The sequence below is a fragment of the Lotus japonicus genome, chromosome 3 (genome assembly GCF_012489685.1).
Source record: "Lotus japonicus ecotype B-129 chromosome 3, LjGifu_v1.2".
Classification (NCBI taxonomy): domain Eukaryota; kingdom Viridiplantae; phylum Streptophyta; class Magnoliopsida; order Fabales; family Fabaceae; genus Lotus; species Lotus japonicus.
Genome location: NC_080043.1, coordinates 89,667,720 through 89,739,109, shown reverse-complemented (window position 1 = coordinate 89,739,109; position 71,390 = coordinate 89,667,720). Strand labels below are relative to the sequence as shown.

Below are 71,390 nucleotides of genomic sequence, written 5' to 3'. Positions count from 1 at the left end.
GAACTTGAAAATCCGAAAACTGGGGGTGTGAAATCTAATAGTTGGGTGGTAAATCCAGCTCTCAAACATAACTGTTAGCCTTGAAAATTCAATCTATTCTTGATTTTGTATTTTCTTGGTTCCTAATAATTTACTGTCTTCTCTCATATTTTCTAAGTACAGACATGTGGTCTCAAGGATGTCGGATCATCATTTTGGTCGTGGTGACGCTTCTGAGCATTAGTCTGCTACCTTTGGAATTGATATTCAAGCAACATAAATTCGCGATTATTAAGCCTTGCATGCTATTGATTGTGTACTATCTTGTATACTGCATTGTTTTGATAGTTGCATTGATTAACCTCCAGTTATCCCCCAAACTACACCTCTACTTGACTATAGTCAAAACACGTTTTTCTGTAGAGTCTTATGGGTATACGATTGTTATTACCATTATTCTTGATGTTGTTGACAAGAAAATGGACTCTAATCTGCTCGTCATTTTGTGTGTGTTTTCACTATTGTTTGGTATGATCATAGCTGTTTGTACCATTCGTAAATTTTTCTTTGATTGGTTGGACATTGGATTTGCTTCATTTGTGGGAGAAATCACTACACCACAAAAAGGAATAAGTAGCAGGACAAAGGTAGCATTTTTTATGTAATCGCTACTTTATCGCATTTTTTTTAATTAACGAAAGTTGCATTGATTAACCTCGAGTTATCCCCCAAACTACACCTCTACTTGGCTATAGTCAGAGCGAGTTTTTCTGTAGAGTCTTATGGGTATACGATAGTTATTACCATTATTCTTGATGTTATTGACAAGAAAATGGACTCTAATCTGCTCGCCATTTTGTGTGTGTTTTCACTATTGTTTTGTATGATCATAGCTGTTTGTACCATTCGTAAGTTTTTCTTTGATTGGTTGGACATTGGGTTTGCTTCATTTGTTTTTATTATGGCTTAAGTTCATATGCTTGTCCTATTTATTATTCTTTTTCTGTTTTTTGTATTGTCAATTTTTTTTTAATATTCTTTTTTTTTCTCTAGCCCCTTTAATTTTACTTGTTTTTGGTTGATTTCTTAATGTTATCTACTTCTGGTCAGTTGCTTTTTTCTTTCAAATTTTCACAAAAATAAAAATGTAACTTGCAGAGTTAAGAAACATAACGATCATTGGATTTGGCACTCCAGTCATTAGAAATGTCACCCCACTTACGATAAACTTAGTTTCTGAAATATTTCAGAAATAAGGTTTCCGAAGTATTTTTCACTCAAAAGTGGGGTGTTACATGTATTTTGCCCTACAAATTATGAATTAATTTCGGAACATAAGATTCCGAAATATTTCAGAACTTGAAAATCCGAAAATCGGGGGTGTGAAATCTAATAGTTGGGTGGTAAATCCAGCTCTCAAACATAACTGTTAGCCTTGAAAATTCAATCTATTCTTGATTTTGTATTTTCTTGGTTCCTAGTTGGACTGGGCGGGACACCTACACAAATGAAAGAACGGCGACACAATTATCAGAAGAACGAAGTAAATGATAAAGGTAGGCGACGAAGCAACGTATAAAGACATTTCGACTCAACTTACTTAAGCCTCATGTCTTGGGGGCATGTGGACTCGGCGGGATATAAGTATCCCTTATTCCCGCCCAAATCGAGCATTTAGATGAACGAAAGCAGCCATGGCGGGGTTATGGAACAACGTCGAAGCCCGCCCGTCTTCTGGATGGGTCCACGCGCCAGCTGGAAGATTCCTTTAGTTTTGTCTTATATGTATAGAGGCTTGGGCCCCGGTTGTCAGGCCCAAGTACAGTGACAGTCCATGTTATGATCATTCCCTCTATAAAAGGAGAGGTCAACCCCTTGTAAAAAGTACCTTTCAAACATTTAATGAGAATATTCCTTTTGTGATATTTTTAGCACTCTGCTAGGGTTTACTTTCTGTCAGTTTCCGACGTCAGAACTCCCTAGTACGGAACATTGGCGCCGTCTGTGGGTCTTACTTCGATCTACTACTTGACATAGAAGGTGCGCTTTAAGATCCATGGAAACTCGTTCGTGTGGTGTGGGCCGCCGCGATCATCGCCGAAGGGGTGGTCGTCACGGCGGCCGTGGCGGTGGACGGTACAACAACCGCGAAGTACCTCAAGAGCCGGAGCAGGAGGCTTCTTCGGCGGGGGTTCACTCGGTGGCGCAGTCACCGGTCTCGTTGGTGAATGCAGCTCCAGGAAGACCTTCAGATCTGATAGCTAGATCAGATCCAGGAGTCAGGCGACGATCAGCGCCGCCTGAGTATGTAAATCTGGATGACCTCAAAACCAGCGTTCCGAGAGAAGCGCCAGAGGTGGTGACGGGAATCACTCCGGCGGCCTTGCAACAAATGTTGGACACTTTGCAAAAAGTACAAAGCCAGAACGAGCAGTTGCAAGCCCAGGTGCAGTACTTAACTCAGCGACAAGACTATAAGCAAGAACAACGGCTCGAGGCCGAAGACGTTGTTGAATTCCAGCCTTTTGTTCCCGCCATCACACGGGTGGGCATACCAAAGCATCTGCAAACGATGGCGTTGGACGCCTTTTCAGGCGACTCAGACCCCATGGAACACTTGCGTTATTTTAACACGAAAATGGTTATTGGAGGAGCAACAGATGAGGTGAAGTGTAGGTTGTTACCATCAACATTCAAGGGGATGGCGATGCAATGGTTCATCCGTCAACCGCCCTTCTCCATTGACAATTTTACTGATTTGTCCACAAAGTTCTTAACTCAATTCTCCGCCAATAAAACTACCAAGGCAACCATGTTTGATCTTATCAGCATACATCAACAGCCAGGGGAGAAGCTCAAGAACTACATGGCGCGATTTAGTAAAATGGCGGTTCAACTGGAGGAGGGCAATCCGGATGTTTGCCTTGCGTCTTTCAAAAATGGCCTTCGGGCGGGTGACTTGAATCGGGACTTGACGAGGCGACCAGCAAAAGACATGATGGACCTTCGTGCTCGTGTTCAGGAATTCATATTAATTGAGCAGGATGATCAGAAAAAACAAGAAAGAGAGGAAGGACGCAAGCAAGCCCATTCCGGCGGGGTTTCGCAGGATAAACCTAAGGCAGGTAAGGAAACCAGGGTAGCACAAACCCCCCGTGTACCAAGACCGGGACCATATCAAAACTCCAAACCAGGATTTCAAAATACATGGCACCGTAATTCTCAAGGTCCCGCTGCAGCCACAACTGGTCAGCATGGTACTACGCCAGCTCCAGTTCCACTTACAAAGTTAAATGCGCCCTTAAGCACCATTTTAAGGGCCGTTGGGCAAACGAATGTTGTGCAGTACCCGCCACCCCCGCGGCGACCGCCAGCTAATGTAGATACCAATAGGTGGTGCGAGTACCACAAAGCATTGGGGCATACGACGAATAATTGTTGGAATTTGAGGCGGGAAATTGATCGATTGATTAAGGTTGGTCATCTGGCAAACTTCGTTAAAGACACAGCAACGCCAGAAGTCGCTAGGATCACCCAAGGAGACAAAGGCAAAGGCAAGGAGATAGTGGAAGAGTTGGGCGATCCTGTTGGGGAATGTTCATCTATTGCAGGAGGATTTGGCGGGGGTGCAATTTCAAGTAAGGCTAGAAAGCGCTATGTGGCGGCAGTACACTCAGTACATGAGGCAAGCGAAAGCGAGTGTTGGGTGAATCACTCCCCTATCATATTCACTCCTCAGGATTTTGCGCACGTGATTCCCCATGACAACGACCCAATTGTGGTAACAATCAGGGTTAACAATTATGTCACGAAGAAAGTATTTTTAGACCAGGGGTCTTCGGCGGATATCATTTATGGAGATGCCTTTGATCGCCTGGGGCTAAAAGAGTCAGACTTGAGGCCGTATAAAGGAACCTTGGTAGGGTTTACAGGGGACCGTGTCACTGTTCGAGGATATGTGGAAATACCAACTGCTTTTGGCGAAGGAGAGTTTGTAAAGAAATTTCAAGTGAAGTACTTAGTCCTGGCGTGCAGAGCCAACTACAATGTACTCTTGGGACGAGACACCCTCAACAAGCTATGTGCGGTCGTTTCAACAGCTCATTTGACTGTTAAATATCCAGCCTGCAATGGAAAGGTTGGGGTATTACATGTGGACCAAAATGCAGCAAGAGAATGTTATCTAAGAAGTGTGGCGCTTTATGGGCGTAAGGCCGCCAAAGAAAGTCACAGAATCACAGAAATCTTTCCGCAAGAGGGATTCAGTTTGGATCCAAGAGACGATGCTGATGATTTCCGCCCACAACCTCTGGAAGAAACCAAGCAAGTGCAAATTAAGGATAAAATTTTAAAGATTGGCAGCAGTTTGACAAAGGAACAAGAGGAAAGGTTGATCACGCTGCTGGGTGATAATTTGGATCTCTTTGCATGGACCATCAATGATGTACCAGGGATTGACCCCAATGTGATCACTCACAAATTGGCTATTCGACCAGGGGCGACCCCAGTCATCCAGCCAAGGCGGAGAATGAGTGATGAAAAGAATAAGGCAGTACAATTAGAGACTGAGAAACTAATCAAGGCTCGCTTCATCCGTGAGGTGCAGTACCCGACATGGCTCGCCAATGTTGTGATGGTCAAAAAATCCAATGGGAAGTGGCGAATGTGCACGGACTACACAAGCTTGAACAAAGTGTGTCCTAAAGATTCATATCCACTTCCCAATGTCGATAAGCTTGTGGATGGAGCGTCGGGGAATGAACTTTTAAGTCTCATGGATGCTTACTCGGGCTACAATCAAATCATGATGCATCCATCGGATGAAGAAAGTACAGCATTTATGACCAATCAGGCGAATTACTGTTACAAGACAATGCCTTTCGGATTGAAGAATGCAGGAGCTACGTACCAACGGCTCATGGATAAAATCTTTTCAAAACAAGTGGGCAGGAATATGGAGGTATATGTGGACGACATGATCGTAAAGTCCGCCAGGGCTAGTGATCATGGCGGCGATCTTAAGGAAGCGTTTACTCAATTAAGAACATATCAAATGAAGTTGAACCCTGAGAAGTGTTCTTTTGGGATCCAGGGAGGAAAGTTCTTGGGATTCATGTTGACATCGAGAGGAATAGAAGTGAATCCTGATAAGGGAAGGGAGATCTTTGAGATGAAAAGCCCAACAAGTGTCAAAGAAGTTCAGCGTTTGACAGGACGAATGGCCGCCTTGTCACGTTTCTTGCCAATGGCGGGTGACAAAGCGGCCCCATTCTTCACATGCTTAAAAAAGAATTCAAAGTTTCAGTGGACAGAGGAATGCGAACAAGCTTTTACCAAATTAAAGGAATCATTGGCCACATTGCCAGTACTTTCCAAGCCAACACCAGGCTTTCCATTAGTGCTCTATCTAGCAGTTACTGACAAGGCGGTGAGTACAGTGTTGCTCCAGGAAGAGGGAAAAAAGCAGAAAGTTATATATTTCGTGAGCCATACTTTACAGGGGGCAGAGTTGCGGTACCAAAAAATTGAAAAGGCTGCATTGGCGATTTTGAAAACTGCGAGGCGCCTTAGGCCTTATTTCCAAAGTTTCCAAGTTAAAGTTAAAACTGATGTCCCCTTAAGACAAGTACTTCAGAAGCCCGATTTGTCAGGGCGATTGGTTAGCTGGTCAGTGGAATTGTCAGAATATGATATACAATATGAGCCAAGGGGCCAAGTCACAGTTCAAAGTTTGATCGACTTCGTGGCGGAATTAACACCCACGGAAGGCGAGAAGACTCGAGGAGAATGGGTCCTATCTGTGGATGGATCCTCTAATAAGACTGGAAGTGGGCTGGGATAACAATTGAAAGTCCAGACAAAATGATCATTGAACAATCTCTAAAGTTCGAGTTCAAGGCGAGCAACAATCAATCTGAGTATGAGGCTTTGATCGCCGGCTTAAGGCTAGCCATTGAGCTGGGGGTCCAAAAGTTATTTATCAAGGGAGATTCGCAGTTAGTGGTTAAACAGGTGAAAGGCGAGTACCAAGTAAAGGATCCGCAACTTTCCAAATACTTGGAAGTGGTACACAGATTGATGATGGAGGTCAAAGAAATTAAGATAGAACATGTCCCGAGGGGCCAAAATGAGAGGGCAGATGTGTTAGCAAAATTGGCGAGCACAGGGAGATTGGGAAATTACCAAACAGTCATTCAGGAAACCCTGCCTCGCCCGAGCATTGATTTGGTAGAAATAAAGTTGAAAGCAGTCAAGTCAGTAATTGAAGGCGAGCCTTCTTGGATGGAGTCAATCAAGATCTTCCTAGAAAACCCTCCAAAGGATGACGATGTGAACACAAGAGCGAAACGAAGGGAAGCCAGTTTTTACACAGTGGTGGATGGTGAGTTGTATCGGCGGGGAATTATGTCCCCTATGCTCAAATGCGTTGACACCAAGAACGCCCATGGAATAATGGCGGAAGTCCATGAAGCTGTTTGTTCAAGCCATATAGGCGGGAAATCCTTGGCGGTGAAAATCGTGAGAGCTGAATTTTATTGGCCGACAATGAAGAAGGACTGTCTTGAGTATGTTAAGAAATGTGAAAAATGCCAAGTCTTCTCTGACTTGCACAAGGCTCCGCCAGAAGAGTTAACAACCATGATGGCGCCTTGGCCATTTGCTATGTGGGGGGTTGACATTTTGGGACCATTCCCAGTAGCGAAGGCACAAATGAAGTATATCATCGTGGCGGTTGATTACTTCACTAAATGGATAGAAGCCGAGGCGGTGGCAACTATCACGGCTGCCAAGGTCAGGAGCTTCTTGTGGCGAAGGATTGTTTGTAGATTTGGGGTCCCCAGGGCGTTAGTAATGGATAATGGAACACAATTCACAAGTAATGTTACCCGGGAATTTTGTACAGAAATGGGAATCGAGATGCGATTTGCCTCTGTAGAACATCCACAAACCAATGGGCAGGCTGAATCGGCTAACAAGGTTATCCTGAAAGGTTTAAAGAAGAAACTGGATGAAGCAAAAGGGCTTTGGGCGGAGGAACTACCAGGCGTTCTTTGGGCATACAACACCACTGAACAGTCAAGCACAAAGGAAACCCCGTATCGTTTAACTTATGGGACTGACGCCATGCTCCCAGTTGAAATTGAAAACCAAAATTGGCGAGTGGTTCGGTTTAATGAGAATGACAACGGGGAAAATTTAATAGCAAATCTAATCATGCTGCCCGAGGAACAACGTGAGGCTCACATAAGGAATGAGGCGGGAAAAGTGAAGGTTGCAAGAAAATTCTCAACGAAAGTAGTGCCTAGAAAAATGAGGGTAGGAGACTTAGTGCTCCGAAAAAATACAATACCCGATAAACACAACAAACTTTCACCCAACTGGGGCGGGCCTTACAGGATTATAGGCGATGTTGGAGGAGGAGCTTATAAGTTGGAACAACTAAATGGTCAAAAGGTTCCACGAACATGGAACGCCTCTCATCTAAAGCAGTATTTTAGTTAATAGAAACAACCAAAGGTGAATGAAGTCGCACTCTTTTTTCCTTTCTTTGGAGAGGTTTTTAATGAGGCGGCATGTAAAAAGAATGGGACAATTGTTCTCATGTGAAAGAAAATTAATGAAAAGGTTATTTCAACAAAATCGCCTGTATTTTTTAATTCAATATAATTTATATTACGAGTTCATGCAATGCAAATCGTATCAAAGTATGCAATACTGCGAGTAAACCTTTCGGAATAAGAAAGTGTCGCCATCAAATGTTAAAAGCCTTGGCAATTATAGTGGCCACTAGAAACCAAGCCTCGTCGAAAAATCGGCTAAGGTATGCAAACCAAAGTAACAACAAAAGTTAGTAACAACTCAAGGTAACAACGAATGAACTTAAAATGGTATCCATTAAAAGTAAGGCAAAGGGGGCGACGCCCGTACATGATTTGGAATGATGATAAAAGACAGGGCAATGCCCAAAGCAAAATTTTAACTTCATGAAATAAAAGAAGAAATTCAAGCCAGGTTCTCATTGTTGGCGTTGTTGCCCTGGCTTGTCCCAGCTTGAGGGTCTTCCTTCTCGTGATCCTCATTCTTGTGCTGCTCATTCCCATCCTCGCCATCTTCTTCAGGCTCTCTTTCATCATCGAATTGGGGAAAGAGGTCGAGGCTAATGTCATCATCACCAACTACTTGACCATCCTTGATCTCCTTCAGCCACCCAATACGGGAAAGATCAAAGCCCGGCTCAACCACACTAATCTGCTCTTTGGCCGCCAGAAAGCCTTGAGCAAACTGGAGAGAAGCACGCCCCAAGATGGAAGCATTTAGGCGTTCGTACTTCTTTTCCAGTTTTTGGCACTTGGCCTGAACAGCAGTGTGTTTGTCGTTGATAGTTTCTTTCAGAGATTTGGTCTTTTGAAGAAGCAAGTCAGAAGCCGCCAAGTCATCAGTTAACTTAGCACACCTCTCCTCAGCAGCCTTCAGGTTTTTGTTGGCGGTCTCAGCATCGGCTTTTGCTTGCTCATAGGCAGTCTTATAGTCAGCCGCCTTCTTTTCATAACGGTTCTTGGTTGCTATCAACTCCTTCACGCACTGAGCCATTCCCGCCACAGTACTGGCGGCAGAGAGCGCATGATGGATCGCCACAGAAGCAATGTTGGGAGGGCCTTGACCGGAAACATCCTTGTGAATCCGGTTGTCAAAGGTACGATTCATAAAATCCAATCCGTTGAAGCGAGGATCAGATAGGTTCAGCAAAGGGGGAAGAGCCTCGCCACCAATAGCTGAGCTAGGGCCAGCTTGGATGAATGGAGTTGAAGGGCGGTTGATTAGTGCGCCTGAATTCGGTTGATGTGGAGGGACATTGTCATGCCCTTTCTTTTTCTCAGTCGGACGACCTTTTGGATCAAGAGTTGATTGGTGAAGAGGTTTAACACCAGTAGCGCTCGAAGTTTTTTGGCGCTTTGGGTCCCTGACGTTATCAGAGCCCGAAGTACCTTCATTCTTTTTCTTTTGCTCAGTCTCGGCGGCCCTTTTCTTCGCCGCCGCAGCAGACTGGGCGAGGTATTCCTTCATCTTGATGGGGTTGGCATCAACCTTGCTTTTTCCCATCGTGGCTGCATGGAAAACATCAATTAGGCGAGGTACATAAACAAAAAGAAAAACAAGTTGTGCAAAAATTATAAACTTACTAAAAAATTGATTTAAAGTGCCGGATTTCGACGCTTCAATCAAGTCATGACCAGAGATTACTGGTAATGTGCGGAGGTAATCGGCGATGGCTTGCTCGGATTCATCCAAGGCGTCGTATGAAACGGATATTTTTCGGCGAGGGTTTTTTGTCCAGTAAAAGGGGAAGATAGGGTGGTTATTGGAATCTCGAAACAAGTTATTCATTTCAGGCGACTCCATGACTTTGAAATATTTTTTCTGCCACACTTTGTAATGGCTCTTAAGGGCGGTGAATCGGCTCATGTTCTTGCGAGCCAAAAGGGGAACCCACTTGACAGATGTAGGTTTTGTGGTGACTGTCTTATAAAAAAGGAAAAACAAGGGATAGGTGGGAGTGCAACTCAAATGTTCACAGAGAATTTCAAAGCAGCGTATGAAACCCCAGGCGTTGGGCTGGAGTTGACAAGGCGCCACGTTCAAAAAGGTAAGAACGTGACATATGAAGGGCGAGAAAGGGAGTTTGATATTCAAATCCAAGAAAAAATAACCATAAACAAAAAAGAAATCGGGTGATTCATCAGTGGGTTCCTTGCGAAAAAGAACGCAATCGTCCTCGCCACATGGAAGAACATTTAACAGGTGATCTTCGTTATTTGAGGTGGCGGGATTTATCTTTGTAAACCCTTGAGAAGATATTCGAAGCGAACTGATGCTCCCAAGGCTACCCCAGAAGGAGCGCCAAAGACACTTATCTTCAACTAAATGCGCATTGGAACGCCATTCGGGCGAAGACAAATCTCCATTAGAGGAGAGAATAGAATCAACGGAGCCGGCGGGACCGGAATCCTCGTGAGTGGAGGGCGAGGATTGTATTTCGATAACGGTGGGGGCAGAAACTTCCCCCTCCGTAGAAGGGGAAGTGAGCTCTAAGGAGGAAATGCTAAAATTTTGTGTCGACATGCTGGGTAATTTCATAAAAATAAAAAAGAAGATGAACAGGTCCAAACACAAAGAAAGAAGAAGACACAGTGTCAAGAAAAGAGAAGGGGGAAGGACTCACCGGAGGAAGAAGCGGAGGATTGAGTAAAGAGAACGTCGGCGATGGGGGAGCACCGCGCAATGACGACGACCGGAGTGAGCAAGGTTCACCGGAGAACAAAGAAGAGAGGGAAAGCTGCGATGAAAAAGTTTTCAGAGCAAAGGTTTTCAGAAAAGTGAAAAGTGAAAGGTAAAAAGGGTATTTATAGAAGAAAATGGAAGAGAGAGAATGAGTGGGAAAGACTGCGAAGGATCGTGGGATCGTGGGATTTGAAATTTGAAAAGGTATGAAACGAAAAGACATAACTCCTCGAGACGCACAACTGCATTTATGGCAAATGATAGCAAAATCCCGGAAAAGAAGGATACGTGCGTCAGTTGAAAAGACGTGTTTGACAGGTGTGATAACGGCGAGATATCGACAAAGATTCAAAATGGCGACATATAAAGGAGCATGAAAATGGCGAGAATTCATAAGCAAGAATGTGACGATAGGCCCATGACTACAAAGAATGGCGATATACTGTAAAGACGTCTCGACTCAAGGAACCTAAGTCTCATGTCTTGGGGGCATGTGGACTGGGCGGGACACCTACACAAATGAAAGAACGGCGACACAATTATCAGAAGAACGAAGTAAATGATAAAGGTAGGCGACGAAGCAACGTATAAAGACATTTCGACTCAACTTACTTAAGCCTCATGTCTTGGGGGCATGTGGACTGGGCGGGATATAAGTATCCCTTATTCCCGCCCAAATCGAGCATTTAGATGAACGAAAGCAGCCATGGCGGGGTTATGGAACAACGTCGAAGCCCGCCCGTCTTCTGGATGGGTCCACGCGCCAGCTGGAAGATTCCTTTAGTTTTGTCTTATATGTATAGAGGCTTGGGCCCCGGTTGTCAGGCCCAAGTACAGTGACAGTCCATGTTATGATCATTCCCTCTATAAAAGGAGAGGTCAACCCCTTGTAAAAAGTATCTTTCAAACATTTAATGAGAATATTCCTTTTGTGATATTTTTAGCACTCTGCTAGGGTTTACTTTCTGTCAGTTTCCGACGTCAGAACTCCCTAGTACGGAACACTAGTAATTTACTGTCTTCTCTCATATTTTCTCAGTACAGACATGTGGTCTCAAGGATGTCGGATCATCATTTTGGTCGTGGTGACGCTTCTGAGCATTAGTCTGCTACCTTTGGAATTGATATTCAAGCAATATAAATTCGCGATTATTAAGCCTTGCATGTTATTGATTGTGTACTATCTTGTATACTGCATAGTTTTGATAGTTGCATTGATTAACCTCCAGTTATCCCCCAAACTACACCTCTACTTGACTATAGTCAAAGCACGCTTTTCTGTAGAGTCTTATGGGTATACGATAGTTATTACCATTATTCTTGATGTTGTTGACAAGAAAATGGACTCTAATCTGCTCGCCATTTTGTGTGTGTTTTCACTATTGTTTGGTATGATCATAGCTGTTTGTACCATTCGTAAGTTTTTCTTTGATTGGTTGGACATTGGATTTGCTTCATTTGTGGGAGAAGTCACTACACCACAAAAAGGAATAAGTAGCAGGACAAAGGTAGCATTTTTTATGTAATCGCTACTTTATCGCATTTTTTTTAATTAGCGAAAGTTGCATTGATTAACCTCGAGTTATCCCCCAAACTATACCTCTACTTGGCTATAGTCAAAGCGCGTTTTTCTGTAGAGTCTTATGGGTATACGATAGTTATTACCATTATTCTTGATGTCATTGACAAGAAAATGGACTCTAATATGTTCGCCAATTTGTGTGTGTTTTCACTATTGTTTGGTATGATCATAGCTGTTTGTACCATTCGTAAGTTTTTCTTTGATTGGTTGGACATTGGGTTTGCTTCATTTGTGGGAGAAATCACTACACCACAAAAAAGAATAAGTAGCAGGCCAAAGGTAGTATTTTTTATGTAACCGCTACTTTATCGAGTTTTTTTTAATTAGCGATAGTTGCATTGATTAACCTCGAGTTATCCCCCAAACTACACCTCTACTTGACTATAGTCAAAGCGCGTTTTTCTGTAGAGTCTTATGGGTATACGATAGTTATTACCATTATTCTTGATGTTGTTGACAAGAAAATGGACTCTAATCTGCTTGTTGTGTGTGTTTTCACTATTGTTTGGTATGATCATAGCTGTTTGTACCATTCGTAAGTTTTTCTTTGATTGGTTGGACATTGGGTTTGCTTCATTTGTGGGAGAAATTACTACACCACAAAAAAGAATAAGTAGCAGGCCAAAGGTAGTATTTTTTATGTAACCGCTACTTTATCGAGTTTTTTTTAATTAGCGATAGTTGCATTGATTAACCTCAAGTTATCCCCCAAACTACACCCCTACTTGGCTATAGTCAAAGCGCTTTTTTCTGTAGAGTCTTATGGGTATACGATTGTTATTACCATTATTTTTGATGTTGTTGACAAGAAAATGGACTCTAATCTGCTCGCCAATTTGTGTGTGTTTTCACTATTGTTTGGTATGATCATAGCTGTTTGTACCATTCGTAAGTTTTTCTTTGATTGGTTGGACATTGGGTTTGCTTCATTTGTGGGAGAAATCACTACACCACAAAAAAGAATAATTAGCAGGCCAAAGGTAGTATTTTGTATGTAACCGCTACTTTATCGAGTTTTTTTTTAATTAGCGATAGTTGCATTGATTAACCTCGAGTTATCCCCCAAACTACACCTCTACTTGGCTATAGTCAAAGCGGTTTTTTATGTAGAGTCTTATGGGTATACGATAGTTATTACCATTATTCTTGATGTTGTTGACAAGAAAATGGACTCTAATATGCTCGCCAATTTGTGTGTGTTTTCACTGTTTTTTGGTATGATCATAGCTGTTTGTACCATTCGTAAGCTTTTCTTTGATCGGTTGGACATTGGGTATGCTTCATTTGTGGGAGAAATCACTACACCACAAAAAGGAATAAGTAGCAGGCCAAAGGTAGCATTTTTTATGTAACCGCTACTTTATCGAGTTTTTTTTTTTTAATTAACAAGATAGAGGCTAAGGTAGTGGTTAAAAGACAACCACAATCTTTAAGCAGGAAATTGGTAGCGGGCCAAGTAATAAAGCACAGAAAGTGGTATCAGGTAAAAACATACCCGCTACCATAAAAATTACAACTTCAGCAAAAATTTTGTTCGTTGTATTCTGTTTTCCACAAAATACCAAAATTATAGTGACTAGTAGTGTAATCAGGTGGGAGTTAGATTAGTCTTTTTATTTGTTGATTAGTGCAGTTAATTCTTGTTGATGGGTGGGATTGATTCTGATTTGTGTTAGTGTGTAGATTTATAGCTAATTTTCCCATCCTGGTAGGTATAGTAAGGTTGTTCAATTTTATCTTTGGTTTAGTGTTATCTTGGGTTTTAATTGTTTGAAGCATTTTGGCATTGGATCTAGTACTGTAATCAGGTGTTTCTCCACTTAGTGCTAGATCTATTAGCAATACTTTGTTGAGGTTGGTCTCTTAGCAGTCAAATTGTAGTCATGTATAAGTTTATCATCAAAACCTGAATACATGTGTTAAATCTAGGGTCTTCTTAACTTTTATCTTTTTGAAGATAACATGCTTAGTGTCTCAGTGTCTGTGTCAAGTTCAAGTACATTGTCAACGTCACTTACAATGTGACTTTGGAAGAAAATGAGTTAATTCCTATTTCACCAATGTCATGCCACTTTTAGATCAATATAACTGTGAATTGTCTTTCTTTTTCCCTTAGTACATGTTTGAAGATCTTTCTACAATTGATTCTTACATCGGAATCAATTCTAGATATACACCAACCGAAAATACATTTTTCTGCAGACACTTGCATCATCCAATAACAATCACAAAGCAACAAGCCGTGCAAAAGGAATTACAGTTGTACAAGCAAAGAAGCCGGTTGGACAAGTAAAAAAGCTTGCTGAACGAGCAAACAAGCCAGATGCACAAGGAGAGAAGCTTCATGAACAAGCAAAGAAGCAAGTTGATAAAGGAAAGAAGCACGTTGGACAAGGAAAGAAGGCTCCTGGACAACCAAAGAAGCAAGCTGATAAAGGAACCGAGATTCAACCTTTGGTGCAAGTAGTAAAGACAAATTGCAAAACTGCAAGTTTGTTTGGGCATATGCACGAAGTGTAATGAAATCTGAAGATCTTCTAAAAATTCCTATGCCGAAAAACATACTCAACACTAGCACTGAGGAGGAATTTGTGGAGCGAATTGGTGAAGAGCAAGTCAATGAAACTTATTACCACACAAAATTAAGTGCATCTGTCATTTGTGTGTATATGACGTACGTTATAAAACTTTTAACACATTGATGCTTAGTTTTTCATGTTAATATTGAAAGTATTAGTAATTCATTTTCATTATTTTAAGGTTCTTGTAGTCTGAAGTTTTGGTACAAAACCAATTGTCTGAGAGATTCTTCTTTTTATCTCCTCATAACTTAAGGACCTATGAATCTGGAGTATCTCAATATATAGCTGATGCACTTAAAGAAAATGAACAGTCAAATAGAGTAACTTTTGCACCATACAACATGGGGTGAGTCTATTTTTTCAAACTTGATTTTTAATTCAAGGTCTCCAAAGGCATTGCCCGCCATTTCATATTGCTTAACTTACATGTATTGCACTGACCACTGGGTGTTACTCGTCATCTACACCTCAGAATTTGCTATAGAATATTTTGACTCTTTCGATGGTGAACTAACTGATGACGTACATATGAAGAATATATTTGATGCGTAAGGATATGCATTTATCTATCATATACAACTATGTACTAACTCATAATTCAACATATGTATTTATATCAATTTTCTTAATTTTTTTAGAGGACTAATGATCTACCATGCTAATTCAAATGATGTACCCAAAAAGAAAGTTAAATATATCAAATGGAGGAAGATGAAGGTAATTACAAATTCTAGACCAATATAGGTAAAACAACCATGAAGTTAACACTTTATTTGCTTTTGCAGTGTCCTAATCAAAAGAATTTGATAGATTGCAGCTACTATGTATTGAAATACATGAGGGATATAATCATTGCTGGAAACTCACAAACCCTACAAGAGATTGTAATTCTTGTCCTAAAATATATTTTATTCATTAAATTTATCTCCTTATGTAGTTCAAGGGTAATATTATTCTTCACTTTTAACTTCAGGGTGATTATAAGACTGGATGCAGTGCTTCCTTCAGTGAATATCAAGTAGATGAAATAAGGGAGGAGTTGTCTTCATATTTGTTTCAAAATTTTATTATGAATAGAGGGGGTGATAGCTGAACATATTGTTGGTATGTGTTTAATTTCTTGTTGTTTTTCCTTTTGGTATTTTTATAATTTTCATGTTTCTGATTGGTTTGTGTTGTTTGTTTTTTTAATTGGATATGAATAAGATAGAAATGACCAAAAACCAATACTGTAAAAAACACCGGATATCAATAACTCTTTTAGGTTATGCAGTACCACAAGTAGTCCTTTATATGCAGTTTAGATGTTTGGGAAATTTTGAATCTTTCTTTACAACCACATTTTCAAATTTAAATGCCATGTCATGCAATTTTAAATTTTAGGCCATTGCAAAAGCTGCCCATGAGGCTTGTTTGCATTATAAAGTGTGGAGACACATAACCCTGAGATGCAAGGAAGGCAATAATTAAGAAAATTTAGTTCAATCCAAGTTGTAAAACGACGATGGGGGTTTTCATCCTTGAACATGGTGAAAGTTGGCTGGATACTTCTCAGTATCAAATTCCTTAAGCTAATAGAAACCATCTCAGTACCACAAGAGCATCAGTAAATGATTCTTTTAAAATTAAATAATTTTATCCTTACTTTAAAAATTATCAATCAATATCAATATCAATCATCAATATCAATCAATATATATTAGAAAAAAACAACTTCTAGCATGACGTGTCAGCACCAGATTAATTCTTAGTGACGTGTCATTCTCACGTTAATTTTCATAAAAAAAAATTCACGTGTCATTCTCAGGTAAAAGTCGTTTGAATTAGTTTTTTGAATAGGTAACTGGATTTAAATTTAAGGCATTTATAAAAAAAATCACATGTTGACCAAAAATATGAAGAAACATCCAACAAGTTATCCAAGCACATGTTGACCTTTTTAAATTTTAGATTTGATTAGGATTTAAGTTGTTTATTTCTTGATTTTTTCTTAGGTTTTTTATTTTATTTTGAGAGTATTAATTAGTTTTTATCGTATTTTTATTGAATTTTCGGATTTTTATTTAATTCAGGATTTTATGAGTTTTTATTGTGATTTGCTAGATTTTGGTAGTTTTTATCTATCTTTAGTTAGTACCTTTTTAAATTTTAGATTTGATTTGGATTTAGGTTGTTTATTTCTTGATTATATCTTGGATCTTTTATTTTATTTTTGATTTATTTTGAGGTTATTAATTAATTTTTATGGTGTCTTTATTGAATTTTCGGATTTTTATTTAATTTATGATTTTATAAGTTTTTATTGTGATTTGCTAGATTTTGATAGTTTTTATCTATCTTTAATTAGTACCTTCTTAAATTTTAGATTTGATTAGGATTTAGGTTGTTTATTTCTTGATTTTTTCTTAATTTGTCTTATTTTTATTAAATATTAATTCTAGGAAAAGGGAGCTGATCTGGTGCTGAGGGTCCACAGAGCTACCATGGACACGCAGAGATTTGATGGTTGCTAGGTGAATTTGGCAGAGTTTCTCATTATCTGCGGACTGCGGTTGTTTCTATATTGTTTTCATTTATCACCTAAGAGAAGTGTGTTTACTTAAATTTTCAAACTCATGTAAGGATGTAACAGAAGGGGAAATTAATCAGGGACTGCTAAGTTAGTTAGATGTTATTATAGTAGCTACTTAGTACTAGAACGAGATGAGTTATAAATAGAGAGAAATCAAATTAGAGGAACACATTATGTAACATTATATATCTCTCATTAAGTATGTCCTTTAGTATCTGAAAATATTGCTATGGTATGGTATTGAACATGTCTTAAGCACAAGAGAAAGTTCTTCGTGCAACACATAGATAAAAAGTGATTGTTTGAACTTATAGGTCGAAATCTAATTCCTATGAGTGGTAAATAAAAAATCAATATGATGTCATTACTTTTTTCATAACTTTTTGAAAATTTTAAAAAGAAATAAATATAAAGGCATGATAATTTGATGATTAAAATGTGTCGTGCGGAGATTAGAAAACATTAATACATATATAGTGTATTTTTGTTTAAGTTAAACTATAGGGTTAAGAGTTCCCACGGGGATGAACATTTTACATGAAAATTCATGTAAAATTAACAGAAAAAGCTCCTACGGGGCAAAAAGCTAGAAATAAACTAAGGTATTGATCCATGCCTCAAACACGAGCAAATTTCACCGTAAAAACACTAGAAATATTTGTTATGGAGATGCACACAATTTTCTACTGCTTATCTTTCTGAAACCTAAAAGCGGCTATTGTTTGTATTTGCGTATAATTTTCAATTGATATGTTTTAATTTTAAATTACTATAATGCTACCTACGTGAGATTTTATTTTATATGAAAAATATCATTATACTTTTTATACAATCATTATATTCTAAACTAATTGATTGGTATTATTTTAATAAAAAATTTAATATAATTAATTTTAGTATTGTTTTCAAAATTTTAAGAGTGTATATTTATATATGTTTATAACTATAATAATTGGATAGTAAGAAAAGTACGAGGAATAAAAAATATTAATACATATGTACTATAAAATTATGACCTAAATTTATTAGTGCTAACAAATTAGAGTTACGAGATCTCACGGGGAGGAACATTTTATATGTAAAATGAAAATTTGTAGGAGTTAAAAAAAATTCATTTTTTCTATAACTTAAGTGTATTTTTAATAATTTAAACAATAATTATATATTTATGTATTGTTACATATCTAAAACACAAAAGCATTACCCTTTATGCAACACGAGTACATCTTCACAAACAAAATTCAGTTATACCTCACATATGCAAAACTTAAAGCTTTTGGCTTATTATTCTGTGTTTTTCAAAATCTTTATATTAGTTAATGAAGTGTATGCTTACAAAACACTAAAATTGAGTGTCTGAATTTATGTTCTTTAAATATCTACATCTTTATTATGATTGTTCTTACATTCTTAGCATCTTAAATATTTTATAATTTAAAATAGGCTTAATCCTCAAATTAGTCCTTGTCTTTGTCTCGCCGTCTGATCTAAGTCCCTCACCGGAAAAATTTGTGGAAAACGTCCTCACCTTTGCAAAACGTCTGGAGCAGGTCCTCGCCGGAGCCCGGAGCTCCGACGAGTGATGATTTGGCATGCTGACTATGTTAATGAAGCCTACGTGGAATTTAAAAATAAAAACAAAAATTACACATAAGATAATTAAATTAAATTAAGAAAATTAAATTCAATTAAAAATCCAAACTACATTAAATTAAATTGCACATCATAAAATTTTTTCTATTTCCAGAAAATCAAAACATCTTCATCTCCTTTTTCATCATCTTTATCATCTCACAAACATCTTCATCTTCTCCATCCAATCATCTTCATCCTCTTTTCTCAATACTCAAATTAAAAAACCAGTATTACTTAATCTTTTTTCATATATGATGGGATCTATACATTGCCATTTGTCCAGAGAATCTCGACCTATTTACAAATTAAAATCAAAGGACATGGCAACATAAACTACCACAAATCAACTAAACCCATTGTTACCAAAAAATCAACTAAACCCATTCATCATCAGTCACTGCAATTAACCACAATCAATTCCTTTCCTCTGCAACCCATCTTCAATTTCTTTCATGGTGTCACATACCACCATTGTTGGCCAAAAATCTAAATCATCATCAACAGAACCCATGGAGCCCTCAACCTCAACCCCACCATCATCATCATCACTTTTCTACCCTCTTCATTATCATTATCTTCTACCATCTTCATAGATTATTTTCTGAGAAACAATTTTTTTCCGTCTTCTCATCTTCCTTCCTCTCCCACCATACCCACCCACTCCCCACCGCCACCCTTAACCACAAACCCCTAAATCTCAGTTTATGAGAGAAGGAGAAGGAAAAAAGGGTGAGAGAGTGGATCTGTGATTGGATTTGTGAACACCGTTTTCGCACCACAGAACCCCAACCCCACCACCACCTGCAACCGATCGCAAGAAAGGCACCGCCGTTTGCAAAGGATATGGGTTCTTTTCGCGATTTGGGTTCTCCAGCGATCTAGGTTCTTGTGTAAGATCTGGGTTATGATTATCTTTCTCTCAAATCTCTATTTCTTTCTCTAGATTTTCGTTCTTTTGCTTGGGTTCCTCGGTGGTTTTTTTGTTTAGAAAGATAAAGAAGAAGATGGTGGGAGGGTGAGGTTGGGGTTGCTGGGTTTATTGAAGATGGATGTTGGTCCTATTATGTTGGAAGCTATTTGCCTAGTCTTTTTCCATCCCACGGTTGCAGTGTTGAATTTTTCAAATCATGTACTCATAAGTTTGGATGTTACAAAGTATTAGTTCTTTGTTTCTGGGCTGGGATACAAAAGATGAAGATGATTGTGGAAAGAGAAGAAATCTTTTGGGATTTCAATTAATTTTATTTTATTATATTTTTTAATTAAATTAAAATATATGATGTGTAATTTATTTATAATTTTTTATTTATTTTTAAAATCCACATAAGCATCATTAACACAGTCAACCATCCAAATCATCACTCGCCGGAGCTCGGGGCTCCGGCGAGGACCTGCTCCAGACATTTTGCAAAGGTGAGGACGTTTTCCACAAATGTTTCCGGTGAGGGACTTAAATCAGACGGCGAGACAAAGACAAGGACTAATTTGAGGATTAAGCCTTTAAAATATAAATCGATGTATCAAATACAATAAACAAATTCCCCGTGCAACGCGCGGGTAAAAAACATTAGTATTAATTAACGATGAATTTATAATAGCATCATTGCTGCTCCATTCTGCTTAATTATCTTTAGATCAGTCATGCTATTCATCTTGATCTTCTTTTATAACAAGGCAATGCTTAGCTCATATTACACACTAGTACTTTTACCCGTGCGATGCACGGGGATACTCATTTTTTGGTTTTTTTTGTGTGTTGTTTTTGTTAAATTTGTCTTGACTTAAATATATTTTATTGATTAAAAGATATGATAAATTAGTTTATGAATTCTGATGTTTTCTTTTAATTAAATATTGTGAATTGGTTTGAAAGCTTAATATATATCAAGTGTTTTATCAATCAAATAACATTCATTAATCAGCAAGAGTAAAAATATATAGTAGAGTTTGAATACACATGATTATCTAGAAAAAGTTAAACACACAATTAAAGTAACATTTTTGTGAAAAACATCCTCTTCACACTACATTGCGAAACACTTCTTTGTAAACTACATTAGAAGTACTATTTGAATTATTGTCGTCACCATCGCAAATGAGGATTTTTAATCCTTTGCGATGGGTGACTCTAGAGAAGGCTACATATAACTGGCCATGTGAAAACACCGGTTTTGGCAAATATAACCCCACACTCTTTAGAGATTGTCCTTGACTTTTGTTTATTGTCATGGCAAAAGAGAACACTATAGGGAATTGTCTCCTTTGAAACTTGAAAGGAATTCTCCTATCTGATGGGGTTAATGTTAACCTTGGTATAGCCACCCTTTTTCCGGCATTTGTTCCTGATATAACCTTACCTTCCAAAACATATTTGCCCATTTCAGTGATAATCAGACGTGTACCATTGCACAATCCAGCTGATTGGTCGATGTTTCTTAAAAGCATCACTGGAGCTCCTTCAAATTTTGTCGAAGGAATAGTGTCACATGTAGCTTCTTCAATTTTTGTGTTCACCAAAAAAGATATCTTGTATTTGTGCTTTGTGACTCTAAATTTTTTATCAGATGCTTGAACCATAAAATTCTGAATCATATAAACTTTTCCTTCACCCAGCATGTCTTTGAACTGATTCATTTGGCCACGTTTGATGGTGGCATGAATCTTTGAGTTCTGGTTTGTTAACAAAATAAAAATATCAAAAAAATAAGCATTTATTTGTTAGGCACTTTTTCTTTGGAAATGAGAAGTTCTAAATTGGCACCCTTAGAATGACATAAAAAAAAATAGAATACCTGTTCATCAATCAAGAGCAGGTCAATGCTATTAGTAATCTGAGGTTTTTTATAATCTTTTGTTTCCCACAAATGAAGAACACGAACTTTAATCTTCCATTCGATCTTTCCAGCAACGATGTAAGATATCTTGTTGTACATCTTGCAACAACTAAAGATGTAAAATTAGTAAACAGAATTCACCAAAACTAACCCATATAAAGTCCAATGGATTTAGAGAGGAAATGTCTATGAAGTCAAAGACCAAGTTGAGCACAATTAGGCATGCACGTAATTATAAATACCTTCCAAATCACCTAAAGTATACTTGTTTGCAGCTCCTATGCATGTGAAGTATACCTTTTTAGATGTGCATTGTTAGTAACTTATATAGATGTGGGTAAAGAGATAGTGGGAAGGCTATGCAACCATTAATAATTTTCTAAATCAAAACTAATTAACTATGCCCCATCGGATTCCTTAGGTTACACAAAGTAAATAAACCATAAAAAAAATCGAAGGGATTAAGGTAAATAAATAATTAAATTAAAATGAATTAAAAAGTAGTTAAAATACTTATTTTAAATAAATAAATGATAAAGATGCCATTAAAATAGGTTAAAATAGGTAATGAAAAGTCATATTGATTGCACATTCTTATATTTATTAGGGCTACAAAAAAATCGAAAGGAGTTACAAAAAAAAAAATTGACAACATTCAGGAGTTTCAAAATAATTAATAAATTTTTAATTAAAAAACTTAAATATTATTAATAAATTAAAATTTAATGTGGCAGGAGTTTCAAATTTAAAAACATAAATATTAGTAATAATTTACAATTTAATGTGCCTAATAAAGACTTAAAGACGTTTCAACTTATACATTTGCATACAAAATTTTCTTCTACTAATAATAGCAATTTAATAATGGTCATTAACCATTTGCATTATTTGCTCTAATGGTCATTAACATCTGCAATAGTAAAAGGCAAGGCACTGATGGTTATTAACCATTTCCATCATTCTCTCCTAAAATCAATTTACGATGCAAAAAGGTAATGTAGTTCTAGAAAAATTTAAAAATTTAAAACAAAAAGGTTATCAAAATACAAATTAAAATAACCATAATCGTATAAGAAAATCAAGGTCCCACCTCTCATTGTTTAAACGTTTAAATAAAAACTCTTCAAACCAATTATAAATATTTTAAATATCTTATTGGTTAAAAAGGTAGTTGATTTTTTTTAAACAAACCGAGTTTAAAATATTTGATTGATGACCGTCAAAAAAAAATTCTGATTGATTAAATATCATAAAAATCAAGTAAATTTTTTTCAATTTGATTATAAAAAAATTAAATATCTGATTTAAATATAAATGTAACAGAATTTCAAACATATAATCTTTCCTTATATAAAAATTAATTAATATAATTTAAAATAATCTGTTTAAAATGGGAAGAGTATCAATAAATAATATTCTTAAAAAAACAAATATTATTTATAGCCAAATACTATTTAAAATTTTAAAAGGCATTTTAAATGACATAGTTCTTTTGACTTCAAGATGACCCCGTACTTTAAGATGTCCATTACTCACACAGTTACTCAATAATATAGTAATCAATAGCTTAATTTGCAAAGCAAAATCAAATTTGCAGCTATCAATTGCACAGCTTTAATATTTTTTATCTTATTTCAAGAATGCTCTTAACTGAAGAAATAAGTTTGAGAGTTACAAACGAACTCCAAAATTTAAAAAATTGAAAGAAAGATATAATAAACTGCCCTTCACAGTCAGAAACAAAATATAACTATTTAATATTTATTGTAGATCCACAATGACAACTCAAATCTTTCCAAACATTTAAAGTGGAGGCCAAAGCCTACTTCCTACAAATCAATCTCAGAATACCGAACACACCAAAACAGTCAACAATGGTGGCAGTCTATTCCTATCCATGCCCCTAAACCTAATTTCATGTCAATAATAATGGCACTGAAGGAAAGCACATGCGGAAGCTTGGAGGCTGCAAGCATCTTCATTCATTGACCAATAATAATCTGTCTTATTGCCTTTTCTTCACATTCACTTTTTTTTTGGTAGATCTCAGCCAATTCGCCTTATCAGTGATGCTGAACTTTGGCTGGATTTAGAATCAAACCCTTTGTCTTCCGCATAATGTAACCCATGGTAGAAGTAAGGCTTAAACAACTCATGAAGACATATTTGAGAACAAATAAAAAAAATCCGAGAATGAACAAATAATTTAAGAAATCAGTGGGAGATGTCAAGTTTATGGGGGAGCATTCTCTTTTCTGTGTGAATGAACAAATAATTTCACAATTTAGTAGAAGGAATTTAGAAAGGTGCACTGTCAGCTTTTAAATGCAATGGTGAGGAAAAAACATGGGGAAGAAAGAAGTTAAACATATTGGGGAAAAGATAAAAGGAAAGCCTATCAAAGGTAAGCCCTAAGTCATGCCTTAGAAGTTCGAAAGTTATCAGGTTCAATAAGCATATTGATCACACCACCCTTTCTTTAAGTTTAGCATGGTTCCTAATGAAGGACAGCAACAGAGTAAAATAAAAGGAAAACCTATCAAAGGTAAGTCCTGAGTCAAGCCTTAGAAGTTTGAAAGTTATCAGGTTCAATAAGCATATTGATTACACCACCCTTTCTTTAAGTTTAGCATGGTTCCTAACGAAGGACAGCAACAGAGCAAGATTAAAATCACATTGGTTTTATTTTCTAATTAGCAATCCTTTAATTATTTCACAGCCAACATTAATCATTCTGCTTTGACTCTTCTACTTAAAGCTCTCTTATAATTTGCACAGCTTCTGTTAAAACACCTTCAGACCTATAGATTTTCTCAGCATTTTCAGACGAAACTCCTTGTTCTCAAGAGTTTTCAGGGGGCTAGGATGGGTTCTTTTGGTAGTTGTTGGATTAATTCCATTCTTAGGATTACAATTCCATTTTGGAAGCTAAAACAATGGAAGTTCCAACTGCTCATTGATGTCTGATGTAACAAACAATCAGAACAACATTGCATGCATGCTCATCAATTTGAAGTTTTTAAGCATATCAGCTGTGGATTGCTGTTCAGTTGTGGGTCCATTTCAATGACTATTCCTCAACCTACATTCACTTTCATATGCTACTTAGCCAAAGTAGTCACTACTCCTGCCATCTCTATTTCTATACATGGTAATTGGTACTTGGGGCTGATAACCTTCAAGTCAGGTCTTATTTGGCTAAATCATTTCTTTCTTCCTACTCTTTTACCTTTCTTACAGAATAGTAATTGCAAGTGCAGTGGTAGTTAGCAATAGCAAAGCTCTCCCCATTTTTCAAAAGTTTGAAATAGTTAAATGAAAAATAGCATGACTTAATAGTTATATGATTTCAACTTAGAAGAAAAGAAAGAAAAGAGGTTAAAACGAAGCTGTAGAATAAGGTTAAAGGGTTCAATTTAGATATATGGAAGTAGAATAAGAGCACCAACATTTGCATGCAATTTAGTCAAAAAAAAAAGGTACAAAAAGAGGAGAAACACTTGCAGAATTGTAATCTGTAAAGCAGCAAGGGCTGCAATTTCAGACACAATAGTAGTGAAGGATAATACACACAGAGGGAAGAACAACAAACACAGTGAGGGAAGAAGGACAAAACATGTACTGCAAATAAAAAAATTTTACTCACTTGATATTTGGTTGGAGATTTCTGAAAATTCCCAGAGAAGCACAAACAGAAGAATGAAGCACCTGATTTGTGAAGAACAAAAGAAAGTGATCCAATACATATGTACTACAAATGCAAACAAAGGAAAATCAAGAGAAGAAAATCATATAAATAACAAAAAATACATGGAATAGCAGACCTTGCACTTTAAACTCAGTACTTCATGCTGACCATTGCTAGCCAAGAATGATGTTTCATTGATGAAAGCTTCAACATTCACTGTGTCATCATCCTCAAGGTTAATCGATCTATTTCACTTTCATCATTCAGCTTTAAAAGGTATAATCTCAATCAAAACCAAAGAAAGAAGTACATAACATTGTAGGTTACCTTCAAGTTGACCTTTCTTCCTCTATGGCCAAAGGCAAATCCATGAGCGATTAATTCTGCAGACACCGATTTCATATCAGCAGAGAGGGGACGGGGCTGCGTTGCAGCCGTTGCAGCAACTCTGTCGCCAGGTGCGCCATCAATATCACATTCAGGACCACAGAAGAGAAAGAAATCATTTTGATGCATCCTCAAAAGGTAAAAACATAAGAACCAAAATTTAAGAAGGCATATAACTAAGGGTTCATACCAATGTCGAAGAAGATAACGCTTCCAAAGTTCACCGCCTGAAATGGAAAGAACAAATGGCAGAAAATTGTGAAAGTCGATAGATGAAAATTGAAATGGAAAGAAGGTAAAAGTTAAACAGTCAAGATTGATAACAATAATTCTTAATAAAAAATCAAGATTGATAACCATATATTATCCACCCCAATATCAAGTATAGATAATGGCTATGCTATAAAAAAATTCACTTGAGGAAACAAAGCCCAAGAAATTGTATTCTATAGCAATATCAAAATTAAGGAATGGAAGAGAAATAACCTGATCACTCGAGGAAAAGCACCGCTGTCCCCAACCTGTAAAATGATACACATGATGAAAAATTGAAAACTAAACAGTCTCCCCTAATCTACTGAAAAACTGCAAACAAAGTCCAAGAAATTGTATTATGTAGCTATATCAAAGTTAAGCTAATCTAGACCAACAGGGCACAGGGGAAGATTTTGGAAATCAAGCAATTAAGAGAAACTAAAGGTTAGGGTTGCGAATGAAACCTGAAGAGTGAGCGACTACTGTTAATTGCTTCAGTTCACAGTAAGATGCTTCTGATCGAGTGAAAACGTCAGAAATCAAGGGGTCATAATATCTCAATTGCAAACGTGGCTTGAAGGAGCTCCAAAGAAACCCATCGACCACAAAAGAATCAAATCCGCGAGGCATATGTTGGGGGTTCTCTGTAGGAATCGAAGTGGGTGGGGGGAAGTGGCGGCTCTCACGTGGGCGTAGAGAAGGAGGGCGTCGAGGGGCTCCTAGTCGCAGATGAAGCCGATGATGAGGGTGTTCCAGACGGAGGAGGTGCTGGAAATCGATCTAGAGGGCAATCGTTGGAGCAAGGAGAAGCAGTGTATGAGAGAAAGGTTTTAAACGAACTTGAAACCTAGAAACGGCTGAGAGTAGGAGAAAAGGAAGAGTCTGTATTTTGTTGAAACTGAAAAGCCTTCCACAAATTTAATAAATTCCTTGAATGAAAGATGTAGTGAAAGTGATATGAATGAACGGCTGAGATCAAATCTGAGTGAAATAAAATAACTTTTTACAAAAATATCCATGCCCAGCTCTCATAGTTATTGGAATAAATTGTTAAAGGACTTTTTTGCCCCTAAGACTGCAAAACTTTGCTTTTATATATATTATTATTATTATAGATAGATAAATAAACATGCTTGGTTATAATTTCATGTCTTGGACTTGAAGGTTGAATTGAACATGGTTGGAATGATACCATTTTTTATCTCAATAATAAGGATCTCTCATTTTCATTGGACATTCTTAAGAACGTGTTCGATATTCATTAGAAATTGTTATAAAAAGGCAAAGCTAGTCTGCAACCGCAAGGATCACCCATAAAATTAAAACTGCAAGGGTCAACGCAGCAATTACAACAATTCAGAAATGATTTCGGAACTATAATGACATCCAAAGGACCCAAAACCTAACTCTAACAAAAAATCAAGAAAAATACTAGCAACACTATTCAACACTCTTCATTAATTAGTTAAAATTCAAGTGTAGTCCACTAAAAATATGAGACTCGGGTGAATTTCAACAAATTAATGAGACTATTGCTAGCACTCCTCAAAAATTAATTCCAACACATGCAAGCAAAAATCATACAAAAATAATTCACTCGATGACAAGCCATCAATAATAGCATCAACCAAATCTTTCATTACTACTAGAGTGAGGTATCCAGCGGTATCCAGCTATTCATCCCCTTAGAATGCTCCCGCTTCTGTTTCATAGAAATTAAGACCTTGTGACTTCCTCTTGAGACTAGAGATACGTTTTCGATGCCCACGGCCTTGTCTGTGTTGCTCCCATTCATGTAATCCTCTAAGCACCCGATCACCACAGGCCTGTCAAACACAAAGGTTATCCAACCAGAATTCATCATTTTTGCCACATTACTAATAATTTAAAATAAGAAAATAGCAAAAAAGAAACATGACAAGATAAGATCAAGTATCCATGTAAATGTTAACACTGCTAGTATATATAAATAAACCATTAAAAAATTGTCTCCATTTAAATGTTTTAGTGAATTGTTTGCAATTTTTGTTGCAGAATTGCACCAAGACTAAAAGCATTGTGTTGCGCTCTAGATCTATCCATAAAATCACCCCATTCTGGCATTTCCCCTTTCTTGAATAAAGGTGTGAATGAAGGGTGGTCAAAGGTCAGTAATCAGAACAATGCAGAATTTTTCTTTTGTGATCAGAAAGGGGCCAATGTATCCTGCCAAGTGAATTCTAAATCATAGCAGACCTTGCATGTGTATTGAGTCCAGAGGTCCCTTTGGACTATTTTCATCCCAGTGTCATTTGACATGCTACAGGTGGATGACATGCTTCCATTCTCACTCAGGAATGAGTTAACTATCTTCATGCTAGATTCAACCACTTGACCTTTCCAAACATCATCTGATTTACCTACAAAAAAATATCCAAATCAATATAATTATTAATTACAGGATACTTCAAAAAGTTAATTGATTACAATAAACGCAACAAATATACAGGAACAAGACTAAGAGTCTAAGACAGCTTACTTGATATTGATTCTGTGGAATCAACAGAGTGTATGTTCCAACCAAACAGCATTTGCAGTCGATTGAGCATCCTCTTCTGTAATGAACAAAGCTTCCACATAAATCTTTGACTTTAAATTTCTGGATTACAATCTACTAAGTAGAGAAGGGCTTAGCAATTGTCATCAATGAATATTTGATCAACTATATTATTGTCTATTCAAGTTAACATGGTCTATAGCAAAATGCTAGAAATCTTACGGCTAAAACAAATATATCTTGATATTGTACAGAGAATGGAGTTCCATCAGTTTGATGTATAAACGCTGTTCACAACTAACAGAAGTTATTTCATCAATTCTATCAGAATACATATGAAGCATCTCATGGCTAATTTTATATACATGTTGTGAGAAGATTAATCAGAAAAATGACAAATTTTCAGCTAGCTTGCATATCTGGCCAAAATAAATGTTCTGTTTGGAATGCTCAAGAAAGTCACGAACAAATGATAAATTATTTTTACCTGACGGCGAACAAGTCTCCGGGTATTAACCTTCACTTTTTCAATTGCTTCTTCCATAAGAATCATGGATTTAGCATCAGAGTAAGATCTTAACCACTCCATCAGATTACCATTAGACAATGTCTCACGCTTCTCTATGGTGGATCCTCCGGTCAACTCCTTCTCTCTTTCATAGATGTCCTTGAGAACAAAAGTTCTAAGAAGAGGCTCAAATTCACGGACACCAATGGCCTGCCGCAAACCTCTGCTATAATCTGCATTCAAATTGTAAATGTCATAGACTTCATTGAGTAATCCAGCATCCATCATGCAATCTACTCTCTGCTCTACATATCTGTCCAATACAGGGAGAGATGCGTCCACGCATATAAAACAGCAATCATATCTTAAGTTATCAACTTGACCCCACTTCTGCCCTGCCACAAGCAAGACCAATATCATTTGAAACACAAGAAAAAAAAGGAGAGAATTAACAGACATGTTGCAATAAAACACATGAACAATTGAACATCCCTCTTCTATTTGTGTTGTTTGTCAATAAGTAATCCACATAAGAGTGATTAGTGAATTGTGGAAGCAATCAATTATGAAGACCATAAATTGAGGAAAAGCATGATAAGTCACATGGACTAAGGGAAAAGAGATTATGTTGAATTTGCAATAAGTCCATGAATGTCAAAGATTACAAACCTCTGCCGCCTCTCCTTGAAAAACTTTGCTCGGAAGAACACCAGTGCGAGCGTACAAACTAATATATTGATTTATCTAAAACAAAAAAAAAACAAGTGCATCCCCAGTTAAGCATTTCATATAATTTAAAAGTTTACAAATTAATTAAAAAGGGCAATGCTTCTAGTGGAGATACAGCATTACAGCGTCCCAGAACTTTTAAATTCTTTCTATGTGTGTGTGTGAAGGAGAGGGTTACTAAATACTAATGGTTAAGTTGGTAATCATTGTCACATATAAAAGTAACCCGCTCACTTTTCATCCCTCGCCCAAACACAGAAAACGGTGTCATGCGCATAACTAAAACAGGAATAAATCACGGAATTGTTGCATATATTTAACTCTTACAGCAAGTCTTAACTGTATAAGAAAGATGGCCCTATGTACATGTCACATGAATAATAAATAATGAAATTAAACTCCAACCTTTCTATGATTATTTGGATGGATTCTATTTGCTGCAATTGGATCAATATCTTTAAGTAGATCATAATTAAAATCGTTTGAACTGTCACTTTCCGCAATGAAGCTGTTATCAGACCACATGACACCTACATAATTATAAGCAATATAAGATGCTAAGTAAAAATTACTCGAACAGGAGAAAAAATAAAATCAGAGAACCAAATAACAATTTACCAGGTAGATCACCCAAACAACAGCTATCATTCATATCATCCATCGATTCATCTAAGAGAAACTGACTCACAAGAGCCTGAAGAACATAACAGAAAATAGAGCAAAAATATGAGAAATAAAACGAAAGCCCCAGCAACGCCTTGAAACATACAATCAGAGTAAGGATGCATTCGAATAAATAATTAAATAGCTTAAGAGGTTATATCAATAAGCACTTATTGCATAAGCATTTATTCAGAAATTTGTTGAAATGAACTCAGAAGCAGAGAAGACTACAGATAGTGTAACCGTACAAGCGCTTATTCATAAATTTATCAGAGAAGCAATCAAACAGCATTGCTATTTAATACGAATAGCAGGCCGGATCAACGAAATGTAAGAATAATCAGATGGCATCAAAGCATTGGTTATTTGCGGGGGAAAAAATGGTTAAGCATTAAAATTCCAATTGCCGGAAAACAAAGACCATGTACTGCGTAAATTTTAATTCTTACATTTCATATCAAAATAAACAGCACTCTTCCTTATCAAAATTAACTTTAAAAAGCTTATGGGTATATGTAACTTTCATAAGCTTAACCAAGTGGCTACACTATTAACATAATCTCGAATAATATTTTCCAAACACACCCTAAGAAACAGAGAAAGTACATTATGTGTGCATGATTAAAAAACTGGAAGAACATGGAGGAATGCACATAGATGCTATCACCATGATTCAAAACCCTCACCTGGATATAGTAATTGGTGCCCCCAACTATAACTGGTAAGTGGTTGCGAGCCAATATAGCATCAATGATCTGAAAAAATACGAAAACAAAAAAAATATTAACTAAAATACCGAAAAAATTCAGAAAAATCTTTGATCAGGTTTGAGAGTTACAGGAATAGCAGAATCGCGAAAGGTTTTGGCGGTGAATTCGACGGTTGGGGATACGGTTCCGAGGAGATGGTGCGGCACTCCTGCAACAACGACGAACGAAGTGAGATTGATTTTGAGAAAATGGAAGAGGTTGAGGGGAGAGTAGGGTGGTACCGTTTTGCTCGGATATGGGGATTTTGTTGGTGAGAACATCGAGACCACTGTAGACCTGCATGGAATCGGCGTTGATGACTTCGACGGGGAAGTGGGAGGCTAAATCGACGGCGAGCCTCGACTTCCCGGAACCGGTGGGGCCTGTTATAACCACCACTTTTGGTCGTTTTTCTCCATGGTTAGGGTTTGATGATACAGTGTCCTCCGTCGCCATCGCTTCTTCTTTCTTTCACTCTCTTTCGCTCATCGCTACTCGCTGACTATAGTAATACATTTTTTTTTTCAAAATCGCAATAGTATTACTATTGGGCCTGTTTTTTATGCACTTACATCAAGATTTTTTCTTCAATGCACTTAAATCATGTAAATGAGGATAAAGTACATAAAATGGATCACCTAATTTCTCATCCCTTAAAATACTTTAGTGCTCTCACTTAAGTTTATTATTGGATTATGAAAACCTGGAAATTGGGGGACAATATCCATAAAATAAGGAAGGGTTATGGCTAGAAGTAGAGGGGTTATGGCTCTCGTGGTTGCTGCTAGCGGCCCGATCACAGCTACGACATCCCCTCTCATTGCTGAAACACTATGCTTCCGCTGGGCTCTCAAGAAAGTGTTGGATTTTGGGTTTAAGCGAGTCGTCTTTGAGTCTGATTGCGAAGTGCTTGTCAAGGCTTAGCATAGGACTGAAAATGAAATATCTTATTTTGCTAATGTTCTTTATGATTGTAAGGTTTTAGCTTCATGTTTTGAGTCTTTTTCTTTCGTTTATGTTAGGAGATCGGTAATCAGGCAGCTGATTTTGTTTCGAAATTAGCTTATGGTTTTCCCAATGTTGACTTGGTGGATAATGCTCCCACGGGTTTAGTTGCTTTCCTTCAGGCGGATGTATTGGGTACTTCTTTTACTTAATATATGATTCGTTTCCTATCAAAAAAAAAAATACTTCTATTGTCCACGCATTTGCCACAAGACACCGTTTAAACACCGTTTAAGTCGAAAACAACAATTAAGTTTGATCCTCTAAATAGGAAAGTGTCATCACCGGCTAGGGTGATCTCATTGCTACTATTTCTCAATACTTGTTTCGTGACTTTCTTAATGTTTTGAAAAATTAAACCCATAACATAATCAGACTATTAAGTATTAACTACTGGGGTCTAAATCTCGAAAGGTATTTCCATATATTTGGGAGCTGTAATTCCCAATATAAAAAGGAGTTTAATTTTGATGCACCGACGGTGTAAAGTTTTTTTACACCGTCAACCAATTAGATTTCAAGGATGTGTCATGTCAATTAATGAAATTAAATAAAAAGAGAGATTTTCTCACATCCTTGAAATCTGATTGGTTGACGGTGTAAAAAAACTTTACACCGTCGGTGCATCAAACTTTTTCTCTATAAAAAGAAACATATTCCGGTTCTTGAAAACCAAGAAGTAAAAAATTTCGAATAGCGTTCTTATTTTTATTTTTATTTTAATTTTGAATAGAGTGAAAAATTAGGTGGACGGCGTTTAGAATTGAACCCTATAAAAAATAGCAATATCAGAATGCTTTAAAATTATACATTATAGTACATATCATGCTTGTTCAAAAATTTACAATTCAACACCAAAACACAAAGAAGGAAAGAAATACTAAAAAATAACTCAGATCATATTTATCATCAAATCTAAGCTTCTAGCTAATACCTTTCTTACATACATCCAAAGCTTTTTTTCCTCCTATTTTTAGGGTATATCGGCTTTGCCGGTGTTGTTGCAATGAATGTCAAACTCAAGCTTTAAAGGCAATATGAGATCAAAAACTGGTGGATAGGTAAATAGAAGATGGTGAGAAAAGAGGTGACACTTAATACAGGAAAAAAAAAAGGCAAAATGCTAAGTCTCAAAAACGATTGTAGGAGGAAAGAAATTTACCCATAAAGTTACGGAATAGCTCAGTTGACTCCTAAACCAGAGGGTTGCCTCTTTCTTTAAACAAAATAATTTTTTTGCAGAAGAAATTATAAAAATGCATTTAGTATTTACTAGTCTGAAATCTGAATTGTTAAATTAGGAAATTGCATAGTTTAAGAATAAATACAATACAAATGCTTTTAAATCCGGATCGCACTTGGATTCCCCAACTTGGACCATTTCACATGTTCCTTGTCCACCTATAGCTTAACGTTCTCGCCTCAAACCCCAGACATGAAAGGGTATGCATGCTGGCTATTGTTATGCCACCCATGAATCATCAGTGCTTTGAAGCAAAACATGCAACAATTACTATCAAGGCAACTCCAGTGTCCTATCTACCAATCATAATAAAGGGCAGGTTGAAATGTTTCACGAAAAAAAGGAAAAACTGTTGAGCTTGTCTAGCGCATGCAAATAAAGGATTTAACGAGAATCGTAACCTAGAAGGGGCAGTTAACACGAAACAGGTACTAAACCAGAACGCGATACCAGCGGTTTAAGTCATCAAATGATTATCTCAAACAAAACAAAGAACTATTCATTCAAGTTATCAACCCCGAATGGTGGTCAAGGTCTGCAACAAAGCAATTTTATTAAGAGAACTAGCATAAATGCATAGAAAACCAATCGTCCATATTAAGGAGGTTCTGTTCAACCACCTTCTCAATCAGAAATTGCCAAGTCATTCTTTCTTTCCTATTCCATGAGACATGTTATAGATCCCTCGTCCCTGAATAAAACACATAAAACATTGTTCATAAGATATTCATTGAAACAAAAGAGAGTTGGAGACACTTTTTACATCAATCACAGAGATGTATGATGAATTCGAATTAGAACTAAACTTACAATCATAAAAAGTGACGATGCAGCCAAAGCAATTGGTATTGCAACAGACGTAATCTTATCATATCGCCCTTTCAAGTAAGTATGCTTCTGGATATTCTGAAAATACTTTTGCTTCTCAAAAAGCTTCTCTCGTGGTGTGAATGGTGCTTCCGACATCCTGCAAAACGTGGCCAATGATTATCTCAAAATGCTTTTGCCAACTATATAAAAGAAGCAAGGTGTACGAATTTGTGAGAGGACAAAATGAAAAATATTGTTGGAACTTATAAAAATGCATTGCTATACACAGATTTTATCTAACTAACTGCTAACAAACCTCAAATACACAACTGCAGAGTTCTGACTATGTAACTTAATTATCAAACTGCCACACTCACAACTAATTAACTGATATCTGCATTGGCATTACGACTATGGCCTCATACCACCACCACCCCAAAAAAAAAAACAAGTGGCCAAGCTTGAGAGGGGTTGTTTAACCCGCCAGCTTGGAGATTATGGTGGTAAAAGACATGGGATCCAAAAGTTTGATGAAAATACCTACAAGCTCACCAGCAGCATAAATAGGAAGAGGACTAAACGAGTTTAACAGAAGCTTCTCGTGATAATCAATGCCGACATGTATTGCAATGAGATTTCTCATTTGATCCATTAACAAATTCTTACATGGCACCAAAGAACAGAACACTCTATGCTTCAGCTCTAAATCACAGAGTAGGGATCATCCTTCTGTTGTCACCTGTCACTAGTGCTGATCAATCTCAAAATCCTTAAAGTCCATTCTACTTGGATCTAGGCAACCGTGGTGCAATGCTTGTGACTCCTTCTATGGATAGCACATGGGGTCAAGCCATGAGAAGAGCACTTCTCTCTGAGAACAAATTGAAGTTAGTTAATGGTTCTATTCTATTCCATGATTCCATCTGCAACTGATCCACTATACGACACCTAATAGCAGAGGAATACCATTGTTCTTTTATGGATGAAAGTAATTTGTGAATGACACACCTAACTGATCCACAACTATATGACACCTGCTCTGACACCATATCAGAATTTGTGAATGGACAATTACTAACTAATTGACTGATTCATCTAACTGCGATAACTAATTAACTGGTATATTTATTTTCACTGTGAGTATGGTTTATAGTTTATACAGGAAAGTGAAAGAAGAAAACATGGCATGAAATGCAATGGATCAAAACAACACATAGCTTGTACGACGAGCCCCACAACAACCCCCTTCTTATCTCTAAAACACAAGCCCTGAATTAATGTCAAATCAGGCATGCAACAGGAGGGGAAAACAAAAAGATGGATAGGAACAGTGCAAGAAATATATAATAAGCACCAAAAAATTTGAACTTCCAAACTGCCCAACTGAGATTTTATCAACAAATGCGGATACCTTTAGGAGGTTAACAACAAGATGTATCATAGAAAAGCTCACAACATAATCTAGTACAAATGATTATCGATTCTTGATATCCAAAATTTCCAGCATATCATATTGGAAATTATTTACATCTACAATGGTTAAGGTTTCTGCTTTGGTGTGCGATTCGGCACCATACAATATCCAGGTAAACTAACACAATGACCGAGTTACCCCACGTGACTACTGACTAGACTACCTTACACAAACATCACAGTGACCGAGTTACAACTTACACTGCTGACTTATGATTGTGATCGAGATACAACTTATACCGCCGACTTATGCTTTCTACTACCGAGGTAACTTCAAATCATTTCACCCAAGGACTTTCCCACTCAAACTCCCCAAGGTCCAAACACTTCACACGAGAATAAGCAGAGCAGCAAAGCACAGATCCATCGTCCATCCACTCACAAGAAGCAAGATGGATGTTTGACCGAGGGGATCCAATGCCTCACTAGGAACCATGCCGTATATTCAGACGGATGGGACGCTTTGACCTCCGCCTATATAAAGGCACATAAGACAAACTAAGGTAGACACATTACCCTAACCCTAGCTCACCACTAAACCTCTTTGTGACTTGGGCATGGAAGTATCCGGTTCCAATACCCATGGAGGCAGAGAGCTGGAAATGGACCAGGTTTAATACTGCCGTTACCAGAAGCATCTAGCTGTTCACCCCGTTCCCAAAGTTGTACACCATGTTAGGGGGATTGATCTGTTTTGTTTCAATTTTCAGCAAAGTAACAAACTTCCAAGCTCTAGTAGCATTATATATTCCAAAATGTAGCTAGTGCAAAATGATTGAATAATGCTTGGTTCCCATCAGCACCAAACACATCAACACAAATTTATGTGAAATTGACCGATTATCTAAGCAAAGAATATGATAAGGGCTAAAAGAACATGAACAAAATCAATCAATAGGATAATCAATGAAAACAGCAAGTGAGATGAATTGATTGAATACAATCAGAAATTGGGCAAAAATCGAAACCAATATCACCGATGAGATACAGTAATTGAGCAATTTTGCAAATTGTGAGTGGAAACAAATTGTAGCGATGAGATCTAGGTGAAGTGGGTGGAATCGGAAACGATTAGAAGGTGAGAGGCTTACGTTGAATGAAGGCGAAGAGTCTCGTGTGGTTGTGGAATGAGGTTGGATGCAGAGGAAATGGAAGGAAGAAGAATCTGAGTCTCTGAAATAATATTCTAGGGTGGCTCTTTGGATTGGTGAAGAACGAAATGAACAGCTTAAAGGGGCTCCGTTACCTATTCACCCGACCCGAATCGGAATAATCGTGGCTTGCTCAATTATTTTTTTAATATGCAAACTGAAAAAAATATCAAAATAAAATTAATTTTCCCCGAATGAGCTCAAGGGTAAGAGCTTAGGGTAGGAATGGCAATTGAGTATCTGACTCATAGGGTACCCGCAAATTATACCCACTACGAGTAGGGTAAAAACCCGCTGGATGGGTATAGGGTTGGGTATGGATAATTACCCGCAAAAAGTATTGGGTATGGGTGCGAGTATCGGCGCTATAGTAATCAGCTCGTCTCATACCTGCACACACATATTATTATTATTATTTGGTAATATATGAACAATTAACTTAAGCTATAGCTTTCAAATTACTCTTTTAAAAAAAATAGGTGAGTATTTAAGGTATTCATAATCATTACTAATTTACTCTCACTTATTTTTAAAATTAGTAAGTTAATAACCTACATTCATTTTCTCTATTGCATCTTCAGTGGTAGGTTCTTCTTAGTTGGGTACCGCGGGAGATGAATTCAGTCGCTCACTGACTAGTCAAGGCTAGCTGTCATGATCAAGCCCTGGGTTTTACTATGGTGAACTTACTAGACCCCGAGCTTCAAGTTATTATCCTGAAAGATGCTCTAGGCATCCCGTAGTTTTTCTGTTTTGCGTCTTTTACACTTCCGATGTATAAAAAAAATATATATATATATATATATATATATATATTTTCGCTTAATGTTTATAAATAATGTCAAAAAAATTTACACATTCATTCAATTGTTTTTTTTTTCAACAATCAAAAAATGGTTTTTTTTTTCACAACATTAAAGGGATCGGATCGTTAATCATATGTTGTCAGCGGCGGTGTAAGAAAAATACACTGACAGGTGCATATAAATTATTATTTTTTTGAACTTGCATACAAATTATACTATTATAATATAACTATATGTGTGTAAATTTAATAATGTAAAATAAGAAAAATATGTCACATTAGATTGTGGTTAAGTACTTTATCATTTTAATTAAAATGATATATATTGTGATAATCTATATAAATTATAAGAGCATAATTTTAATAGTGTAAAACATGAAAAATATGTCACATTATACCACATTTTAAAGCGGTCAAATTCGGTTTTCATTTTAATTAAATTGAAAAATATTTGTGCTGTGACATAATTTAACTTCATGTTTATGCAACTAAAATTGATAATAATCGCATGCAAGAATTAAATCTTAATCACAATCTCGGCCAAATAAATATTTGGCGATTTATATGGTTGACCAAATAAAATAGTAATTGTCTACCCATAAACCAATACTTGGATATCAAGGTGTCGATACAATCTTGTGACTCACACTCCCTATGTTTCATCCATTTCCACTATTTCCAATTTGAACCGACAACCTGAGATGGTCGAATCAAGAACCTTCACAAGTAGGGAACAACAACCAGAGCACCAGGTAGGGCTGGAGTGATCGAATGAGGGAAGAACACCGAAAGTACTTGTAGGGACTTGTTGCTTAAGTCAATAAAGGAATTGTTAAGCGAAAAAGAATGACAAGTGGGAATAAGATAACTTACCTTTGCGGTTTGGTGGAGGTTTGATATTTATAATGGTTGTGGGAGTATTGGGTTTGAGAAGTGACAGCGGCCTGAATGCCTATGGGCCGTTAGATCTTATGCCTTGAGGCAGGGATCTCACGGTGAGGGACAAGGTGCTAGTCCTGACGTTGCTCAGCATCTTACGCGGGTCAACCGTGACACTACATGTACATTGGTCGAGAGTGGTTGTAAGAGATCACTTTCGTTTTCCAACACGTTTTCTTAATGATAAAATATAATACCAAAGCCATTAAGCCTTATTGATGTATTGCATTTTGATTTCACAAATGAAATCTGAACCAAATAAAACTCAATCTGTTTAACATTGATTCAAATCCTTTCATTTTTTACCCAAAGTTACGTTTGGATGTGGATTAAATTAAGCCATTAAATTAATTTTATAAATATTTGATTTGATGCCCAAACCTAATTGCGATTGAGCGCATTCTGTAAAACGACGACGCGTTTAATGAGAAACTTGTGCCACTGAACAAATAGCCAAACAGCAAGTTTTCCAGTGTAGAAATTTGTGCGGCCTCGTGTGATAGAGAGAGATCCACAAAACGAGATTAGCAGAGAACAAGAAGAAGAAGAAGAAGAAGAAGAAGAAGAAGCGTAAAATAGCAGAGAAAGCTCAATCGACTGAAGATGGTGGCATCGTAACCACACCCATTCACCTTCTCTTCTTCTCCAGTTCCCACACTAACCCTTCTTCAACGCTCCCTTCTCTGCAAAAACATCATGCGCTCCAAGGACAGAATCGCCTACTTCTACGACGGTGCGTTTTCCTCCCAACTAGGGTTCTTGATGCGATCTTTTCATATCCAAACCCTAGCCTTATCCACGTGCTGCGATTAGTTACGAAATAATCAATGGAATTTGCATTTAGTACTGTTTTAGGTTTTAGATTTCAATCACATGCTTAGCTGAAAAATTGAGATTAATGCAGTTTTTTCGTCTTCTGATGAGATGATATTGCTGTGCCTGTTAATTGTTTTGCATTTATTTTATCAATCTCCTTCGAAATTAGCATTGTTAAAGTTCTGTGAGGATCTGTTTGGACGTAAATGCTCATTTATTTTAAGTATGAGGCTATGAGCTCAGCTCAGCTAAATAGCGCGAAAACTTGCCTATGAAAATTGGTGAAAGGCGATAATTAACTAACTATACAAGGAAGCTTTGTTTACGGGATTATGTAGATGCCAGCTGTACGTTAATACCGGCGGCGCGTATAAGAAAGCTTTGTTTGTTCGTTTGTTTGTTTGTTTGCTTAATTGCTTAAATCTTCATATTGCAGGCGATGTGGGAAGTGTTTACTACGGGCCAAATCATCCGATGAAGCCGCATCGGCTTTGCATGACTCATCATCTCGTTCTCTCATACGACCTTCATAAGAAGATGGAAATTTATGTTAGTTTCATTTTTGCTTATGTTTGTGTTTTTGTTGCCCTATTGTTGATTTTTTCTGAGTGCCTGATTATGTGAATAATGTTAATTGTCGTCATTTTTTTATGTATGATGCAGCGCCCACATAAGGCTTATCCTGTCGAACTTGCCCAATTCCATTCAGCTGATTATGTTGAGTTTTTGCACAGGATTACGCCTGACACTCAGCACCTGTTCACAAATGAGCTGGCAAAATGTATGCCTTCCAAAAAATTTAGACTTACTATTTCATACATGATTTCAAGTTTTTCATTGCAAATAATTGTTGTGCATTATTCTCTTTATGCCAGTAAGAAATAGAGAGGGAAATACGAAGTTTTCCGTTTTGTACAATGAATGAAGTTTTGTACAACTAAGTCCAAAGTTTGTGCATATGTGATTGAATTTCTTTAGGCTTCTAGTTCTAGAGATTCATGGCATAATTACCACTAATTTCGTATTGTTAATTTTTTTTATTGTCTTTGATCTCCAAAGTGCTTCCCCCCCCCCCTAATTTGCATGAAAAGAAGTCAAATAAGAATGTTTTACCTTTTAAGAGAGAATAAAAGGGACGGTTGTTTGAAAGTTCTATGGGACATATGAGTTTGTATCCTTACCAAATATTGACATTTAACTTCTAAAAGTAACATTATCTTACCCCAATATTTATACCATCATGTGATGATTTTAACTTGAGTCAATTTATATTGTAGCTGATAACAAGTTCTGTCTATGTTGTTGATCATTTCTCACAGATAATCTTGGAGAAGACTGCCCTGTATTTGACAACTTATTTGAATTTTGTCAGATTTATGCTGGTGGAACTATAGGTAATATGTTTATTCTTGAAAAATTTGAAATTATTTTGATTCAAGTAGGAAAGGTAGAAAAGAGAGAATAGAGACTAAATGGTCTGAAGAGCCTCTTTACTGCCAAGCCCAACCCATTGTTGTCTGGAACTTTCCCAGCCAATCCTGGTGGTGGTTTCCAGCCAACCTGAATGGTTTCTTGTTTGAGACACTGAATTAAATGAGAAAACAAGTCATGAAATATAAGATATTGTAAATAGCAACCCTAATAGATAATCTAAGATGCTTTAAATTAGTAGTATACCAGGTATAATGAAGTTATTATGATATATTTATCATATGCTCTAACATTTACATCAGTCATTCTCTTGAATTCTGGTCTTGCCTAGTTTCTCATATTTATGGTGATTAACATGTGCGTACAGATGCTGCACGTCGTTTAAACAATCAACTGTGTGATATTGCTATAAACTGGGCTGGTGGACTACATCATGCCAAGAAATGTGAGGCATCTGGCTTTTGTTACATCAATGACCTGGTTTTAGGAATCTTGGAGCTTCTTAAATATCATGCTCGGGTTTTGTATATTGATATAGACGTGCACCATGGTGATGGTGTGGAAGAAGCCTTCTACTTCACTGACAGGTATTCTAGTTTCTTATATCTTATCATAACTATTACTAATTTCATATTTGTTTTGCTTATCTTGATGTAGACTAGCAAACCTTATTTGTTCTCTTTAAAATTTTCAACTTCAAACTTGTAGATAATTGTTATCCTTATGATGGACTCGGCATGAGCATGAGTGAATGTATAAATATTGCTTATACACTCAATTCCCATGTTATATTCTAATGTTCCCCTTTACAACAACCAAACCTTGTTTCATATTCTCTTCTAAATATAAAATTCTGAGTTAGTTAGAACATGCTTTTCAGATGGTTATATGCTGATTAGATATGTTTGTCATACTGCTTGTGATTTATCTCTGTTTTCTTAAACGATAAAGTTTGTCATGCCAGGGTGATGACTGTCAGTTTTCACAAGTATGGAGATATGTTCTTTCCGGGTACTGGTGATGCCAAGGTGATTTTCTTCATTCTGTTTGTTTGTATTTTTAGTTCTGTTGTTTTATTTGCCACCCTATTTCCTTACAATCTTGATATTCCAATAATATAAAAAATATAAATATGATAAAGGTTGTGCATACATTTGGTAAATTTATTTATTGTTTTTTTGAAACAAAGCTTTCTATAGATTGGAATGATTTGAACTGAGTTTACCTTATTGAAGGAAATAGGAGAAAGAGAAGGGAAGTATTACGCCATAAATGTCCCACTCAAGGATGGAATAGAGGACCCTAGCTTCACTCGACTTTTCAAGACTGTAAGATCATCATCATCTTCTTCTTCTTCTTTCGCCAAATGGCGACTTCAATTGAAAATCTCCTCATTTTAGTTTTCACTGCATTGTTTCGATAATGGTGGTGTCTTGTCTGAGCCTTTCAATTTTTTTATGTCTTAGATTATTTCCAAAGTAGTTGAAACATATCAACCTGGTGTGATAGTTCTCCAATGTGGAGCTGATTCTCTTGCTGGAGATCGCTTGGGCTGCTTCAATCTCTCTATTGATGGTGCTTATTTCCCTGTAAATTTCTATTCTGAGGAAAATATACGCACTCTATGCTATCACCCATTGTTTTTGTTCTGCTTCACATTTGCTGGTTTCTTTTTGCAGGTCATGCTGAATGTGTTAGATTTGTAAAGAGATTCAACTTGCCCTTACTGGTGGGTGTATATCACTTTATGTTTTCCTTCCTTTACCTTTCTGAGTGATATTATTATTTACACAAGTGGACCTCTGCTGCAGGTAGTTGGAGGTGGGGGATACACCAAAGAAAATGTTGCTCGATGTTGGACACTTGAAACTGGAGTTCTTCTAGATACAGAGCTTCCAAATGGTATATTAAGTCTGTCTTTACAAATGTAAATTTGTGACGTGTTTAACCATTTTTTCTTTCTTTTTAGTAATACTGTTCGAACTTAAAGTAACTACTTTTTGTTGCCCAACACACTCTGGAATTATGGTAAAAAACTGTACCCAACTTTTCCATATAGGAGAGGTTGGAATGCATTAATGGAGTGATGGCTACATTATACATCTCCTGCAATATTTGTCCCGCCTGACAATAATTTATGACCAAAACACTTATATCTTGATGCCATTAACTTTGGGGTTTGGGGCAGACATCCTTTGGGCTGTTATTCTAAGATTGCTGCTTGCTTGTGCTTTGATTAAAATTAAATCTCTGCTCACATTGCATGCCCCCAAGTTTTTTTCATATATCTCTCTTAGATTAATCAGCATATCAGATTTGAATTCGTTGTCTTATTGTTTCAAAAACGGAAAAATTTCTCACCCGCTTGTCCTATCTTGCAGAGATCCCGGACAATGATTATATTAAATATTTTGGGCCGGACTTCTCGTTGAAGATACCACATGGGCACATAGTATGTAATTTTTTTCATTTTTTTAATGTGGTCCTTATTTATCTTTGTTATTAAAATTGACTGCAGATTTTGGGCTTTTGCCCTCCAAATTATCAAAAAAAAAAAATGACTGCAGATTTGGAATCTATTTTCTGGCATTTGACATATCCAATTATCACACATTGCTATAAATTTAATTTAGACTTTCTGGTGTGCAGCAAAAGCTGTCTATATGTTCTCATTATTTTTCTTCTTAAAATTGTTCAGGAGAATTTAAATAGCAAATCATATCTTAGCACTATTAAAATGCAAGTCTTGGAAAATCTTCGGTGCATCCAACATGCTCCAAGTGTACAACTGCAAGAGGTGAGTTATCCTTGAAATAGGAACACCCCCCCACCCAGTAGGCATGCTTATTATATTTTTTTGGTCTAAAAATTTGTTTCCTACGATTGTTGGTTTTGTTTAAATTTTGAAGGCATTGTTGTGTACCTAGTTATGAGCTGTATACATTTATGGTTTTGGTTATAGGCCAATTATTTGCTTTGGGAGGTCAATTTTTAAGCAACTGTAGTAAAAAAATGCTTATTGGCAATCAAAAGTTGTGGAAATTCAGGACCTTTATGTTTTTTTTTTGGTTACACAGTACCTTTATGTTTGCAACAACTGATCCAGTAAAATGTTGAAGCTCAGTGACAATGGCCATATTAATTATTAAAGTTAATTAGCCATTTGAGCTCTACTATTGATGTTGATTTTTTTTTTTTGCACCCCGGTCGTTTGGATTTGAACTCCTTTGGTGATTGCATGAGCAAACTACTTTTAGCCAAAGCTTATCAATGGCAAGACATAAACTAGTAATAGTTTCTAAAAGGTGAGACTAATATTTTGTGGATCACAGGTCCCACCTGATTTCTACATTCCTGATTTCGATGAAGATGAGCAGAACCCTGATGAGCGCATTGATCGTAAGAGAAAAAAACCCTTCTGATTCCCTATTGACCTAGGGCCATATCTTAGTTTATTGATTTGATCTCTCTTTTCAGAGCACACTCAAGACAAGCACATCCAGCGCGATGATGAATATTATGAAGGTGACAATGACAATGATCAAATGGATGCGCCATGAAGTTCTAAGTTGCTTTTGCTGGGGAAGTGACCGTTTCTAGAGAATGAAAATGTAAATTTGATAGAAGTTCCTAGTTGTATCTTTGTTAGGGCTAACCCATGACTATTGTACATTTGTTAGATTTTCTTATCATTATTTCTTTGTATAATTGCTGAAACTACATTAACATTGTCTGTTTTGTTTGAACTGATGCCATTTTTTGTGTGGATTTTTCCTGATAAGAATTTGCGCTAGATTGAATTTTAATGCCATATTTATCTTATTTTTCTCATATGCCTCCGAAGATTAATTATTTCAAGGCTTCAAGCTATAGTTGGGATTGGTATCTCAAAGAAATGTAGTTTATGTTTGGATGTTCTTATGTCAAAAGCAATTTTGAGAACGTGAAACTTTGTTTGGATGGTTTTACTAAAATTATTTGTGTATTGTAATTTTTTATGAGATTTAAAATTTCCCAAATGTCATTTATTAATTTGAGTAAATTAGACTGACCTTTCAAGTTATATACTTCAATTTTATAGATATCTCTTGCTTCTACCATCCAAATTCCTAACTATTGTAGAGGATTATTTTTAACACCTGGGATTTTTTCTACCTAAACTATCTAATTTACTTCTACCGAAAGTTAGGTTCTGAAATTGATGAGATATTTGAAGTTTTAATATTTAAATTTTGGAGTTGAGTTGATGGTGTAGGCAGAAATTACTGGGATATCGTAAGTAACTCCCACCATGGCCAGCAGGTGATGGTGATGCTTGTCCTCTTTACAAAAAAAAGTGATATTTTTATTTTCCATCTTTAACCTTTGGGCTTAGACTACGGAAAACAAGAAGTTCAAATATTAATTGAGATCTTTTCGATACCAGTATAAAAAAATTCCACCAATGAGGATATTGAATTAGTTCTTCCAGAACAAAAGATATTTGAAAGATTCATTATTAAAATGAAATATAGCAGGATAAATTTTTGGCATTCAAAGGAGAGTAATTTAAAAATAAAATAAAATAGAGAAATAATGTATAGTCTAGTCGGACTTGAAGAAGGATTACATGATTATCATCTATGTTTTTTAAATTAAAAATAAAAATAAAAATGTATTCAAAAAAAAGATTAAATGATGACATATTTTAGGAATGTAAAAACTGAAATTTTAATTAGCTTTATTTTTAAAAATTATAGATAAATGTTTTTAAAATTACTTGTTCAGAGCAATTTCTATCAATTTTTTTTCTATCTTTATACTTTTAAAAATTAAAAACTATTTTACAAATGTCCATCAATTTTTTTTATCCTTAAATCTATAGTCAATCAATTGATATTTAATAAACTCCTGAAAATAATGAAAAAATCAACTTTTTTTTTGAAATTATGAAAAAATGAACTTGGTAATATCAAATCTGTTAAACTAATTATTTAAGGGGTTTCATCAAAATACACGAAATATAGGAACTAAGTTAGGAACCCAAAAAAAGAGAGAATAAATGAGGAGAATGATGCTTTAAAAAGCATGAAATATAATGTAAACAAAATGTGAAGAACAACCGCACCCATAAGTAAATATGCTGATCGATGGAGCCATTAAGAATGATTTTGATTTACTATTTCTTTAAATAAAAAATGTAAAATAAATTTAAATAGAAAAAAATCTGATGCAATTTAACTTTTTTATACAGTATCCCGTTAAATTCCAACATTTAAAAATATATAATTTATTACTTTCAAAAAATATATATAATTTATTTTAAATAAAATAAAATAAAAAATATAATTGTGTGGGTTTATGTGAATAGTTTTTTTAGTTACAAGTGGAAAGAGTCTGTAACATAGTTTGATTTTTTTTTTTTTGGTTACATGAGGAAAGAAAGTAACAGTTATATATATATATATATATTTTTTTTGGTGCTTCGGAAAATAAGTAACAGTTATTTTTTGACAGAGAAAGTAACATAGTTTGATTGAGTGTGAATATAAAACTTTTTATACTGACATGAAATTGATATTGGATTATGAATTAAATTTTGAATTAAGTGGATGATGAAATAAATGGAAAAAACTAAATATTCGACATGATAAAATATTGAAACCAATTTAAGTTGTATTTTGAATAGATTCGATATTGAGTTTAAATTCATTTCAAAAAAAGAGATATTGAGTTTAAATTGAAAACTTTTTTTTGAACCAAAATTGAAAACTAAACTAACTATTATTTGATGATAAATATAAAATAAAACAAATTCTATAGATGAGATAATTATCAATCGATTCGCTTATTGTCAAGAAAAGAAAGAAAAAAAAAACTGATTCGGTTATTATAAATATAGTTTATTTATTTATCCCAATGCAGCTATCTATCCTTATTTTGGTTTCAGTTTGATTGAGTTGAGCGTCCACTACCCTGTTGCTTACAGTATAGATATCCCCTGCCATTCCTTCATTCAATCCTTGATCCTCTGATGGCAATGCCAAACTCAACCAAAGTCTTACAAATTTGTATGGTGTTTCTTGGCCTTTTGTTTGTGAGCCTCATGCTCATCCTTCTTTTGACCGGACTTTTATACGCTGGCCTCTATGTATCTACTATAGGCAGCGAGCCTCCTAATATCCGATTCGACTCGGCCTCTTTCATCTCACTCGACAATGTCATTGGCCCCAACCTCACCGCCAAATTGAATGTCACTTTCACCATCCAAAACCCTAACAAGAATTACGACATTTCTTATGACCTCATTGTTGTCACTCTTGATCACGGTGACGGCTGTGAACACAACTCTTTATCTGATTATAACTTTTGCAAGGGTAGTCTCGGCTCCACTCAATCACAAAATTTCTTGCAACTTAGCCAGACAAAGAAGTCACTCCTATTTCAAATCAATGTGGTCGACCAAATTGTGGATAACAACATTGTCGCAGACAGGGCTCTAGGAACAATAGAGTTTGGGCTCAAGATGCTTACTCAATTCAGCACGACTGATGCTTCTAACATCATCGAGTTTTACTGCAAACATTTGAGCTTTGTTTTCAAGTCCAACAATGCTACTTATGCTTCCGGAACATGCTTGTCTGATCCATCACTTAGATATTTTCGTGTTTATGATCATTAACTCAATATCAATCAATCTACATTTATTATTTTCATGAGATTAGCATCCTCTCAAGTGAGTTGAGACTTGAGAATAACTATGTTTTCAGCTAGCTTATATAACTTATTTGACTATCTTTAAAGCTCTTTAAAAGTGTTCGGTAAATGAGCTTATTTCAGTAGCTTAATGTTTTTTTAATAAGCTTGAAGCTATTGTATTTATTCTCATTTCTATCCTTATTATTTTAATAAAATTCTATCATTACCTTTTCTATATTTATAAAGCACTAAAATCTAATTATTTTTATTTTCAAATAATTACTAATCAATTATTAATATAAAATTTTAAAAAATATTTTTATTAATTTAGAAATATATAAACTTACTTTATTAAGACCTACTTTACTGAAATTTATTAATAAACTTTTGAGAAATTTATTGAAATAAGTAATAAAAACTAGGCTTAAATATGTTGGAGGTCCCTTTAAAATAGAGGTACTTTGGTTTAGGCCCCTACAAAATTTGTTTGGAGGAAAGGTTTAGGGGTGTATTCCCAAAAAAATATTTTGTAGGGGCCTAAACCAAAGTACCCCTATTTTAGAGGGATCTCCAACATATTTAAGCCATTAAAAACTAATCAAACAACTTATGAAAATATGTTCAAACTTTTCTCATAGATAAAATGAATGTGATTTCACGTCAACTCAGTAACTCAGCTGATATTGAAATACATTTGCAATTTTGAGGTTTAGTCTCTCATTTACTTCCATTTTCTTCTTCCCATATTAGATTTAAACCAAAAAACTCAGATTTTTCGATTTTCATCATAAACCTTTTGGATTAGGATAAGATAAATTGATACCGGAACACCAATGATTCCAGTGACAGGAAACGGGAAAGCAAGAATATCTTACTTCCAAGTTTGAAAAATTAATACATCACCCACATTTAGTTTACAATGATTTAGTTATTAAAATATGATAAATTGGGAAAATTGTTAGTTCCCCTTAAAATGAAATCTGAACTGTTGGGTATAGTACAATGCAGGAGATTGTTACAACTTACAACTAAGAATATGCCCACTTGAAAGTTGAAAAAAAACCTTGACAATTAAAGCAATTCTTCTCACCAGTAAAAGAACATGTGCATTGGCAATAGAGTCAACAAAATCTTACATATGTTGTAATTTGCTGAGTCTCACAATTCAATTTGATAGACAGAAGAACATAAAAAAGAAAGAAAAATTGCATTTATAACTCAAATTCTGAGAAAAGCATGGTAAGAAGCTTCTACTATATAGAAACCATGGATTTAGGATAGTGAGCCCCAGGATTGGATCTTCTGGCTGTTTAAAAAGGCATTAAGATTCTTGTATATGTTTATTTTCTGCCAATATGTTTTTCAGCAATGAATTGCAAGCATCTTAAGCAAATCTAATACTTGCCAGTGCCACATTTTGATAATTAGCAGAGTATCAACAAAGGGCATAGAATTTTGCTTCACAACAATATGTCAATATTTAGATGATTATGTAGGTAAATTCTCTTCAACATGGACAGTTTGAGATCTGACATGTGACCAGCCAATTGTTGAATGTCTAAAATGCAGACATATTACTCTGGTTGAATCATCAATAAACGAATTCTGAGAGACATGTAGATTGTAGGTGCCAAAAGATGCAAATACAAAATTGCTCTAACTTAAGGTGTCTAGAAGCAGACATTCTGTATAAGAATCTTGTAATTATTTTAGGGGAAAGTGGAGTAAGAACATGTTAAATTAAAACCAGACATATGCAAGTACAAACATGTGCACCGGAATATGATAAATGTCAGTGACAAACTCTTTTGATTACACTATTTAACACACTCTGCGGTTGATAACTCGCATGATCTTTCTTAACAGCAATTAAGTATTACTAATTGCTATAACAGGCAAAATTAAAAATCAATAGCAGGAAGTCTAAGTAATCCAAGAACCAATCAAAACTTCAAGCATAAAGAGACCCCTATGATTCACCTCCAAGAGTTATGTGTCACTTGTCAGTAAGAAGAAAATCAATTTAATTTAAATCAATTAGTTAAAGTTCCACTTCATTAATTAACATGTTAGATGTGTGTACATTGAAATCAACTAGTACCCACTACAATACAAAATTCACAATGAATTTACACAAGCATTATAGGCTTTTTATCAGTTGTTTCAGTGAGAAAAGTTAATCTAGCAGCAATATATTCATATTCTTCTAGAAAAATGGTACACATTCAAGATATAAAGGGAAAAGACAAACATGCAAGGTTTTCCAGAAGCCATTTTGAATTCTTTGGGCTAGTATGGCTATCCCACCACCAAGAGCATAAGCGCATGGACTCAGAATGTAACAAGGTTTCCATAATTTAACCAAGACAATAGCAAAACTGGTCTAGATTTGACTACAAAAATCCAAGCCATGCTATTTGTTTATAGATTCCCACCACCAATGTTCATCTAATATAATTCAAGACCCTTTAGGTCAGTTTCTCCCCTTTTACCTAAAATCAAATCAATGAGTATGTAGTGTTATTAATAAGAATAACACTTATTCAAGAAGCCCAACTTTACTACAATGGCTTAATCTACTAGAAAGTTATCAATTGAATTGGATGTTGTATTAGCTGCTCAATTGGGTTCATACATCTCCAGAACTTATGTTTTAGCAACATAAATAAGCATAAATATATATCCCGGGTGAAAGCAAATTCTCAAAGAAGAGTCACAACTCACAACATGATATGTTTCAAATGACAGCATTAAATAACATACAAATCCCAGATGATCAGATTAAGAATCAAAATCTCATGAGATATTACATATATATGTAGCCACAGCCACTTTCATTGCATCCTATTCCTTCCTAGCTAGCTAGCTATCTCCCCTACTCACTCGTCCCTGCGCCTCTCCTCCTCATGCTGCTGCCTTTGTTGTCTGTGGCTGAAACTCCTACAGATTCCTTTAAAATAAAAAAATGAAAACATGCATCAGTATTTGTAATCAACGTTTGAAACCATTTATGTAATAATTAAGCATCAATTCAACTTACATTACTGGCCGGACCGCGAACTGTAAAAGGAGTGCTGATAAAAGCCAACCCATTCCAAGATTCAACCCCTTAAAGTAGCGTTTACCAATTTTGCAGACAGCAGTAATAGTACCAATAATAAATGTAAAGACAAACACATTGCATCCCACAGCTGGGCATTTTCCCTCATTGTCAAGATCATTTACAATCAGGTTGATGCATATTGTGAAAACAAAGGAGTTTGCAACAAAGCATCCTTTAAATATGCCTAGGTAGAAATTTAGTCTTGGAGAGAATTCAATGTTAATTAATGCTAATATGTGAACTATCCAATAAACAATGAAGTTTGGAACCATTGCCAGGGCACGCTCAATGTAGTTTCTCTTGTTTTTCTTCATTTCTACCTCAACAATCAGCAGACTGACGCTCATAACAACAGTCACCATGACTAAGATAGCCATCCTAGTTTCTTGAGTCCACATGCCTGTATTGAGAAATAACTTAAATGAGGTGAAATGAGAGAGTTTAGAGAAAGGAAATAAATAAAAGTGGAAATTAAAGAAGGTTTGTGTTACCTGCAGAGAGAAGAGTGAAAGTTCTTTGAGGGAGATGAGGAAGTAAATGAAGAATTTCGCCTTGCTTAGAGAGTTAGAAGACTTGCTCTCTTTTCACCTTGCTTCTTCTCCTATTCTGATTCCTCTGCTTACTTCTTCTTCAATGTTCAACTCAAAGCACTGAGAAAGAACTCCTTCAATGTTCTTTCTATATAGAGGGGGAAAGAGAGTGAGCAATGTGTGTTTGTCTCTATCAACACAAATAAAACATTGTACAATCCATTTCCCTTTTCATTTTCATTTTTCTTTGTTTTACTTCCACCTTTTTGATGCCTCTGTCCATTTCCCTTTATATTGATATCACACATACTAATTAATAAGAGCTTGTTTTGCAGAGTATTGCCTGCATGGAAGTGGCAAAATTTAAGCAACTCAAAGAAAGATGATTAAGCTTTTTCTTCTTAAAGGTAACAAGCCAAAAAAAATGTGTTTCAACTTCCAGTTGTATGTAGCATTAAGAGTTAACACAATCAAACAGGTATGTATATATGGTCAAAGTTAGAAGTACAGCAAATCAAAAAGAAGTTATGAACAAAAACACTTTATGTTGTTGCAGCAATAAGTTATTTTATAAAACCAAAACATGAATAAATGAAACCTTTCACACCGTTGGCGTTGTTTGTTGGGAGCAGGAGGTAGCAGAGTATTGCTTGCATGGAAGTGGCAAACTTTAAGCAACTCAAAGAAAGATGCTTGACCTTTTTCTTCTTAAAGGTTTTTGTCCTTTTATTTTCTTATCCCTTTTTTTTTGTATAATAATTAAGGAAATCAGTTAATTGTAAATCAGCCATGATATGCTTCTTGGAAATACGAACCTGGTTTCATCAAGTCCGATCCTCTTCAACTTCTTGTGAATCAGCAATGATTTTTCTAAGACTAGTTAAGTGGCTAAATCAACATTTGATAAAAATAGCAAAGACTAAACCAATGTGCATGATTCATTTTACCTATACAATAAATTGATGAATTCACACTTTATTAGTGTCCACTCTCTTCTTAAAAAGCTTGTAAATTGTAATTAACAACTTCTGAAAGTAACTTTCATTTATACCGTAAGTGGATATTTAGTGAAGAGAATAGAGATAGAAAGAAAAGACAAAAAGAAAAATATAAAAAATGTAATAAATGATATGAATGTTAGAGAAGAGAGATATATTTTAAAAAAAATACATGTGAAAATAAAATGAGAGTGAGAATGAATCATAGCTCATTTTCTCTTTCATTTTTTTTTTGTCACCTCATTTATTTTTCTACTTCTTTTCTTTTTATTTCACATCACTCATTTTATCTTATGTTTTTGTCTGTTTTCTTCCTATTTTTACTATTGTAGGTGTTTTTAATTTGTGAATCAAACTCTATTCTAGCTCTTTTGCGGTTTTGCCAATACTATCTCTTACTGAAACTATGCATGCAACCTTTGAGTTATTTTTACTTTTTTAGACCTTGACATCTCTCACTTACTTGAGCACCGAAATATCTTCTACAGGTACGTCTCTCGCCGTGTTAATGTAGTTTCGTGGCGCGCACTTCCACCGGAGACAGAGATTGGATCGGGGAGAACATAATCCATGAATTGAAGTTCAATAATTCACCTTTGGTGGTTCACATAGTCCAACAATAGTACTTATTTTTCATTCATATCTAATGAATGAAAGAATATGCTACATGTATTAGCATAATGTTTTCTATTTCGGACAGTGATATTGGTTGGGCTGTAAGTAAATTAGATATTTGTAAAAGTGAGAGCACAAGTTCAATTCTCGTAAAATCATTTATTATGAAAAAAAAAAAGTTGTAGTTTCTCAAACTAATGAAGACACATGTCCAAGAAAAAATATTAATTTTTGAGAACTGAGTGGATGATGGTGTGGGCAAAAAAATTACTGAGATAGCGGGAGTTCGTCTTGGGCAGCCAGCTCAAATGCCACTAGGTGGCCAGCATTTTGTACTGTGAATTTGTTGTTAAAATATGATTAACAGGCATATTGGGAAAATTGTTCATTCCACTTAATGAAATCTGAACTGTTGGGTCCAGTACAATGCAGAAGATTGTATGTTACAACTTACGACTAAGAATATGCCCACTTGAATTTGAAAAGACCTTGGCGATTAAAGCAATTCTTCTCACCAGTAAAAGAACATGTGCATGCCAATAGAGTCAACAAAATCTTACCTATGCTGTAATTTGCTGAGTCTCACAATATAATTTGATAGACAGAAGAAGATAAAAAAGAAAGAAAAATTGCATTTATAACTCAAATTCTGAGAAAAGTATGGTAAGAAGCTTCTACAGTATAGAAATCATGGATTTAGGATAGTGAGCCCCAGGATTGGATCTTCTTGCTGTTTAAAAAGGCATTAAGATTCTTGTATATGTTTGTTTTCTGCCAATATGTTTTCCAGCAATGAATCGCAAGCATCTTCAAGCAAATCTAATACCTGCCAATGCCACATTGTGATAATTAGCAAGCTGAGTATTAACAAAGGGCATAGAATTCTTCTTCACAACAATATGACAATATTTATTATGTAGGAGTTCTCTTCAACATGGACAGTTTGACTGTTTGAGATCGGACATGTGACCGGCCAATTGTTGAATGTCTAAAATGCAGACATACATTACTCTGATTGAATCATCAAGAAGTGAGTTCTTGAGTGCAAAGTGTAATTTTTTTAATTCACTGAGAGACATGTTGGTTGTAGGTGCCAAAAGATGCAAATACAAAATTGCTTTCACTTAAGGTGTCTAGAAGCAGACATTCTGTATAAGAATTTTGCAGTTATTTAAGAGGAAAGTGGAGTAAGAAAAGGTTAAACAAAAACCATGACATACGCAAGTACAAACATGTGCACCGGAATTTGATAAATGGAAGTGACACACACTCTTTTGATAACACTATTTATAACACTCTGGTTGATATAGTTTTTAAACTTGCCTCCTAAATTGATCACTTGTTAAAAAGTGTGTTGAGTTTTTAAAAAAATGGACCAATGATAGAATGTATTAAAAAGTGTGTTGCTAGCATTACTCCTAACTATATGTAATCATTACACACAAGAGTGTGTATCTTCGAAAGCGCAAACAAAGAATAATTGGTTTCAGTTTAGGAATCATCTATTACTTGCTTGAATGACAGCATCTACACCATAACCCCAGCCCTAAACTGATTCACTAGACATATCGGTATAATGCTCAATCTAATTTATATTTATTGAACGAAATAGTATCTTGATTCAGAACTATCTTTGCACTGGAATATATATGATACACTTCAACCTCCAAAATGAACCAAGTGCCGACCAAGAACCTAACATGAATAGCATACCTTCTCAAACCCTTGTTGTCCACCATAGTAAGGATCTGGTACTTCGGTTTCATCATGCTTCTTACAATATGAGCACATCAACTTAACCTGCACCATCACAGTCACAATATAAATTACATATGAAACGAAAGCTCAAAGACGATCAAAACATTGTACTCACCTTTTTATGTGCATCTTCCGGTAAAGTCTGTCTAAATCTCCATCTATTGAAGGCCTCCAATATGTCCTCTAAAGCAAAAACAACAAACTCCATTACTAAGCATAGGAAACCAAAAACTCAAAAACGACGGATTGTGACACAACCATAAATAGGCCATCCAAGCTCATATTAAATCATCACACAGCACAAATATTCCATTATCTTTGAGCCTACCTCTGTTTTGCTTGTCCATGGCAAGAATGAGATCAAAGTCAATGAAATCAGAGGGCTTGATTGGCCTTGAAATAGAAGTTATCTGAATCCCACGCCTTTTCGAGGCTGCCCTCATTCTTGGATCAGCTTCATTGCCCTTTGAAAGTTATCAACATTCAAAAAATATTACTTGTTATTAAACAATCTGAACAATCCACCATAAAGTTAATCATGATAATAAATTAATAATAAAAAAAAAAACATCTTCACATAATTACATTGATATGTGGATAATTATAGACACACCCACATCTTGGTCAGCTTCATTGTCATTTCAAAGTTGATCATGTTTGTATGTGCTCCTTTAATAGCATGTTTGGATCACATTTTCTTTCCTCATAATCAATTATGAAACAAACAAGCTACTCACCAAAACTTCTCCTAAAATTGATTCCGGCTCTACAATCAATTATAGAAGAATTTCCAAACATGCACTTAATCAATTCTGTCACCCTTAAACTAGTAAAATAAGCTTCTCCCCATGCCATAATTGATTTTGGCTTTAGAATTAACTAAGGATTTCCAAAAGCATAATTTCATTTTTCATCATAGAAAGCTGAAAAATTTGATTTTTCCCTAACAAAATGAACTTTTCCTTGATATGAGAATGCTTATCAACATACACACCTCGTGGTAACCAATTGTGCCAGCAGAATCGATTCTGAACTTGGAATCGAGACCCTTTTTCTTGACCAAGTCAGTGAAGACTCCTTCAGCAGCTGGGCTCCTGCAGATATTGCCCAAGCACACAAAGAGAACGGAGAATGGCTTCGTATCCGTGTCTGAGACAGTGGTGGATGAAGCCATGGAAGCTTGAACCGGAGAAAAGATTCGATTTTTGCAGGAAATAGCAGATGGGGTTGGGTTTTTCAGAGAACAGGGAACATGGAATGAGGAAATTGGGGTTGGAGAGAGGAATTGGGAACAGTGGCAAAATCGTAAATTAATAGAGTTCAGTGCTTCACTGTTCAGTGTCCTCATATTCTTCTTTCTCCTTAAGGAGGGGAAGAGCTCCACTAGAAACTTTACACACTATATTCCATGAATTGAGGGTAAGCAAAAATGACATATCCTTTTTATATTGTCATTGGTCTATTTCATTTTCATAAAAATTGGTACACTATTGTGGGCAGATTGCATATTGCTAGAGAGAAATAGAAAAAATTAAGTGATAAATGATATATATAGTGTGACATGTTTGAAGGAGATGAAAAAAATTGTCTCATAAGTCACAACCCATGTGATATTGGAAATAGGTTGTGTTGAGTTAGGCTTTACTTAAATAGGTCTGACTTACTTAAAAAATTCAAGTTCTGAGCCTGACCGGTTATTTGTCATAGAATTTCAATTTTTCCGGACCTGAGCCTATGAAAAGCATGGACCGGCAGTATGGTAACCTATCTAAAAGTCAGTTTTGTAATAAGACATTTGAGTAAATTGAGAAATTTAATTGTAAATATATCAACAAATTTATAGGCTGACAAACTAAAGTATATCAAAATCATTATATTGTCTAAGTCAAAGTAATTAGATCATATGTCCATTTCTGGAGATATTTATATCGTTAAATTCTTATATGGTCTAAGAAGTTTAAACATATAAATAAGTCAATAAAGATGTAATTTCAGATATTATTATAAAATTCAATGTAAAAATAATAGAAATGATAAAATAATTATATATTTATTTAAATTTATCGGTATGTTAGATTTATAAGATTTTTTAAGTGGCATGAGTCTGACCTTTTTAACTAAATAAGCTTTTACGAATTATTTTCCGGTGTAACAAAAGAAAAAAGCTTTTGCGATCCTGATACAGTAGTTGAAACACAATTGCTGGTAGAAGTCATAGCGGTCATATTTATTGCAGTTAAAAGCAATATTTGTTGCCCTTAAAAACGATTTGCATTGTAGTGTCTCCACTAGCCCATAGACCCATTGGATGAATGCGATTGAAATATTCAATTACAACTATATCCTATCACCCACTCCTTTAAATCTCTCTCATTAGCGACGACACTCGCGATTTGACTAACCCTCTTGTTTTGGACTGATTCTCTATCAAGACATGAAATCTTCATGTAAGACGAATCATGCCCAATGAAGCTTTTACATCTAAGTTTGAATGACTTGCCCGGTCATTCATGGAAGATGAATCATGCCTGATGAATCTTTTACATCTAGCTCACATGACTTGGTCGATCATTTTTCATATAGGAGCACGACCAACATGACCCTTGGCTAACCAGTCCTAACGAGATGCCTAGTTTTGGGTCGGGCTAAATTTTGTTGCAGTCTAAATTTGATTGACCCAACCCATACTTTATCTCCACTAGCCCATGGACTCATTGGATAAATGAGATTGAACAAGATTGGAATATCTAATTACAACTCTATATATCACCCTCCTTCCATGAAGTCTCTCACCCATTAGCAACGACTTTTGTGATTGGACTAACCCTCTTGTTTTAGACCAATTCTCTATCAAATTCCACTAATTACGAATAAATAAATCAAACACCTGAATGTAATATTGTCCACCAAAAAACAAACCAATGTGGTATATAAACTTCATGTATGGGTTCAAATATGCAATTTGAAAATAAAGGTACCCTATCAGCAACCCATGAAAATAATAATTGTAGATTGATAGACATTAATTTTTTAATTTATAAACAGGAAAATGCTCAAATAATGGAAGAGACAAACATGTTCCAGAAGCAAAAGTAGCATTGTTGGATTTGAAAGCAAAGCTCATATGTTTGCAGTAAAACTCGGCGCAATAGTCGACGCAATCACAAGTACTAATTCCGGTGAATCGAGCAATCAACTTGAGCCCAAATTCAATTGATCCCTTAGCCCTGTCGGTGACAATGCTGTCGCCTACAAATTGGTCAATCACATTGATTTGAAATGGGAGCACCTTCTTGCTTCGGCTAAGTTGCAAGAATGTTGGGAAGCGACTAGAACCGAGAAGGCCCGTGCAATGGTCATAATAATCAGGTAAAGATTTGCAACGACCACTGTAACACCCCGATTTCCAGGTGTCACTTTAGTAACCAAAAATAGACTTTACGCTGAAAACAGGTAATTTTTTTGTTTGATACCTTTTAAATCAAGCAATAGAAAATAAAGACAAAACCCAACCAACACACAAATATATACACATGTACAGCCTCAGCTGCACTCCCATGTCACGCGCACTCGCAGTGACTCCAAGGTAGTGTGCCCGTAGGCAAATAGTTACAGATCCAGAAGTGTGAGTGAAAAGGTTATAATTACAATCCACTGGGAGAAAGTCGGCCTCAAAATGGCCTAAGCAAAGACTCCTATAGTCCGACTGACTCACTGTGATCCCTCAATAAGAGAACCACACAAAAGCCATGCGTCGGGAACCTACCCCGTCCCAAAAGCAAAACGAATCAGAGCTCTACACAAATATGACGCCTGCCTAACTCTACCAACCCATAACTGCTCACACATCCGAGTCCTCGGCGAACTGAAGACGGCAAGTTGAAGCTCAGCTCCATGCGTCGTAGAACTTCTTTCGTCAGATGTTCACACTCGTCAGTCCGGTCCTCCATGACCCTTCCCCGGTACGTCGCTCGATGACCCACAACATCGATCACCCAAGCGGTGGGGGCATCCCGATCCACAAGCTCATATCTGATCCCCCCCGAGGGAGAGACCATCGAACACCAGTCGGCCATCGACATCTGGCAGCAGGCCGACCGCCCAAACACAAACATACAAACAAAGCCAAGGCGCTAGGGTCAACTCACAGCAATAAGTAGATATACACTCAACATGTGATATGGGGTATAGATATATGTTGATATATATACATATAAACAATCCTAGCATGTTATGGCTCTAACATTGCTTCAATAAACAAACAACACACAATCTCAGTCAGCATGAATGTATGCGTGAAATGCACAATATGTATCCGGATTTGTGACGCGTTCCCGTTCGCCACAAGTGAAGCATTTTCACTATGGATGGACCATTCCCGTTATCCATCCTGGATGAAATCCATCCTGGATGAACCATTCCCGTTATTCATCCTTGGTGAACCATTCCCGTTATTCACCGAATGATGAACCATTCCCGTTATTCATCATTAATGCAAGGTGACCCATTCCCGTTATTCACCATGATATGCACAGGTGAACCATTCCCGTTATTCACCCGATTGAATGCAACGTGGTTAGCCAAACAACGAATCGTCCTTACCACGAAAATGTTTAGCTCACAACCCAATCTCAACAAACCCATGAGTTAGTGTCGGTCAATACAACACAACTCGGAGTAAGTGTCGGTCAATACAACACAACTCCATCCACAGAATACACAAGGGTCTAGTGTCGGTCAATACAACACAGCCCAAACAACAAGAGCACTAGGTGTCGGTCAATACAACACGGCTCCACAACAATCCCCAAGAGTACTAGAGTACTCGGTGACTTTCAATCATCACCATAGCTCACCTTAGTGGCTTCCCCCAATTCCGATAACTCTCCAAACCCACAACAAAGTCGACTTTTCCCCGTCTTTCGTAAATATTTTCCCCTTCAGTTCTCCTATGCTTAAACGTTAATAAAAATTGTTTCAATTCGAATTAGTCAAGTTATGAGTTTATTTCTCAAAGTCTAAGTTTCCCAAGTCTTTAGTTTTTCAAAGCTCTATCATTCTAAGTTTTCAAAGATCAACCACCCAAAATACATTTCCCGGGGAAAGTCTAAGAATTCCAACATATGGCTAAGTCTCAAACCCCACATTTGGACTTGCCTAGGGTTGTTCATCCAACCCGAAATATCAAAGATCACCAGATCAATGAATCTCCACTCCGAAATTGCGTCAAAACGCTCAATCCAACAAAAGCACAACATCACAAGTATGGAAAAGCATCATAACATCAACTCATCATCAAAAACAACATCAGATAAAACATAAGTCGAATTTATCGACGCCTATCATGCAGTCATAGCTAATATATAGTAAGTTGCCCTAACCTCGAGTTGATCCAGCTTCGCAAATCAAATCTCCTTCACAGGAATGCCTTGAAACTTCCAAAGTTCCTTCAACTGAACCTCGGAGGAAAAACAAAGCAGAATCCACACAAAATCGATTAGTTCGATCGCAAAACAATACATAAACGATAGACAAAGCATCAAAGCTTCAGAATACGACAAACGGGTACGAAAGGACAAGTTTTCGAAAACGAAAAACTCCCCTCCCCTTAGGAAAACCCCACGGCCATAAGGAGAAAAGGGCTTCGGCTCTTTTTCTTCGATCAAATCAGTTTACAAGGTAGTTTTAGGGTAAAACTAAGGCAAAGAAACTGTCAGAACAATTTTCGGACAATCGGGCCGAAATACGACTACGCAGGGGCATTTTGGTCCAAAATAAAGGCTCAAAACTTCAAAGTTATCAGTTCTGAAAACAAATTTGACAGCAACGATCCTCATGATATCCGTGACAACAAATCCTAAAGGCACGAAGTCAGATTAAGTCTTTTCGACAATAAAGTTTCGAAATGTGAGACAAAAAGAGTTTTGAGTCAATTTTTCAGATCCTGGACAACTGAATCGCAATCAGAGTTTACTGACAGAGGTTTTAGACTCAGGGGAACATAAGGAACATAACCCAAGCGAGAAATCAGAGAAATCGGACAATTTTAGAAAAAGCTCAAAACTTAGAGCACAGAAACGACTTCAGAAACTCAGCAGAAACAGAAATCAGAGGCAGGATTCATGATAGTTACCTCGATACCTAGAAGTAGGGACGAACTGCACGAAGATTGGTCAAGTTTTCGCGGAAATCTCTCCTCTCCCTCTCTCTCTACAATTTTCGGCCAAATGAGTGAAAATGAAGAAGATATTAGCTTTTTCGCCTATTTATAGGCGGGCGAAATCGCGGGAAAATGAAAATTTCGCGATTCCGATTTTTGCAGCACGATCACCATGGAATTCTAAGAGAGATTCTAGCGTCAGAATTCCAGAACTCAAAACAAACATCTAAGATTTGGGAAAAACGATATCGAAAAACTCAAAAGCGGTGTCGGTTAATCTGCCCCGAAAAACTACTTTTTGCTGTGATGCTCAAACGACAAAACTTCCAACTGAAGAAAGATTGGAAACGTCGAAACAAGTCTGGCAACGCGGACGGAATCTTCGTTAGAAGTCCCGAATAGAAAAAGTATTCATCCATTGCTCGAAAATAGGGTTTCGAAGCAAAGAAATTAGCGTCGGCGGACATCCGAAAAGTGAAACCTATCGTGCGTACAGTCCAGAGTTCCGAAATGAAACGCTGGTCGATGGAAAAATAAAAAGAATCTTTAAATTTTCCGAGAGTTCGAAATCTCACTCAAAACGTTGCTTTAAGAGCGAAATAGCCTATTCTGGACACGCTTGCCATAAGGCAGGTGTGCAGACGACTCGCACTAACTCCGAAAACAGCTACGCAACATTCCTCAAGCAATTCCTGAACTTTCTTCTTCATTAATCTTTCTCAAATGTCAAACTCCTGTCACGCTTACACTATTTCTACGTGTGAGTCGGAAACTTAACTTGTTCTGAAAATCCAGGTCTTACAATACTCCCCTCCAAAAAGAAAGTTTCGTCCTCGAAACTCAGAGCTCTGCAAAAAGTTCGGAATACAGTTCCTTGATCTTATCTTCCAATTCCCATGTAGTAGTGCCTGTGTCATTGTTCCTCAAAATCTTTACTTAAGCAATCTGCCTTCCCCTTAACTGTTTCACTCTTCTATCCCCACTGCTAACTATCGGCGTCTCAAAAGACAAAACATCATTCAACCTCATGTCGTCTGACTCGATTACTTGCGTCGGACCTCTGCTTGAAATGATACCGGTTGGCATTCCGTGCAGTCGCACAACCTTAGCCACTTACTTCTTTACTTTCGGTCGTCCGGAATTCTTCTTAAACTCAGTGCCTCTCTGTCATCTCAAAGTAGATACTCAACTTGTCCTCGTGATCTTCATCTACAGTCCATCACTTGTTCGTTCGATAACTCTTAGACGAAACATTGCGTTGGAATCTAATAGTCCATTAACGTCACATCCAACTTCGTAACTATCATCACTCGCACAATGAAATCAATCTCCTACTTAGTCACCATTCGAATTAAAAATCGACTTATGTCCTTATTTCTTGTCCTTCACTAATCTTATCCCCTTCAACATCAAGTTACCAACAACTTATAAGATAATCCTCTTCTTAATATCTAACAATCCATTATTATCGTCTTCTTCCTTAGAACTTCCCTCACTCAAACCTATTTACACTTACTGAAATCCCTAACACTTCGCACGAATCGAGACTTATCCTCTAGTAGATTACATCATAACTATACCTCAAGGGACTTAACTAGCCATCTTATCATCCGATCCTTCAACATTCTGAGATTTAACTCTATCGTAACCGCTAACACCACTAAATCTCGTATGTGTACATGAATCTCAGCTCACTAGGTCAACCTTAGCCCTAGGATTCTCATTCAACCTTAGTAAAATTCACTTGTTACTCGTAATATGCATTATCAAAATCCATAACAAAGTCCCATTGACTCTTATACTCTACGAAACTCGTCAAAATATAACAACCTCAGGTATTCATCTTAATACTAACACCTTCCTTTCTGTGACTCAATCACCATCTCGTCAATCAACTTCTTAATCTCTCAATCAAATTCTGACAAACTTCGAGTCCTACACCTTAGACAGACATTCATAGATTTAAAACCTACACCTTCACCAAGTTTGGTCCTCTAATAACATTTAATCCTTCAATACTTCTTAAATGAATATCCGTTCCTTAAAACTATAACTCCTTCACTTACCCAAACGACCTGATAAGTGTCGTCATGCTTCCACACTCACCACTTGATCCTGCTATCCATAATCATAACTTATTATGCTAACATCATTCAAATCTTATCACATGGTCATGATGTCCGCAACCTCATAATCAACATCAATCGATCACCAACCTTAACACTCCACACAACCCAGAATTCCCTTACTTCAAGATCTCTCTTATACTACACCTCAATGGTCTTAACCCGAAACTCACCTTCAGGTCTTCAATCTTCTAAGATTCAACTCCTATTGTCACACCTACAACCATAAGATCTCCTACTCGTACGTGATTCTCGGCTCTCAAGATTCAATCTTAACCCTAAGATTTCAATCCAACTTAGTAAATCTCACTTAGTAATCTCAGCATATTACCTTGGAATCCATATCACCAACCTCAAGTATTCAACTTATGCTAAAACTTTCTTTCTCCAACTTAATCATTAATTCAACACTTTTCAAGCGAAAATTCATCTCTTAAGACTATAATGTCTCCACATATTAATCCAACGCTTAGCAAAACTTATTCCTCGAACTCGACTATAACAATCTAGTTCAGAGTTAATTCTTCTCAATCTCGCTACCATCAAACAATCATCTATAACCGGATATTAAATCCAACCTATCTAATCTCTAATAATCCCACGTCAGAAATCACATAACCTATGACTTCATAACTTCCGAGAAAATACTTAAAGATTTTCCAACATCAATTCTATTGGCTTAGTCTACCTCTACTTGGAGTAATCACACGAACTAACCAATCAATGTCTATACGAAAATCATCAACTTCCAAAGGTTCAAATCTTAATCTTGTACAATCAAATGCTTAACACGAACTTTCCTCCCAAATCCGACTAATCCTCAATCAATTCAAATTCATCTTACACATCCTTCTATCAAGGTCCATTATCAGCTGTGATTCCGAATATCACCCCCTCAATATTAGGTTGATCAGGCCTAATACATCGAAGGTGGAAATTTAGAAAAACCCACTGGAACAGACAATGAGTTCCTGACATCCAGTAACCACAAATATCCTGATATCAAGTTCCTAACGATTCTGCTACGGAACCACACACCCTCAATCCATGTAAAAGATTAATCCTTCCTCGTCAATTGAGTCAAAGGTCCAACAATCTTGGCAAATCCCTCAATGAAGCGTCTATAATATCCAGCTAAATCCACAGAACTTCTGATCTCTGTCACCATCTTCGGTTGCTCCCAAGCCAAAACAGTCTCCACTTTCGCCGGATCCACAGCTATGCCCTCCTTCGAGATAGCATGGCCTAAGAAATTGACTTCCTCCAACCAGAATTCACACTTGGAAGGGTTCTCATACAGCTTTTTCTCTCTCAACAATTGTAGAACTTGGCGCAAATGTCCTTCATGTTCCGTTGCATCCTTCGAGTATATCAGTATATCATCAATAAACACCACCACAAACCGATCTAAGAATTCATGAAAGATGCGGTTCATGTAATCCATGAAAACAGCAGGTGCATTTGTCACTCCAAACGGCATCACTAAGTACTCGTAGTGTCCGTAGCGTGTTCTGAATGCAGTCTTCGGTATATCCTCAATCTTCACTCTGATCCGACGATAGCCTGACCTCAAATCTATCTTGGAAAATACGGTAGCCCCTCGTAGTTGGTCCATCAAATCATCTATCCTCGGCAACGGGTATCTGTTCTTGATCGTCGCCTTGTTCAATTGTCGATAATCCACCCACGATCTCGACCTTCCGTCCTTCTTCTTGACTAACAACACTGGCGCTCCCCACGGTGAAACACTCGGTCGAATGAATCCCTTTTGCCGAAAGATCCTCTAACGACTCCGCTTCAAAACTAAACGCCCTAAAATCCTACGATTCGTACCCATAAGGAATTTCCCTGAGATCCTAGCTTCCTTATCAACGCCTCGGTAAAACAACTCCCTAGCTCCGCGTGCTATTCTAGATCTCGTGTAACCTCTATAGTTAAATCACGAGCAACTTCGAATAAGGTCCTACTAGGGATAATAATCATAGGATCATAGTCTAAGTAGTAAATACAAGTTAGGCGCGTCACACTCGCTTGAATATAAAAGAGTAAGTTATTCTAGAATACGAGAACAGTTAAAATATTACCATCGTTCCCACGTTCTTCCTCGTTCGACTCCTCAACTCTTGCTCCTCCCTTGATATGAATCCTTTCCTCTGTAGCAAGTTGTTTTCCTTTCCCAACATTCCCTGATGATTCGCCCCTGAGTGCCTTGCAATCTTGGGAGAAATGTCCCGGTTGGTTGCAATTGAAGCATAGACTTTCTTTGATCTTGCAGTTCACAGCTAGATGCCCCTCTCGGTTACACTTGAAGCATCTCCGTCCAATCACTGAGCATTTGTTAGCAAAATGCCCAAACTTTCTGCAACGAGTACATGTCACTCCTTTGTCACCAACTGGCTTCCCCCCCAGTATCAGCAGTCGTCGGTTTGTACTCTCTTGAGATAAGATTTCTTCCCTCGGAACGCTGATATGGTCCCCACTTATGGTAACTCTTCCTTCCGTTGTAGCCTTGGGAACCTGACCTCATTGGTCCCCCAGCTCCAATTCGGTTCATTCCTCTTTATTGATACATTGCTGTCGCCATCAGTCGTTGATGATGCTCACGTGTAGCCTCCGCCATCCGGTTAAGATCCACCATCCTATATCCCATCGAACGTCCGATTAGTACTAACCATACGGTAGCACTAGACAAACCACTCAATCCGATTGAGTAGTAACGCAAGCAATTAGAGCGAAAATCGCTCTGCAGACAATCAATTTTCACTCTTTGCAGAGTCACACAACCTAGCACAGAAGACCTATTCCCCAAAGACTCCCAAAAGACTCGACTAAGCTCTGATACCACAATGTAACACCCCGATTTCCAGGTGTCACTTTAGTAACCAAAAATAGACTTTACGCTGAAAACAGGTAATTTTTTTGTTTGATACCTTTTAAATCAAGCAATAGAAAATAAAGACAAAACCCAACCAACACACAAATATATACACATGTACAGCCTCAGCTGCACTCCCATGTCACGCGCACTCGCAGTGACTCCAAGGTAGTGTGCCCGTAGGCAAATAGTTACAGATCCAGAAGTGTGAGTGAAAAGGTTATAATTACAATCCACTGGGAGAAAGTCGGCCTCAAAATGGCCTAAGCAAAGACTCCTATAGTCCGACTGACTCACTGTGATCCCTCAATAAGAGAACCACACAAAAGCCATGCGTCGGGAACCTACCCCGTCCCAAAAGCAAAACGAATCAGAGCTCTACACAAATATGACGCCTGCCTAACTCTACCAACCCATAACTGCTCACACATCCGAGTCCTCGGCGAACTGAAGACGGCAAGTTGAAGCTCAGCTCCATGCGTCGTAGAACTTCTTTCGTCAGATGTTCACACTCGTCAGTCCGGTCCTCCATGACCCTTCCCCGGTACGTCGCTCGATGACCCACAACATCGATCACCCAAGCGGTGGGGGCATCCCGATCCACAAGCTCATATCTGATCCCCCCCGAGGGAGAGACCATCGAACACCAGTCGGCCATCGACATCTGGCAGCAGGCCGACCGCCCAAACACAAACATACAAACAAAGCCAAGGCGCTAGGGTCAACTCACAGCAATAAGTAGATATACACTCAACATGTGATATGGGGTATAGATATATGTTGATATATATACATATAAACAATCCTAGCATGTTATGGCTCTAACATTGCTTCAATAAACAAACAACACACAATCTCAGTCAGCATGAATGTATGCGTGAAATGCACAATATGTATCCGGATTTGTGACGCGTTCCCGTTCGCCACAAGTGAAGCATTTTCACTATGGATGGACCATTCCCGTTATCCATCCTGGATGAAATCCATCCTGGATGAACCATTCCCGTTATTCATCCTTGGTGAACCATTCCCGTTATTCACCGAATGATGAACCATTCCCGTTATTCATCATTAATGCAAGGTGACCCATTCCCGTTATTCACCATGATATGCACAGGTGAACCATTCCCGTTATTCACCCGATTGAATGCAACGTGGTTAGCCAAACAACGAATCGTCCTTACCACGAAAATGTTTAGCTCACAACCCAATCTCAACAAACCCATGAGTTAGTGTCGGTCAATACAACACAACTCGGAGTAAGTGTCGGTCAATACAACACAACTCCATCCACAGAATACACAAGGGTCTAGTGTCGGTCAATACAACACAGCCCAAACAACAAGAGCACTAGGTGTCGGTCAATACAACACGGCTCCACAACAATCCCCAAGAGTACTAGAGTACTCGGTGACTTTCAATCATCACCATAGCTCACCTTAGTGGCTTCCCCCAATTCCGATAACTCTCCAAACCCACAACAAAGTCGACTTTTCCCCGTCTTTCGTAAATATTTTCCCCTTCAGTTCTCCTATGCTTAAACGTTAATAAAAATTGTTTCAATTCGAATTAGTCAAGTTATGAGTTTATTTCTCAAAGTCTAAGTTTCCCAAGTCTTTAGTTTTTCAAAGCTCTATCATTCTAAGTTTTCAAAGATCAACCACCCAAAATACATTTCCCGGGGAAAGTCTAAGAATTCCAACATATGGCTAAGTCTCAAACCCCACATTTGGACTTGCCTAGGGTTGTTCATCCAACCCGAAATATCAAAGATCACCAGATCAATGAATCTCCACTCCGAAATTGCGTCAAAACGCTCAATCCAACAAAAGCACAACATCACAAGTATGGAAAAGCATCATAACATCAACTCATCATCAAAAACAACATCAGATAAAACATAAGTCGAATTTATCGACGCCTATCATGCAGTCATAGCTAATATATAGTAAGTTGCCCTAACCTCGAGTTGATCCAGCTTCGCAAATCAAATCTCCTTCACAGGAATGCCTTGAAACTTCCAAAGTTCCTTCAACTGAACCTCGGAGGAAAAACAAAGCAGAATCCACACAAAATCGATTAGTTCGATCGCAAAACAATACATAAACGATAGACAAAGCATCAAAGCTTCAGAATACGACAAACGGGTACGAAAGGACAAGTTTTCGAAAACGAAAAACTCCCCTCCCCTTAGGAAAACCCCACGGCCATAAGGAGAAAAGGGCTTCGGCTCTTTTTCTTCGATCAAATCAGTTTACAAGGTAGTTTTAGGGTAAAACTAAGGCAAAGAAACTGTCAGAACAATTTTCGGACAATCGGGCCGAAATACGACTACGCAGGGGCATTTTGGTCCAAAATAAAGGCTCAAAACTTCAAAGTTATCAGTTCTGAAAACAAATTTGACAGCAACGATCCTCATGATATCCGTGACAACAAATCCTAAAGGCACGAAGTCAGATTAAGTCTTTTCGACAATAAAGTTTCGAAATGTGAGACAAAAAGAGTTTTGAGTCAATTTTTCAGATCCTGGACAACTGAATCGCAATCAGAGTTTACTGACAGAGGTTTTAGACTCAGGGGAACATAAGGAACATAACCCAAGCGAGAAATCAGAGAAATCGGACAATTTTAGAAAAAGCTCAAAACTTAGAGCACAGAAACGACTTCAGAAACTCAGCAGAAACAGAAATCAGAGGCAGGATTCATGATAGTTACCTCGATACCTAGAAGTAGGGACGAACTGCACGAAGATTGGTCAAGTTTTCGCGGAAATCTCTCCTCTCCCTCTCTCTCTACAATTTTCGGCCAAATGAGTGAAAATGAAGAAGATATTAGCTTTTTCGCCTATTTATAGGCGGGCGAAATCGCGGGAAAATGAAAATTTCGCGATTCCGATTTTTGCAGCACGATCACCATGGAATTCTAAGAGAGATTCTAGCGTCAGAATTCCAGAACTCAAAACAAACATCTAAGATTTGGGAAAAACGATATCGAAAAACTCAAAAGCGGTGTCGGTTAATCTGCCCCGAAAAACTACTTTTTGCTGTGATGCTCAAACGACAAAACTTCCAACTGAAGAAAGATTGGAAACGTCGAAACAAGTCTGGCAACGCAGACGGAATCTTCGTTAGAAGTCCCGAATAGAAAAAGTATTCATCCATTGCTCGAAAATAGGGTTTCGAAGCAAAGAAATTAGCGTCGGCGGACATCCGAAAAGTGAAACCTATCGTGCGTACAGTCCAGAGTTCCGAAATGAAACGCTGGTCGATGGAAAAATAAAAAGAATCTTTAAATTTTCCGAGAGTTCGAAATCTCACTCAAAACGTTGCTTTAAGAGCGAAATAGCCTATTCTGGACACGCTTGCCATAAGGCAGGTGTGCAGACGACTCGCACTAACTCCGAAAACAGCTACGCAACATTCCTCAAGCAATTCCTGAACTTTCTTCTTCATTAATCTTTCTCAAATGTCAAACTCCTGTCACGCTTACACTATTTCTACGTGTGAGTCGGAAACTTAACTTGTTCTGAAAATCCAGGTCTTACAATACTCCCCTCCAAAAAGAAAGTTTCGTCCTCGAAACTCAGAGCTCTGCAAAAAGTTCGGAATACAGTTCCTTGATCTTATCTTCCAATTCCCATGTAGTAGTGCCTGTGTCATTGTTCCTCAAAATCTTTACTTAAGCAATCTGCCTTCCCCTTAACTGTTTCACTCTTCTATCCCCACTGCTAACTATCGGCGTCTCAAAAGACAAAACATCATTCAACCTCATGTCGTCTGACTCGATTACTTGCGTCGGACCTCTGCTTGAAATGATACCGGTTGGCATTCCGTGCAGTCGCACAACCTTAGCCACTTACTTCTTTACTTTCGGTCGTCCGGAATTCTTCTTAAACTCAGTGCCTCTCTGTCATCTCAAAGTAGATACTCAACTTGTCCTCGTGATCTTCATCTACAGTCCATCACTTGTTCGTTCGATAACTCTTAGACGAAACATTGCGTTGGAATCTAATAGTCCATTAACGTCACATCCAACTTCGTAACTATCATCACTCGCACAATGAAATCAATCTCCTACTTAGTCACCATTCGAATTAAAAATCGACTTATGTCCTTATTTCTTGTCCTTCACTAATCTTATCCCCTTCAACATCAAGTTACCAACAACTTATAAGATAATCCTCTTCTTAATATCTAACAATCCATTATTATCGTCTTCTTCCTTAGAACTTCCCTCACTCAAACCTATTTACACTTACTGAAATCCCTAACACTTCGCACGAATCGAGACTTATCCTCTAGTAGATTACATCATAACTATACCTCAAGGGACTTAACTAGCCATCTTATCATCCGATCCTTCAACATTCTGAGATTTAACTCTATCGTAACCGCTAACACCACTAAATCTCGTATGTGTACATGAATCTCAGCTCACTAGGTCAACCTTAGCCCTAGGATTCTCATTCAACCTTAGTAAAATTCACTTGTTACTCGTAATATGCATTATCAAAATCCATAACAAAGTCCCATTGACTCTTATACTCTACGAAACTCGTCAAAATATAACAACCTCAGGTATTCATCTTAATACTAACACCTTCCTTTCTGTGACTCAATCACCATCTCGTCAATCAACTTCTTAATCTCTCAATCAAATTCTGACAAACTTCGAGTCCTACACCTTAGACAGACATTCATAGATTTAAAACCTACACCTTCACCAAGTTTGGTCCTCTAATAACATTTAATCCTTCAATACTTCTTAAATGAATATCCGTTCCTTAAAACTATAACTCCTTCACTTACCCAAACGACCTGATAAGTGTCGTCATGCTTCCACACTCACCACTTGATCCTGCTATCCATAATCATAACTTATTATGCTAACATCATTCAAATCTTATCACATGGTCATGATGTCCGCAACCTCATAATCAACATCAATCGATCACCAACCTTAACACTCCACACAACCCAGAATTCCCTTACTTCAAGATCTCTCTTATACTACACCTCAATGGTCTTAACCCGAAACTCACCTTCAGGTCTTCAATCTTCTAAGATTCAACTCCTATTGTCACACCTACAACCATAAGATCTCCTACTCGTACGTGATTCTCGGCTCTCAAGATTCAATCTTAACCCTAAGATTTCAATCCAACTTAGTAAATCTCACTTAGTAATCTCAGCATATTACCTTGGAATCCATATCACCAACCTCAAGTATTCAACTTATGCTAAAACTTTCTTTCTCCAACTTAATCATTAATTCAACACTTTTCAAGCGAAAATTCATCTCTTAAGACTATAATGTCTCCACATATTAATCCAACGCTTAGCAAAACTTATTCCTCGAACTCGACTATAACAATCTAGTTCAGAGTTAATTCTTCTCAATCTCGCTACCATCAAACAATCATCTATAACCGGATATTAAATCCAACCTATCTAATCTCTAATAATCCCACGTCAGAAATCACATAACCTATGACTTCATAACTTCCGAGAAAATACTTAAAGATTTTCCAACATCAATTCTATTGGCTTAGTCTACCTCTACTTGGAGTAATCACACGAACTAACCAATCAATGTCTATACGAAAATCATCAACTTCCAAAGGTTCAAATCTTAATCTTGTACAATCAAATGCTTAACACGAACTTTCCTCCCAAATCCGACTAATCCTCAATCAATTCAAATTCATCTTACACATCCTTCTATCAAGGTCCATTATCAGCTGTGATTCCGAATATCACCCCCTCAATATTAGGTTGATCAGGCCTAATACATCGAAGGTGGAAATTTAGAAAAACCCACTGGAACAGACAATGAGTTCCTGACATCCAGTAACCACAAATATCCTGATATCAAGTTCCTAACGATTCTGCTAC

General features: G+C 36.9%; 6 protein-coding genes across 13 annotated transcripts; 1 reads left to right on the top strand and 5 right to left on the bottom strand.

The window, feature by feature from the left end:
- Positions 1–20,592: 20,592 nt before the first annotated feature.
- Positions 20,593–26,701, bottom strand: LOC130747178 (uncharacterized). Of its 8 annotated transcripts, none has more exons than XR_009022334.1 (6): positions 26,260–26,701; positions 26,027–26,061; positions 25,481–25,767; positions 25,290–25,369; positions 25,112–25,216; positions 23,199–23,573 (listed from the first exon to the last, which is right to left on the bottom strand). XR_009022334.1 is itself a non-coding variant. In XM_057600030.1 (4 exons), the coding sequence occupies exons 3-4, from the start codon at positions 21,562–21,564 to the stop codon at positions 20,651–20,653; spliced, it is 792 nt and encodes a 263-aa protein (XP_057456013.1). In that variant the 5' UTR covers positions 21,565–21,574; positions 25,112–25,173; positions 25,290–25,365; the 3' UTR covers positions 20,593–20,650. The 8 variants fall into 8 exon arrangements, 1 of the variants encoding a protein (XP_057456013.1); XR_009022333.1 differs by having other exon boundaries at positions 25,112–25,173; XR_009022332.1 differs by having other exon boundaries at positions 25,112–25,369.
- Positions 26,702–27,083: 382 nt separating this feature from the next.
- On the bottom strand, positions 27,084–31,523 carry LOC130747177 (tRNA dimethylallyltransferase 2). Its single transcript, XM_057600029.1, has 10 exons — positions 31,223–31,523; positions 31,070–31,149; positions 30,918–30,986; positions 30,187–30,262; positions 29,974–30,098; positions 29,509–29,583; positions 28,819–29,229; positions 28,314–28,389; positions 28,031–28,194; positions 27,084–27,621 (listed from the first exon to the last, which is right to left on the bottom strand). The coding sequence occupies exons 1-10, from the start codon at positions 31,434–31,436 to the stop codon at positions 27,481–27,483; spliced, it is 1,431 nt and encodes a 476-aa protein (XP_057456012.1). The 5' UTR covers positions 31,437–31,523; the 3' UTR covers positions 27,084–27,480.
- A 2,137-nt stretch (positions 31,524–33,660) lies between these two features.
- Positions 33,661–36,761, bottom strand: LOC130747176 (uncharacterized). Its single transcript, XM_057600028.1, has 3 exons — positions 36,603–36,761; positions 34,039–34,195; positions 33,661–33,919 (listed from the first exon to the last, which is right to left on the bottom strand). The coding sequence occupies exons 2-3, from the start codon at positions 34,192–34,194 to the stop codon at positions 33,872–33,874; spliced, it is 204 nt and encodes a 67-aa protein (XP_057456011.1). The 5' UTR covers position 34,195; positions 36,603–36,761; the 3' UTR covers positions 33,661–33,871.
- Positions 36,762–38,809: 2,048 nt separating this feature from the next.
- On the top strand, positions 38,810–44,399 carry LOC130747174 (histone deacetylase 9). The gene is made up of 14 exons (XM_057600026.1): positions 38,810–39,139; positions 39,659–39,771; positions 39,886–40,003; positions 40,542–40,616; positions 41,021–41,240; positions 41,618–41,681; positions 41,889–41,981; positions 42,120–42,228; positions 42,333–42,382; positions 42,465–42,555; positions 43,035–43,105; positions 43,352–43,450; positions 43,986–44,052; positions 44,131–44,399. The coding sequence occupies exons 1-14, from the start codon at positions 39,103–39,105 to the stop codon at positions 44,211–44,213; spliced, it is 1,290 nt and encodes a 429-aa protein (XP_057456009.1). The 5' UTR covers positions 38,810–39,102; the 3' UTR covers positions 44,214–44,399.
- A 5,650-nt stretch (positions 44,400–50,049) lies between these two features.
- Positions 50,050–51,109, bottom strand: LOC130747175 (uncharacterized). The gene is made up of 3 exons (XM_057600027.1): positions 50,926–51,109; positions 50,372–50,834; positions 50,050–50,281 (listed from the first exon to the last, which is right to left on the bottom strand). Exons 2-3 carry the CDS (start codon positions 50,830–50,832, stop codon positions 50,272–50,274), a joined length of 471 nt encoding a protein of 156 aa, XP_057456010.1. The 5' UTR covers positions 50,833–50,834; positions 50,926–51,109; the 3' UTR covers positions 50,050–50,271.
- Positions 51,110–53,117: 2,008 nt separating this feature from the next.
- LOC130747173 (uncharacterized) lies at positions 53,118–55,751 on the bottom strand. Its single transcript, XM_057600025.1, has 5 exons — positions 55,330–55,751; positions 54,664–54,799; positions 54,451–54,518; positions 54,291–54,377; positions 53,118–53,403 (listed from the first exon to the last, which is right to left on the bottom strand). Exons 1-5 carry the CDS (start codon positions 55,681–55,683, stop codon positions 53,323–53,325), a joined length of 726 nt encoding a protein of 241 aa, XP_057456008.1. The 5' UTR covers positions 55,684–55,751; the 3' UTR covers positions 53,118–53,322.
- Positions 55,752–71,390: the final 15,639 nt, after the last annotated feature.

What these genes read in the sequence shown, in the direction of transcription:
- LOC130747178 (XM_057600030.1), bottom strand. Translation starts at nt 21,564, where the DNA reads ATGTACAACAAGATATCTTACATCGTTGCTGGAAAGATCGAATGGAAG. An exon ending in TGCTCTTGATTGATGAACAG is followed by an intron (nt 21,302 to 21,423) that starts GTATTCTATTTT and finishes TTAACAAACCAG; the next exon opens with AACTCAAAGATTCATGCCAC.
- LOC130747177 (XM_057600029.1), bottom strand. Translation starts at nt 31,436, where the DNA reads ATGGCGACGGAGGACACTGTATCATCAAACCCTAACCATGGAGAAAAA. An exon ending in TTCGCGATTCTGCTATTCCT is followed by an intron (nt 30,987 to 31,069) that starts GTAACTCTCAAA and finishes GTATTTTTTCAG; the next exon opens with ATCATTGATGCTATATTGGC. An exon ending in TTCCACAGAATCAATATCAA is followed by an intron (nt 28,195 to 28,313) that starts GTAAGCTGTCTT and finishes ATTTTTTTGTAG; the next exon opens with GTAAATCAGATGATGTTTGG.
- LOC130747176 (XM_057600028.1), bottom strand. Translation starts at nt 34,194, where the DNA reads ATGTCGGAAGCACCATTCACACCACGAGAGAAGCTTTTTGAGAAGCAA. An exon ending in CATCGTCACTTTTTATGATT is followed by an intron (nt 33,920 to 34,038) that starts GTAAGTTTAGTT and finishes TGTTTTATTCAG; the next exon opens with GGACGAGGGATCTATAACAT.
- LOC130747174 (XM_057600026.1), top strand. Translation starts at nt 39,103, where the DNA reads ATGCGCTCCAAGGACAGAATCGCCTACTTCTACGACG. An exon ending in TCACTCGACTTTTCAAGACT is followed by an intron (nt 41,982 to 42,119) that starts GTAAGATCATCA and finishes TTTATGTCTTAG; the next exon opens with ATTATTTCCAAAGTAGTTGA. An exon ending in CAAGTGTACAACTGCAAGAG is followed by an intron (nt 43,451 to 43,985) that starts GTGAGTTATCCT and finishes TGTGGATCACAG; the next exon opens with GTCCCACCTGATTTCTACAT.
- LOC130747175 (XM_057600027.1), bottom strand. Translation starts at nt 50,832, where the DNA reads ATGTGGACTCAAGAAACTAGGATGGCTATCTTAGTCATGGTGACTGTT.
- LOC130747173 (XM_057600025.1), bottom strand. Translation starts at nt 55,683, where the DNA reads ATGAGGACACTGAACAGTGAAGCACTGAACTCTATTAATTTACGATTT. An exon ending in CATGGACAAGCAAAACAGAG is followed by an intron (nt 54,519 to 54,663) that starts GTAGGCTCAAAG and finishes TTTTTGCTTTAG; the next exon opens with AGGACATATTGGAGGCCTTC. An exon ending in CGGAAGATGCACATAAAAAG is followed by an intron (nt 54,378 to 54,450) that starts GTGAGTACAATG and finishes GTGATGGTGCAG; the next exon opens with GTTAAGTTGATGTGCTCATA.